The following is a 72089-nucleotide window of genomic DNA, read 5'->3' on the forward strand; positions in this document are numbered from 1 at the left end:
TGTACATATGAGATGAGTAATGCATAGACTAAGATACAGTAGAATAGGATATAATACAGTATATACATATGAGATGAGTAATACATAGACAGATACAGTAGAACAGGATAGAATACAGTATATACATATGAGATGAGTAATACATAGACTAAGATACAGTAGAATAGTATAGAATACAGTATGTACATATGAGATGAGTAATGCATAGACTAAGATACAGTAGAATAGGATATAATACAGTGTATACATATGAGATGAGTAATACATAGACTAAGATACAGTAGAATAGGATAGAATACAGTATATACCAGAGGTGGGACCAAGTCATTGTTTTACAAGTCACAAGTAAGTCTCAAGTCTCAGCACTCAAGTCAAGACAAGCTATGGGGCGCAAATCGGGCGATGTAGGCTTATACACAATCGCCCAACCTTAATTAACACACACAGCCTCTCTGTGCGTGGTTACAGTTGGCTAACGTATGCCAATGGTTTTAGGAACAGCAGTAACATCAGGCAGGATTTAGGCTACCAACAGCCTAGCCTGTTGTAGCTCAATCTTGGGTGCAATGTTCACGTTCCCGCACTGACTGACTGTGTAGAGGCTCATTGATTTAATGTTACGTTAGCCTACATGCTATTCTAGCAAAAAATAATTAGATAGCTGTCAGCTATATTAGCCACGACTTACCGTTCTTTTTGCAGCTTCAAATGTCGAACAACGTTGGAATTTGTTGCGCCTCCGTCTGTAATTTTCTTCCCGGATGTTTTGCAAGTTGCAATCCGTTTTTTGTTGATACAACGTAGTCTTTATATCCGAAAATAATAATTACATCACGCGTTCCAATGGTAAAACGTCTGATTTAATTACATCACGCGTTCCAATGGTAAAACGTCTGATTTAATTACATCACGCGTTCCAATGGTAAAACGTTTGATTTAATTACATCAAGTGTTCCAATGGTAAAACGTCTGATTTAATTACATCACGCGTTCCAATGGTAAAACGTCTGATTTAATTACATCACGCGTTCCAATGGTAAAACGTTTGATTTAATTACATCAAGTGTTCCAATGGTACAACGTCTGATTTAATTACATCAAGCGTTCCAATGGTAAAACGTTTGATTTAATTACATCAAGTGTTCCAATGGTAAAACGTCTGATTTAATTACATCAAGCGTTCCAATGGTAAAATGTTACAGTTCATTGTGACACGGTCACTTTGCCTGCTGTTTATTGCCACGTTGGGATGCAACCTTTTTTAATATCCTTTTTTTTATAGAAATATAATTTTACCCCCGTTTTTTCTCCTCAATTTCAATCTTGTCTCATCTTTGCAACTCCCCAACAGGCTGGGGAGGCGAAGGTCAAGTCATACGTCCTCAGACACACATTATAGCAAATACATTTTGGGTCTAAGTTAAAGGAGCTACAATTAGAATTGAATTTTAAAAAATTAAGAAAATCTCAGTAATATCTGCATTAATAGTGGAATGATCATGTTTCACAATATTCCTTCACAAAAAAATACATATTTGGGGTCAATACAAGAGGTTCAGCCAGGACACATATACCAAAGGCTGATCCTAAAGTAACCTACCCAAGACCCTACAAGAAGTTCAGCCAGGACTCATATACCAAAGACTGATCCTAAAGTAACCTACCCAAGGCCCTACAAGAAGTTCAGTCAGGACTCATATACCAAAGACTGATCCTAAAGTAACCTACCCAAGGCCCTACAAGAAGTTCAGTCAGGACTCATATACCAAAGACTGATCCTAAAGTAACCTACCCAAGGCCCTACAAGAGGTTCAGTCAGGACTCATATACCAAAGGCTGATCCTAAAGTAACCTACCCAAGGCCCTACAAGAAGTTCAGCCAGGACTCATATACCAAAGGCTGATCCTAAAGTAATCTACCCAAGGCCCTACAAGAGGTTCAGTCAGGACTCATATACCAAAGGCTGATCCTAAAGTAACCTACCCAAGGCCCTACAAGAAGTTCAGCCAGGACTCATATACCAAAGGCTGATCCTAAAGTACCCTACCCAAGGCCCTACAAGAGGTTCAGTCAGGACTCATATACCAAAGGCTGATCCTAAAGTAACCTACCCAAGGCCCTACAAGAGGTTCAGTCAGGACTCATATACCAAAGGCTGATCCTAAAGTAACCTACCCAAGGCCCTAGAAGAGGTTCAGTCAGGACTCATATACCAAAGGCTGATCCTAAAGTAACCTACCCAAGGCCCTACAAGAGGTTCAGCCAGGACTCATATACCAAAGGCTGATCCTAAAGTAACCTACCCAAGGCCCTACAAGAGGTTCAGCCAGGACTCATATACCAAAGGCTGATCCTAAAGTAACCTACCCAAGGCCCTACAAGAGGTTCAGCCAGGACTCATTTGTGGATGAGGTTTAGAATGTGTGATGGCTGGAAGAGTGTAGTGAGGATGATCCTGAAAGGGCACAGAGTGTGTTTATGAAATTATTTATGAGTTTTGTTGATAAGCAAGGCACCATTAAGAAAACAGACTGAGGTCAAACGATGCCCCAGGGATTGATGAGCTGAGAAATATAACGGTTCAACGTAATGAAACCAAAAAGGTAGCGAACAGATCTGTCTGATGAGCAAAGTTATTGTAAATGAATACATCTAGTGACCAAGCTAGACCAGTTATTGTAGATTAATACATCTAGTGACCAAGCTAGACAAGTTATTGTAAATGAATACATCTAGTGACCAAGCTAGACCAGTTATTGTAGATTAATACATCTAGTGACCAAGCTAGACCAGTTATTGTAGATTAATACATCTAGTGACCAAGCTAGACCAGTTATTGTAGATTAATACATCTAGTGACCAAGCTAGACCAGTTATTGTAAATGAATACATGTAGTGACCAAGCTAGACCAGTTATTGTAAATGAATACATCTGGTGACCAAGGTAAAAAGAAAGGATATTATCATCACTAAATCAAGGCTGATGGACAACATCTATGGACAACTTTGATTCAACACAAGTGGCAGACATGTTTTAATTCCTACCCATTATGACATTCATTACCAAAACCACCTGACATTGCAAATTACTTTAATTACTATTTGACGGGTCAGGTGGACACATTGAGAAATGAGTCCAACTGACGGCTCCCTGAATCATACTGCAGAGTGAAGGAAAAGCAGCCAACAAGTGCTCAGCATATGTGGGAACTCCTTCAAGACTGTTGGAAAAGAATTCCAGGTGAAGCTGGTTAAGAGAATGCCAAGAGTGTACAAAGCTGTCAATAAGGCAAATCGTGGCTATTTGAAGAATCTCAAATATAAAATATATTTTGAAATGTTGAACACTTTTTTGGTTACTACATGATTCCATATGTGTTATTTCATAGTTTTGATGTCTTCACTATTATTCTACTATGTAGAAACTAGTAAAAATAAGGAAAAACCCTTGATTGAGTAGGTGTTCTAAAACTATTGACCAGTAGTGTATGTAATAACGCAAAACATAACTGTTTGTCCTTATAGGGAACCAGATTGTGACTACAACTCAGTTACTAAGTCTTTAACCACACTGTGTTGTTACACTGGTGAGTAAAAACGCATGCTTCCTGCACTGTAACTTTTTGTCTGAAAATTAAAATATACATTTTACTCATTCCAGTCAGCAGATGGCGGTGTGCGACTTTAAGGTAATGCTGTTAGTGTGACGTATAATGTAGTGGACGAACGCTTCTTTCAACAGTAGCAGCAGTTATTCAGCCACCTCGGTAGCTTGCTAGACAAAATAGCCGAACCATTAAAGCTCTTTAGACCCTTTCGTGTATATTAGCAACTGTGTTTTAAACCCACTTCTGTCGTCTAGTTAGTCCTCCGATTTAATTTCATATTTACGGTGTTGTTGTTATTGGTCAGCTAGCGGGCTGGTTAAGTTAGCATTAGCCAAGCTAGCTAACATCCCCGACCATGAGTTCACTAAGCTACTCTCCTGCTAAAGTCTGCTGGACGGAGGAAGAGGAGGATATCACAGTAAAACAAGAAGTAGAGGGTGAGGCCGTTACAGTGAAAGAAGAGAAAGACACGTTCAGAGTGAAAGAGGAGGAGGATGTTACAGTAAAAGAAGAGGAGGATGCAGTTTATGGAGTGAAAGAGGAGGAGGGGGAGATGACTGTCACATCGAAAAAGGAGGTGGAAGAAGAGGAGGAAACTGGATATCTGGACCCGGTTTCCCAAACGCATCTTAAGGCATCCAATGGTTCTAACGGTGAACTTAGCCATAAGATGGTTTTGAGAAACCGTTCCCTGATTAACACTAGTAAGTACTGTCTTAAATACAGAGGCACAAACTCTGCAGTTGTTGAACTGATGTGTGGTGTTAAAGCGGAAATATGCAATAGCTACATCCATATTGTGACTTTTCTCCAGCCTCATCATCATTTTATTACCAAAACAGTGGTGGAATGACAGATTTGTTGTATGAACTGCAGATTGCTGGGTTGTGTGGGTTTTTTCAACAGTAACAAAATGGCTGCCCAGGGGCTTGTTTTGGTAAACAGCTGAGGGATGGGGGAAGGAGGAGTGTAACCACTCAAATTTATTCATCCAGGATGTCATAATGATAGTTTAACCAGGTTTCTAGGATATATAATATATTCTAGAATTCATCCATGATGTCATAATGATAGTTTAACCAGGTTTCTAGGCTATATAGTATATTCTAGAATTCATCCATGATGTCATAATGATAGTTTAACCAGGTTTCTAGGATATATAGTATATTCTAGAATTCATCCATAATGTCATAATGATAGTTTAACCAGGTTTCTGGGCTATATAGTATATTCTAGAATTCATCCAGGATGTCATAATGATAGTTTAACCAGGTTTCTAGGCTAAAAAGTATTTTCTAGAATTCATCCATTATGTCATAATGATAGTTTAACCAGGTTTCTAGGCTATATAGTGTATTCTAGAATTCATCCATGATGTCATAATGATAGTTTAACCAGGTTTCTAGGATATATAGTATATTCTAGAATTCATCCATAATGTCATAATGATAGTTTAACCAGGTTTCTGGGCTATATAGTATATTCTAGAATTCATCCAGGATGTCATAATGATAGTTTAACCAGGTTTCTAGGCTAAAAAGTATATTCTAGAATTCATCCATTATGTCATAATGATAGTTTAACCAGGTTTCTAGGCTATATAGTGTATTCTAGAATTCATCCATGATGTCATAATGATAGTTTAACCAGGTTTCAAGGATATATAGTATATTCTAGAATTCATCCATGATGTCATAATGGTAGTTTAACCAGGTTTCAAGGATATATAGTATATTCTATAACTGCCAGTGTAGATTTCCTGTGGAGGCAAATTATTAGAGCTGTTGATAAGTCATTGTATAATATTCAGCCAATTGTTTTTCATGCCATTACATTAAAGGCAAGACATACCTAGATTCAATTACATTCATGAATTGGTTTGAAACCTTTGTTTTAAACCCTTCTCAAAATTGGTGCCTTGCCGGATTTGTAAAAAATGGTTTGTCATGAAACTCTATTTTTTAAATGTATTTAAATGTAACCTTTATTTAACTAGACAAGTCAGTTAACCTCTATGGGCTAACATTAGATTATGTCAGCAGAGTACCCAGCCAGAAATAATCAGACACCCATTTTTCAAGCTAGCATATAATGTCACATAAACCCAAACCACAGCTAAATGCAGCACTAACCTTTGATGATCTTCATCAGATGACAACCCTAGGACATTATGTTATACAATACATGCATGTTTTGTTCAATAAAGTTCATATTTATATCAAAAACCAGCTTTTTACATTAGCATGTGACTAGCATTCCGACCGAACACTGCCGGTGAATTTACTAAATTACTCACGATAAACGTTAACAAAAAAACATAACAATTATTTTAAGAATTATAGATACAGAACTCCTCTATGCACTCGATATGTCCGATTTTAAAATAGCTTTTCGGTGAAAGCACATTTTGCAATATTCTAAGTAGATAGCCCGGCATCACAGGGCTAGCTATTTAGACACCCAGCAAGTTTAGCACTCACCAAAGTCAGATTTACTGTAAGAAAAATGTTATTAACTTTGCTGTCTTCGTCAGAATGCACTCCCAGGACTTCTACTTCAATAACAAATGTTGGTTTGGTTCCAAATAATCCATAGTTATATCCAAATAGTGGCGTTTTGTTCGTGCGTTCAAGACACTATCCGATGGGTAAAGAAGGGTGACGCGCCCGACGCGTTTCGTGACAAAGAAATTCAAAATATTCCATTACCGTACTTCGAAGCATGTCAACCGCTGTTTAAAATCAATTTTTATGCTATTTTTCTCGTAAAAAAAGCAATTAAATTCCGACCGGGAGTCGTTGTTTTCGTTCAAAGAGAGAGAAAGTAAACATGGTGTCGGCTCGTGCACGTGCCTCCAGTCTCATTGTTCTCTGATCGACCACCATCCAAATGCGCTAATGTTTTTCAGCCATGGCCTGCAAAGCCACCATTCATCGTTCTGGCGCCTTCTGAGAGCCTATGGGAGTGTTAGAAAATGTCACGTCATGCCAGAGATCCCCTGTTTTGGTTAGAGATGATCAAGAAGGCCATGAAATGGTCAGAGAGAGCGCTTCCTGTTTGGAATCTTCTCAGGTTTTGGCCTGCCAAATGAGTTCTGTTATACTCACAGACACCATTCAAACAGTTTTAGAAACTTTAGGGTATTTTCTATCCAAATCAAACAATTATAGGCATATTCTAGTTACTGGGCAGGAGTAGTAACCAGATTAAATCGGGTACGTTTTTTATCCGGCCGTGCAAATACTGCCCCCTATCCCCAACAGGTTAATCCATTTGCACACACTGTATATATATTTTTCTGTTGTGTTATTGACTGTACGTTTGTTTATCCCACTTGTAACTCTGTGTTGTTATATGTGTCGAACTGCTTTGCTTTATCTTGGCCAGGTCGCAGTTGTAAATGAGAACTTGTTCTCAACTGGCCTACCTGGTTAAATAAAGGTGAAATCTTAACTTTATTGACAACACCCAAATGGATACTGTCATTAACACGGTTCTTCAACAATTACACATAATTCATAATACTGTCGCAAACATTATATTAAACAGGACATTCAAACGAGCCTTAAAATTATAATCCAAAGTAGTGTGAAATGAACTCATCATCAACCTCGTAATGGAGGTTACTCCCCTGAGTTTTCCCCCGTTCACATTCAGAATAGATTGTGAAAATCTAAAATCTTTGCTCACCATTTTTGCTCCAGGCAGATATACTACATCCATAACTGTCGGTTTCCTCATTAGCAGATACACTACATCCATAACTAGTGGTTTCCTCATTAGCAGGGAGGAGTTTCTGCAATCAAATTGCCCTCGTGCCGCAATTTTAGCAAACACAGAAAGGGGCCTATATTGGAGACCAAAAGTCGTCTGGCACACTGCTTAGGATTTCAACAACATGAATATCTTATTTATAGCCTACAATCATCGATGTTACTACTAATGTGAAAAGAAGTCATTTTAAGACAATTGTCAAATAATTTAAACATTCATTACAGACGTCAATTGTTGTATAACATCATGGCTACGCTGTTGGCATCACCTTTTACAGTGGATTACCGCTGTTGTGGGCCTTTAATCATCTGTCTGACTTTGTTGTTCACACAGGAGAGATACTTAACTATTGTGGATCCTCTGGGGAGCCTCAACAATCTCGTGAAGCTGAAGAGGCAGAGAAGAGTCCCTCCACATCAGAACACCTCAAGAAACACCTGCAGAGATGCACAGGGAAGAGAACTCACTGCTGCTCTGACTGTGGGAAGAGATTCACCTCCCCAGCAGGCATTAAAATTCATCAGAGAATCAAGACAGGAGAGAAATCTTATAGCTGTGATCAATGTGGGAAGAGTTTTACTACATCCGGCTCTCTGACTCTACACCAGAGAACACACACAGGAGAGAAACCTTATAGCTGTGGTCAATGTGGGAGGTGTTTCACTCAGTCAGGCAGCCTGATATCACACCAAAGAACACACACAGGAGATAAATATTATACCTGTGATCAATGTGGGAAGAGTTTTACTACATCTGGCTCTCTGGCTCTACACCAGAGAACACACACAGGAGATAAATCTTATAGCTGTGATCAATGTGGGAAGAGTTTTACTACATCTGGCTCTCTGGCTCTACACCAGAGAATACACACAGGAGAGAAACCTTATAGCTGTGGTCAATGTGGGAAGAGTTTTACAACATCTGGCCATCTGACTCTACACCAGAGAACACACACAGGAGAGAAACCTTATAGCTGTGGTCAATGTGGGAGGTGTTTTACTCAGTCAGGTGGCCTGATATCACACCAAAGAACACACACAGGAGAGAAACCTTATAGCTGTGGTCAATGTGGGAAGAGTTTTACTACATCTGTCTCTCTGACTCTACACCAGAGAATACACACAGGAGAGAAACCTTATAGCTGTGTTCAATGTGGGATGAGTTTTGGTCGATCTGACCATCTGGTATCACACCAGAGAACACACACAGGAGAGAAACCTTTTTGCTGTGATCAATGTGGGAAAAGTTTTAATGCATCTAGAGATCTGACTGTACACCAGAGAACACACACAGGAGAGAAACCTTATAGCTGTGTTCAATGTGGGATGAGTTTTGGTCGATCTGACCATCTGGTATCACACCAGAGAACACACACAGGAGAGAAATCTTATAGCTGTGGTCAATGTGGGAAGAGTTTTGCTGCATCTGGCTCTCTGACTCTACACCAGAGAATACACACAGGAGAGAAATCTTATAGCTGTGGTCAATGTGGGAAGAGTTTTGGTCGATCTGACCATCTGGTATCACACCAGAGAACACACACAGGAGAGAAATCTTATAGCTGTGATCAATGTGGGAAGAGTTTTACTACTTCCAGCCAGCTGACATCACACCAAAGAACACACACGGGAGAAAAACCTTATAGCTGTGGTCAATGTAACAAGAGATACTCCGATAAAAGACATCTGATCAAACATCAGAAAATACATGAAGGGGTTGTTTGATGATATCAATGAATTAATGTCACAATGTAGAATGTTTTAACATTGTAGAAGGAGTATTTTAATGATGTCACAATGTAGAACCCTAATCGTTTGTCCCCTGTTCTATTGATTTCAACATGATATGGATATTAGCCTCAGGGGGAAAATCCATGCTCTGAATTGAAAGAGTTACTATTTATAAGATTTAACCAAAAAGAGTTGTGTTACACTTGCCACGTTGGTGACGCACTTTAATCAAAATGTATCTGACTGTTTTCTACAAATTGTCCTCTAACCAGTGATGTACACATTATTCCCAGATTCCATGTGGTTTTTGAGCTGTTAGTTTTAACAGGACGTGCAATCTCATCTCCCTCCTCTCGGCACAATTGATTTCAACATGATATCGATGAGTTATGACAAATAAGTGTTGTGTTCCTTTGTTTAGTGACCCCTAAATTTAAATGCATCACTCCAAAATGTAGCTGACTGTCTTCTGCAGGTTGTCCTCTAACCAGTGAGGTAAAATAAATCTCCATTTCCAAGTGTTTTTTGTTTTGTTGTGTTAGTTTGAAGACCAGATTCAACCTGATTTCCCCCCAAATCGATATAAGATTTGTGTTTTGCGTTTAGCCAGTGCGTTGCTATGGATCTATATTTATCTTGACTGCATGTTTTTCCGTATTGGAGATGAGTTTTGTTTGGGCTCGTTCCAAGGAGACGAGAGTTCTAGAAGCTAGTGGGATTCAGAAAGATGAGAGTTCTAGAAGCTAGTGGGATTTAGGAAGACGAGTGTTCTAGAAGCTAGTGGGATTTAGAAAGATGAGAGTTCTAGAAGCTAGTGGAATTTAGAAAGAGGAGAGTTCTAGAAGCTAGTGGGATTTAGAGTTTTAGGAAGACGAGTGTTCTAGAAGCTTGTGGGATTTAGGATTCTATAGAAAGAAAAAGGAGAAACAAATAATCCTATTGTATATTATTATTTAGAAATACGTGTTTTTTCTTGTTTTTAATTGTTGACAGCTAGTAGACACCATGTTTATATTGGTGAAGGTGAATCATTGTAGTTGATTATAATGTGAAATGGAAGTTGTTTTCTGTTGGTGGTGAGCAAACTTTTCCAACAAAAATATAGGATATATTTGTTGTCTTAAGGTGTTACAGGCTTTGGTTTTTCCATTTATGTTTTGAGGTTGGACTTTAGCACGTCTAGCTCGTTAGCACGTCTAGCTCCGTTAGCACGTCTAGCTCCGTTAGCACGTCTAGCTCCGTTAGCACGTCTAGCTCCGTTAGCACGTCTAGCTCCGTTAGCACGTCTAGCTCCGTTAGCACGTCTAGCTCCGTTAGCACGTCTAGCTCCGTTAGCACGTCTAGCTCCGTTAGCACGTCTAGCTCCGTTAGCAAGTAGGACGCACTGATTGGTGTCACCTCGTTAGTCAGTATGTGTTACACCTGTGCTGGCTTGTCCATCTCGTTAGTGGGAAGGTGTTTCACCTGAGCTGGTCCAGGTTCTATCTAAGAGTGTCTGGCCCAGTGCTCCAGTTGTCTTGATACATGTGGAGAGTCAACACCTTTAGTTGTTCTACATTTTTGGTTTGCTTCCTGTCTTTAAGTTTGTTGTGGGTTTTTCTTTTGTTTTTCTCTTCTTGGGCAGATTTAGTGGGTCTCATGGTGGGTGTCTTTTAGGTCCCAGTTGTTGTTACTAGTCAACTTTCAGTGGACACCCCCATAGTGTCTTTCAGAGCCCCTCCTAAAACCCCACCTGTTTAGTTGTGGTTGTTGTCAGTGACTCTTTGTTAGTTCCTCTTCTGTTTAAGGGATATTTCTGATTTTCTTGCTGGGGAACGTAACAACAAACAATGTAGTAAAACAAGCTGATATTTTGGGTTGGATGTTGCATCCAATTGATAATATTTTAATCAATGGAATTTCCTTAGAATGCTCTCTAGTCTTTCAGTTGTTAATCTTGTTTTGTGGTAAATATTTGTTTTTTCCTGTGAAGCCATTGTGTTGCATCCATGTCTGAAATGTGCTGTATAAATAAAGCTTGATTTGATTTGAACATATTGTAAAACAAATGAACCCAATGACTGACCAATCAACAGACTCTTGCAAAACCAATGAACAAATATGTACAAAAGCAACACATATCTTGGTCCATCTTAGTATGAAAAACAGTATAAATTCAGTATATCTTCCACTGTCAAAATAGTGCATGATATGTACAGTGAGGGAAAAAAGTATTTGATCCCCTGCTGACTTTGTACGTTTGCCCACTGACAAAGAAAGGATCAGTCTATAATTTTAATGGTAGGTTTATTTGAACAGTGAGAGACAGAATAACAACAAAAATATCCAGAAAAACGCATGTCAAAAACCTACTATTAAAATTATAGACTGATAATTTCTTTGTCAGTGGGCAAATGTAAAAAATCAGCAGGGGATCAAATACTTTTTTCCCCCACTGTACGTTTAGTTTCACTTTTCAACCAACCCAGTTCATTTGTTGAAATCAATATGTCAAAGGATTCAACTACTGAAAACTGAAACAAACAATTGGATCAACCAGATCAATCCCACTTTTCCAGCCTGCTGAAGGTGTGGTGGAGTGGTAAACACCACCCCCGGCTCTACCAGGGGCTTGAGGTGGTCTCCCACAGCTCTGCTTATGTCATGTTCTGTGGCCTTGCTGTTCCATTTCTTGACTGTCCCTGCAACACAGAAATAAACACATTTAGTCATATATAAAACATTCAAAGTAATGGATATGGAGCATCTATGCAACACAGAAACACATTTAGTCATATAAAACACTCAGGGCCGGTTTCACATAAAAGGCTTAAGCTTAGTCCCAGACTAAAAGATAATGGTCGATTTAGCCTGTTCTGGACTAAACAAAGCTGATTGAAAGAGGGTGGATAAGAGCTACTCCAGGACTAAATTGAAGCTTAAATTAATCTTTCAAAGAGGCAGGTTTAACTTCTGCTTCATACTGTTTGTGAGGAAGCATGGACTATTTATAATTTCTAAATGAAGACCAACATGCACTACAGAGGCCAGCCAGACCAGTACTTTTGGATAGGAGTTAAATCCTTGAGGTTTTTGGCATCTGGAATCTTTCATTGTGAAACTGGTGATTTGTGTGGTGCCAGTGAAGCAACTGTGTTTAATTGTTCACAAAGTCTGCAGGAGGAGTCTTTACATCTAGTTTCCTGATGCTGCTGGTCAAGCCAACTATAAAGTCTGCAGGAGGAGTCTTTACATCTAGTTTCCTGATGCTGCTGGCCAAGCCAACTATAAAGTCTGCAGGAGGAGTCTTTACATCTAGTTTCCTGATGCTGCTGGTCAAGCCAACTATAAAGTCTGCAGGAGGAGTCTTTACATCTAGTTTCCTGATGCTGCTGGCCAAGCAAACTATAAAGTCTGCAGGAGGAGTCTTTACATCTAGTTTCCTGATGCTGCTGGTCAAGCCAACTATAAAGTCTGCAGGAGGAGTCTTTACATCTAGTTTCCTGATGCTGCTGGCCAAGCCAACTATAAAGTCTGCAGGAGGAGTCTTTACATCTAGGTTCCTGATGCTGCTGGCCAAGCCAACTATAAAGTCTGCAGGAGGAGTCTTTACATCTAGTTTCCTGATGCTGCTGCCCAAGTCAACTATAAAGTCTGCAGGAGGAGTCTTTACATCTAGTTTCCTGATGCTGCTGGTCAAGCCAACTATAAAGTCTGCAGGAGGAGTCTTTACATCTAGTTTCCTGATGCTGCTGACCAAGCCAACTATAAAGTCTGCAGGAGGAGTCTTTACATCTAGTTTCCTGATGCTGCTGGTCAAGCCAACTATAAAGTCTGCAGGAGGAGTCTTTACATCTAGTTTCCTGGTGCTGCTGGTCAAGCCAACTATAAAGTCTGCAGGAGGAGTCTTTACATCTACTTTCCTGATGCTGCTGGTCAAGCCAACTATAAAGTCTGCAGGAGGAGTCTTTACATCTAGTTTCCTGATGCTGCTGGCCAAGCCAACTATAAAGTCTGCAGGAGGAGTCTTTACATCTAGTTTCCTGGTGCTGCTGGTCAAGCCAACTATAAAGTCTGCAGGAGGAGTCTTTACATCTACTTTCCTGATGCTGCTGGTCAAGCCAACTATAAAGTCTGCAGGAGGAGTCTTTACATCTAGTTTCCTGGTGCTGCTGGTCAAGCCAACTATAAAGTCTGCAGGGCCATTTGTGAACTGAGGAATCTTTACATCTAGTTTCCTGATGCTGCTGGTCAAGCCAACTATAAAGTCTGCAGGAGGAGTCTTTACATCTAGTTTCCTGATGCTGCTGGCCAAGCCAACTATAAAGTCTGCAGGAGGAGTCTTTACATCTAGTTTCCTGATGCTGCTGGTCAAGCCAACTATAAAGTCTGCAGGAGGAGTCTTTACATCTAGTTTCCCGATGCTGCTGGCCAAGCCAACTATAAAGTCTGCAGGAGGAGTCTTTACATCTAGTTTCCTGATGCTGCTGGCCAAGCCAACTATAAAGTCTGCAGGAGGAGTCTTTACATCTAGTTTCCTGATGCTGCTGGTCAAGCCAACTATAAAGTCTGCAGGGGGAGTCTTTACATCTAGTTTCCTGATGCTGCTGGCCAAGCCAACTATAAAGTCTGCAGGAGGAGTCTTTACATCTAGTTTCCTGATGCTGCTGGCCAAGCCAACTATAAAGTCTGCAGGATGAGTCTTTACATCTAGTTTCCTGATGCTGCTGGTCAAGCCAACTATAAAGTCTGCAGGGCCATTTGTGAACTGAGGAGTCTTTACATCTAGTTTCCTGATGCTGCTGGCCAAGCCAACTATAAAGTCTGCAGGAGGAGTCTTTACATCTAGTTTCCTGATGCTGCTGCCCAAGTCAACTATAACGTCTGCAGGAGTCTTTTCATCTAGTTTCCTGATGCTGCTGGTCAAGCCAACTATAAAGTCTGCATGAGGAGTCTTTACATCTAGTTTCCTGATGCTGCTGGCCAAGCCAACTATAAAGGGCAATATGAATATCTGAATATGGGCAGTTCCCAGGAGTATAATGTAATAATGCAGATATCTCACCTCTAGTTGTTGTTTCTTCTTGTAATCCTGATAATAATGCAGATATCTCACCTCTAGTTGTTGTTTCTTCTTGTAATCCTGATAATAATGCAGATATCTCACCTCTAGTTGTTGTTTCTTCTTGTAATCCTGATAATAATGCAGGTATCTCACCTCTAGTTGTTGTTTCTTCTTGTAATCCTGATAATAATGCAGATATCTCACCTCTAGTTGTTTCTTCCTGTAATCCTGATAATAATGCAGATATCTCACCTCTAGTTGTTGTTTCTTCCTGTAATCCTGATAATAATGCAGATATCTCACCTCTAGTTGTTGTTTCTTCCTGTAATCCTGATAATAATGCAGATATCTCACCTCTAGTTGTTGTTTCTTCTTGTAATCCTGATAATAATGCAGATATCTCACCTCTAGTTGTTGTTTCTTCCTGTAATCCTGATAATAATGCAGATATCTCACCTCTAGTTGTTGTTTCTTCTTGTAATCCTGATAATAATGCAGATATCTCAACTCTATTTGTTGTTTCTTCTTGTAATCCTGATAATAATGCAGATATCTCACCTCTAGTTGTTGTTTCTTCTTGTAATCCTGATAATAATGCAGATATCTCACCTCTAGTTGTTGTTTCTTCTTGTAATTCTGATAATAATGCAGATATCTCACCTCTAGTTGTTGTTTCTTCTTGTAATCCTGATAATAATGCAGATATCTCACCTGAAGTTGTTTCTTCTTGTAATCCTGATAATAATGCAGATATCTCACCTCTAGTTGTTGTTTCTTCTTGTAATCCTGATAATAATGCAGATATTTAACCTCTAGTTGTTGTTTCTTCTTGTAATCCTGATAATAATACAGATATCTCACCTCTAGTTGTTGTTTCTTCTTGTAATCCTGATAATAATGTAGATATCTCACCTGTAGTTGTTGTTTCTTCTTGTAATCCTGATAATAATGCAGATATCTCACCTCTAGTTCTTGTTTCTTCTTGTAATCCTGATAATAATGCAGATATCTCACCTCTAGTTGTTGTTTCTTCTTGTAATCCTGATAATAATGCAGATATCTCACCTCTAGTTGTTGTTTCTTCCTGTAATCCTGATAATAATGCAGATATCTCACCTCTAGTTGTTGTTTCTTCTTGTAATCCTGATAATAATGCAGCTATCTCACCTCTAGTTGTTGTTTCTTCTTGTAATCCTTATAATAATGCAGATATCTCACCTCTAGTTGTTGTTTCTTCTTGTAATCCTGATAATAATGCAGATATTTCACCTCTAGTTGTTGTTTCTTCTTGTTATCCTGATAATAATGCAGATATCTCACCTCTAGTTGTTGTTTCTTCCTGTAATCCTGATAATAATGCAGATATCTCACCTCTAGTTGTTGTTTCTTCCTGTAATCCTGATAATAATGCAGATATCTCACCTCTAGTTGTTGTTTCTACTTGTAATCCTGATAATAATGCAGATATCTCACCTCTAGATGTTGTTTCTTCTTGTAAATGCTGATAATAATACAGATATCTCACCTCTAGTTGTTGTTTCATCTTGTAATCCTGATAATAATGCAGATATCTCACCTCTAGTTGTTGTTTCTTCTTGTAATCCTGATAATAATGCAGATATCTCACCTCTAGTTGTTGTTTCTTCTTGTAATCCTGATAATAATGCAGATATCTCACCTCTAGTTGTTGTTTCTTCCTGTAATCCTGATAATAATGCAGATATTTCACCTCTAGTTGTTGTTTCTTCTTGTAATCCTGATAATAATGCAGATATCTCACCTCTAGTTGTTGTTTCTTCTTGTAATCCTGATAATAATGCAGATATCTCACCTCTAGTTGTTGTTTCTTCTTGTAATCCTGATAATAATGCAGATATCTCACCTCTAGTTGTTGTTTCTTCTTGTAATCCTGATAATAATGCAGATATCTCACCTCTAGTTGTTGTTTCTTCTTGTAATCCTGATAATAATGCAGATATCTCACCTCTAGTTGTTGTTTCTTCTTGTAATCCTGATAATAATGCAGATATCTCACCTGAAGTTGTTGTTTCTTCTTGTAATCCTGATAATAATGCAGATATCTCACCTCTAGTTGTTGTTTCTTCTTGTAATCCTGATAATAATGCAGGTATCTCACCTCTAGTTGTTGTTTCTTCTTGTAATCCTGATAATAATGCAGATATCTCACCTCTAGTTGTTGTTTCTTGTTGTAATCCTGATAATAATGCAGATATCTCACCTCTAGTTGTTGTTTCTTCTTGTAATCCTGATAATAATGCAGATATCTCACCTCTAGTTGTTGTTTCTTCTTGTAATCCTGATAATAATGCAGATATCTCACCTCTAGTTGTTGTTTCTTCTTGTAATCCTGATAATAATGCAGATATCTCACCTCTAGTTGTTGTTTCTTCTTGTAATCCTGATAATAATGCAGATATCTCACCTCTAGTTGTTGTTTCTTCTTGTAATCTTGATAATAATGCAGATATCTCACCTCTAGTTGTTGTTTCTTCTTGTAATCCTGATAATAATGCAGATATCTCACCTCTAGTTGTTGTTTCTTCTTGTAGTCCTGATAATAATGCAGATATCTCACCTCTAGTTGTTTCTTCCTGTAATCCTGATAATAATGCAGATATCTCACCTCTAGTTGTTGTTTCTTCCTGTAATCCTGATAATAATGCAGATATCTCACCTCTAGTTGTTGTTTCTTCCTGTAATCCTGATAATAATGCAGATATCTCACCTCTAGTTGTTGTTTCTTCTTGTAATCCTGATAATAATGCAGATATCTCACCTCTAGTTGTTGTTTCTTCCTGTAATCCTGATAATAATGCAGATATCTCACCTCTAGTTGTCGTTTCTTCTTGTAATCCTGATAATAATGCAGATATCTCACCTGTAGTTGTTGTTTCTTCCTGTAATCCTGATAATAATGCAGATATCTCACCTCTAGTTGTTGTTTCTTCTTGTAATCCTGATAATATTGCAGATATCTCACCTGAAGTTGTTGTTTCTTCTTGTGGTTACATTTCCATTGAATTCACTGCAAATTGCAGCCCAACCCTCTTGTTCTACTGCTCAGTAGCAGCAGTGTGGTTTTTACCTTCAATAACTGGATGGTTTGACAACATTTGTTTTGGAGCATTTTTTTCATGCACACAAAAGTTTTTTGGAACAAATTATTTTTGCCTCTGCCATTGTTTCGTCTCAAGATTCACACCAGTATTGGTGTTTTCTATTCCGGGTTTTAATGAGCACCACTAGACCAACAGCATGTGTTCATACTGAACCTAATCAGGATTAACCCAGGTGTTCATACTGAACCTAATCAGGATTAACCCAGGTGTTCATACTGAACCTAATCAGGATTAACCCAGGTTTTCATACTGAACCTAATCAGGATTAACCCAGGTGTTCATACTGAACCTAATCAGGATTAACCCAGGTGTTCATACTGAACCTAATCAAGCTTAACCCAGGTGTTCATACTGAACCTAATCAGGCTTAACCCAGGTGTTCTCATTTAGGCTTACTTACCTGACTCCAGTCTCCGACTAACTAAGCCTAATTTAAGCCACGTTCAGGAAATCTACTTAAATGTCCTAGTTTATCTAGTCCTGGCTGAATCTAAACCCTGCAGGGTCTGAATGAAACCTAATGTCCAGTGGGATTGATCTGTTTGATCCAATTGTTTGTTTCAGTTTTTAGTTGTTGAATCCTTTGACGTATTGTTGATTTCAAAACTTTTCAGTTTCAACAAATGCACTGGGTTGGTTGAAAAGTGATACTGTTTTGACATAGTGGAAGATACACTGAATTGATACTGTTTTTCATACTAAGATGGACTAAAATACGTGTTCATTGGTTATGCAAGAGGGCGGCAGGTAGCCTAGTGGTTAGAGCTGACAATGTAAGCATATGTTGTTCTGCCCCTGAACAAGGCAGTTAACCCACTGTTCCCTGGTAGGCAATCATTTTAAATAAGAATTTGTTCTTAACTGAATTGTCTAATTAAATAAAGGTTAAATAAAATAAAAAAATAATTAAGTCTGTTGATTGGTCAGTCATTGGGTTCCTTTGTTTTGCAATATGTTCAAATCAAATCAAGCTTTATTTATACAGCACATTTCAGACATGGATGCAACGCAATGGCTTCACAGGAAAAAACAATGAAAATAAACAGAAATATTTATATTATATATATCACAACAAACATAAGATTAACAACTGAAAGACTAATAAGCACCCTGAAGAAAATCCAAGCCAGCACAGGTGTAACACATTCTGACTAACGAGCTAGACGTGCTAACGAGCTAGACGTGCTAACGAGCTAGACGTGCTAACGAGCTAGACGTGCTAACGAGCTAGACGTGCTACGAGCTAGACGTGCTAACGAGCTAGACGTGCTAGCGTCCAACCTCAAAACATAAATGGAAAAACCAAAGCCTGTGTAACACCTTCCCCCTTAAGACAACAAATATATCCTATATTTTTGTTGGACAAGTTTGCTCACCATCAACAGAAAACAACTTCTATTTCACATTATAATCAACTACAATGACTAGGTCTTCTATAATATACACATGGTGTCTACTGGCTGTCAACAATTAAAAACAAAAAACCCACATATTTCTAAATAATAATATAGAATCCTAAAACTCACTAGCTTCTAGAACTCTCGTCTTCCTAAAACTCACTAGCTTCTAGAACTCTCGTCTTCCTAAAACTCACTAGCTTCTAGAACTCTCGTCTTCCTAAAACTCACTAGCTTCTAGAACTCTCGTCTTCCTAAAACTCACTAGCTTCTAGAACTCTCGTTGCCTTGGAACGAGCCCAAACAAAACTCACCTCCAATATGGAAAAACGTGCAGTCAAAATAAATTGTGAACCATGGCAACACAATGGCTAAACGCAAAACTTTTTGACTGCCAACCCTTGAGACAATCAGCAACCAAGTTGTCCTTAACTCCTGCAATATCTGTAGTAACTTTCCACCTCACTGTGGAGCTTCTCTCTCTTTTCAGGGTTCACTAGATAGACATGTTGTTGGATCGGGGCCCAGTCCCCAATGTCATGCTCTAGTACATTTGGGTTGGCACATCTGAGAATGAATCCTGATATTCTAAAAGCAGGGCAACAATGTTAATATAATTGTACCCCAAAAATTTCAGTTGGTTGCATTAATAATAATCATGACTAAATGTTACATGAAATGTAAATATGAAATATTTGGTTGCATAGTCTACTTTCAACAGCTTTTCAATGACATGTTGCTAGGTGGGATATCCCCAATGTCAAAACACAGTTTTAACGTGTCCAAATCAATAACCAATATGCAGAAACAGTTTGGGATAAATTGAAAACTAAACATAAAATGTGCTACAAAATGTGCTATATACACAAACATCTGTACAAGCATCAGAAACGCTGTTGTTTTGACAAGTAGCAATAAATCACTGATATCGATTATGGGGGAAATCAGGTTGTACGTGCTGTTGAAACTAACACAACTAAAAAAACACATGGAAATGGGAGATATATTTTACCTCACTGATAAGAAGACAACCTGCAGAAGACAGTCAGCTACATTTTGGAGTGATGCATTTAAATTTAGGGGTTGCTAAACAAAGGAACACAACACTTATTTGTCATAACTCATCGATATCATGTTGAAATCAATTGTGTGACAGAAGGGAGATGAGGTTGCACGTCCTGTTAAAACTAACAGCTCAAAAACCACATGGAATCTGGGGATAATGTGTACATCCCTGGTTAGAGGACAACTTGTAGAAAACAGCCAGATACATTTTGAAGTGTTGCATTTTGATTCAAGTGGGTCACCAACATGGTAAGTGTAACAACTCTTTTTTTGATAGTCACTTTTTGTTAAATTTCATAAATAGTAACTCTTCTAATTCAGAGCCTGGATTTTCCCCCTGAGGCTAATATCCATATCATGCTGAAATCAATAGAACAGGGGGCAAATATTTAGGCTTCTACATTGTGACATTATTAAAATACTCCCACTACAATGTTAAAACATTCTACATTGTGACATTAATTCATTGAAATCATGAAACAACTCCTTCATGTATTTTCTGATATTTGATCAGAGATCTTTTATCAGATTATCTCTGGTCACAGCTAAGAGATTTCTCTCCTCTGTGTGTTTTCTGGTGTCGAGTCAGATCACTAGATGAGGCAAAACTCTTCCCACATTGATCACAGCTATAAGGTTTATCTCCTGTGTGTGTTCTCTGGTGTAGAGTCAGATCACTAGATGTAATAAACCTCTTCCCACATTGAGCACAGCTATAAGATTTCTCTCCTGTGTGTATTCTCTGGTGCACTGTCAGATAGCTAGATTGGCCAAAACTCTTCCCACATTGACCACATATACGTTTCTCTCCTGTGTGTGTTCTCTGGTGTATAGTCAGAGAGCCAGATGTAGTAAAACTCTTCCCACATTGATCACAGAGAAAAGGTTTCTCTCCTGTGTGTGTTCTCTGGTGTGATATCAGGCTGTTTGATTGAGTAAAACTCTTCCCACATTGACCACAGATATAAGGCTTCTCTCCTGTGTGGATTCTCTGGTGAATTTGAATGCATGATGAGTTGAATCTCTTCCCACAGTCAGAGCAGCAGTGAGTTCTCTTCACTGTGGGTCTCTGCTGGTGTTTCTTGAGGTGTTCTGATCTGGAGAGACTCTTCTCTGCCTTGTCAGCAACATGAGGTTGTTGAGGCTCCCCAGATGATCCACGATAGTCCCATATCTCTCCTGCGTGAACAACAAAGTCAGACAGATGATTAAAGGCCCACAACAGCGGTAATCCACTGTAAAAGGTGATGCCAACAGCGTAGCCATGATGTTGTACAACAATTGACGTCTGTAATGAAAGTTAAAATTATTTGACAATTGTCTTAAAATGAGCAAGAATAGTCATATTTTGTCTTGTTTTCACATTAGTAGTAAAATTGATGATGGTAGGCTAGAAATAAGTTATTAAAGTTACTGAAACTCTAAGCACTGTGCCAGACGACTTTTGGTATCCAATATAGGCCCCTTTCTGTGTTTGCTAAAATTGCGGCACGAGGGCGATGCACATGCAATTTCATTGCAGAAACTCCACCCTGCTAATGAGGAAACCGACAGTTATGGATGTAGTATATCTGCCTGGAGCAAAAATGGTGAGCAAAGATTTTAGTTTTTCACAATGTATTCTGAATGTGAATGGGGGAAAACTCAGGGGAGTAACCTCCATTTCCAGGTTGCTTATGAGTACATTTCACACTACTTTGGATTATAATTGTAAGGCTCGTTTGAATGTCCTGCTTAATATAATGTTTGTGTCATCATCGCAAATCAACCGCTTTGTACTTCAACCAGTAAAATTCTCTTTGGCTTTTCCATCAGCCTGACAATGAGGGTTTGTACACTGTTTGCAAATTGGCCCATAACTTCACCTAACAATAACATAGACCTACTGTAGTACCCATAACTTCACCTAACAACAACATAGACCTACTGTAGGACCCATAACTTCACCTAACAATAACATAGACCTACTGTAGGACCCATAACTTCACCTAACAATAACATAGACCTACTGTAGGACCCATAACTTCACCTAACAATATAGACCTAGGATTATAAATCATTTAATATTTCAGGTGAAACAAGGAAACTAAAATGTCTGTCGTGACAATTCATAACCTGATCACCAGATAATTTTGTGAATAATTCCACTAGGCTTCTCTGTAATGTGTTGTCATTCTAAATGTCCTGAATAAAGGAAAATAGCTCGGTGTGTTGTACAATAGCCTATCCACCAAGGAACAGTTCTCTACACATTATGAGCAAAGTATCTCTGTGTCCAAACAGACTAACGAGACCCTACTATAAATCAACCTATTATATAATGTTTGTGTCATCATCACAAATCAATTGCTTTGTATTGAAAAACACTTCAACCAGTAAAATGCTCTTTGGCTTTTTCATCAGCCTGACAATGAGGGTTTGAACACTGTTTGCCAAATTGGCCCATAACTTCACCTAACAATAACATAGACCTACTGTAGGACCCATAACTTCACCTAACAACAAATATACCCATGTCATGATGTTTGTCATTTGACTGTCATTCAGAAAATGATTTCTTGGATCAGCAAACGATAGTTGAACATGTGACTGTAACTAAACAGCTACAGTATTAAGAATTATGTGTAATTATTGAAGAACTGCGTTAATGACAGTATCCATTTGGGTGTTGTCAATAAAGTTAAGGTAAACTAGGTACAACATACTATTAAATCCACGCCTCGCTGGAAGCCCCGCCTTCCACAGGTGATGAGCATGAGGCTCGGATTTATTCCTTCGATTTAATATCGCTCTTCACTGAGCCCAGGAAGGGGTGGGACCAAACAGGTGCTGTACCTCATTTCCCTCCTTCAGGGAACAGTAGTTATAGTCAAAGTTACACTCCCTTTCAGTCGGTCAACTTCGGTACAACATACTATGGGGAAATACAATCATTCCCCAACTGACCCAAATGGATACTAAATGAAACGGCCCCTGGCAGACCACCCAGACCTGACCCCACAAGATGCGTCAGTTTTGTCAATTTATTCACTGTCTTTTGTTTGAAACACTCCTGTCAATGTTGAGTAAGGACGCACACCTGATTACCCATATAGAAGTAGGACTAGTCTACCTGGTTACACATATAGAAGTAGGACTAGTCTACCTGGTTACATGGAAATGTCATAAAATACCTGATTACTTCTTATCCTTTGTACAAATAGCCGACAGCTGTGTCTGTCCCAAACTCACTGGCTGGGAAACTCCGAGGGCCGAGAATATTTTATACAATGTTGCAAGCTTGTTACCTCGAGTTTTGGGCAGACCCAGTTGATAGTTGATACAATGTTTCCAGTTTGTTGTAGACAGGCCATGTGTAACCAATGTGATTTTGTAGGATATTTGTTTTTATCAGGATATTTTCTACCTGCAGGCTGCAATGTTTTTATTTGTTGGTTTTATGTAGGCTATTTTTACATAGTTGGCAATGGCAGTAAAAATTACTTTTAGATTTGTATAATTTTCATTTAGATAGAATGTAGATTAATCACAGACAATGATTTTCAGATACTATTAGGAATTAAATGAAACTGTTCCAGTAAAATATGCATATTAAAATCATAACTAGCACCAGATCAGTAGAAATGGTCAGATTCATTGCCACTCTAAATGGAAAAGGTTGCCGACCGCTGGTGTAGCCCATTACTGGAAACTTCAGGAGCATAACGGCAGAATGTTTCTCCTTCTGGTTAGGTTATCTTGATCTCTGGCTCCCTCCAGTCATTTCTGTGTCTTAATTATTTGATCAAACAGCTTAAAGCATCAGACCAGTTCAGTACAGACAGTTGATTTTATTAAAACACATGGGGTGTGTCTATATATGGAAAAATACACATAACCAATCGATTGGTAGAAAGAACAGTCGACTCTTGGTTGACCAAGATTTATTAGAGGTGGGGACAGCACTAGAATATCATTTTGGGGCCCCTGAGTGGCGCAGCGGTCTAAGACACTATCTCAATGCTTGAGGCGTCACTAGACACCCCGGTTCGAGTCCAGGCTGTGTCACAACCGGCCGTGATTGCGAGTTAAATAAAGGTTACATTTTTAAAAATGAAATAAAACATAGTTCATTCAGAAAGTTCACACCCCTTCCCTTTTTACACATTTTGTTATGTTAGAGCATTATTTTAAAATAGACTTAAAAAAATAGAATCCTCATTAATCCACACACAATAATGAAAAAGTGAAAACAGGTCAAAAACAGAAATACCTTATTTACTTAAGTATTCAGACCCTTTGCTATGAGACTTGTTAGGAGTCCACCTGTGGTAAATTCAATTGATTGGATATGATTTGGAAGGCACACACCTGTCTATATAAGGCCCCAGAGTTGACAGTGCACGTCAGAGCAAAAACCAAGCAATGAGGACGAAGGAATTGTCCGTAGAGCTCCGAGACAGGATTGTGTTGAGGCACAGATCTGGGGAAGGGTACCAAAAAACACTCTGCAGCATTGAAGGTCCCTAAGAACACAGTGGCCTCCATCATTCTTAAATGGAATACTCTTCCTAGAGCTGGTCACCCGGACAAACTGAGCGATTGGAGGAGGAGGGCCTTGGTCAGGGAGGTGACCAAAAACCTGATGGTCACTCTGACAGAGCTCCAGAGTTCCTCTGTGGAGATGGGAGAACCTTCCAGAAGGACAACCATCTCTGCAGCACTCCACCAATCAGACCTTTATGGTAGAGTGGCCAGATGGAAACCACTCCTCAGTAAAAGGCACATGACGGCCTGCTTGGAGTTTGAAAAAAGGCACCTTAAGACTCTAAGACCATGAGAAACAAGATTCTCTAGCTTGATGAAACCAAGATTGAACGCTTTGGCCTGAATGCCAAGCGTCACGTCTGGAGGAAACCTGGCACCATCCCTACGGTGAAGCATGGTGGTGGCAGCATCATCATGCTGTGGGGATGTTTTTCAGCAGCAGGGACTGGGAGACTTGTCAGGATCGAGGGAAATATTAACAGAGCAAAGTGCAGAGAGATCCTTGATGAAAGACCTGCTCCAGAGTGCTCAGGACCTCAGACTGGGGTAAAGGTTCACCGTCCAACAGGACAACGACCTTAAGCACACAGCCAAGACAACACAGGAGTGGCTTCGGTAGAGGTCTCTGAATGTCCTTGAGTGGCCCAGCCAGAGCCCGGACTTGAGCCCGATCTAACATCTCGGGAGAGACCTGAAAATAGATGTGCAGTGATGTTCCCCATCCAACCTGACAGAGCTAGAGAGGATCTGCAGAGAAGGTTGGGAGAAACTCCCCAAATGCAGGTGTGCCAAATAAATGAGCTAAATGAAAGGGGGGGAAGAATTTAATCAATTTTAGAATAAGGCTTTAACGTAACAAAATGTGGAAAAAGTCAAGGGGTCTGAATACTTTCCGAATGCACTGTATACAGCAACACCTCCCCCATAAGCATTCCTGTCTTTTCTGTAGATGTTATATCCCTGTATTGCTACTGCTGTATGAAAGGAATTATCTCAGTGAGTCTCAGATGAACAGTACAGTGCATTCCAAATTCAATAGGCAGGCAAGTAAACAAAAACGTTTTCAAATAAAAACTATTCCAGAAAATGTCAAAGCGAATATAACGCCCGTCCAAGAGACTGTCGACCAATCGCGTTCACATTGTCACCAAATCTCACCAAATCCCTTTTTAAAGTCAGGGTATGAGTCGAGAAACATGCCTATTATCCTTGAAAGTACGTACTGTTACGATTGCAAAGCTATACGATATTACAGAGAACAAGTTCATTATCTCACATCTCTGAAAATATTTGTAATGTTGTGCTTCTAGTTCACGGAGGTTAATTCATGCCAATGTTCTTTTCTTTAAACTGTTAATACGAATCGAAAGGAGTTTCCAATATCCTCATTTCTTAAAGTATTTCTGGCGATAGCTAGTGATACACAAGCTAGGTCTATTTGAAACATTGCCATCCCATGGCAGCATTTACCAGCCACCAGGTTCAGAAGATTTAAAATCACATAAAAAATATTTTAAACCCAATTCTAATTTTGCCCAAAGTTAAGATATAAATTATTCAAACTGAACATAATTCATGCTGGTTATTATTTTAGGCTGTTTTAGTTTTGGAGTCAAAGATAGTTTTGGAATAGTTTTCAAACAGGTTTGTTATTTTATTTCAGTTTACTAAATAGTTTCCCCCTAATTACTTTTCTATAATAAGCATGGAGGTTTCCCCCTATCAACCAGTCATAGGTACTAGTGACAAAGCACCTCGTAACCTAGCTGGGAATGGACAGACTGAAACCACTCCCCTATCAACCAGTCATAGGTACTGGTGACAAAGCACCTCGTACCCTAGCTGGGAATGGACAGACTGAAACCACTCCCCTATCAACCAGTCATAGGTACTGGTGACAAAGCACCTCGTACCCTAGCTGGGAATGGACAGACTGAAACCACTCCCCTATCAACCAGTCATAGGTACTGGACAGACTGAAACCACTCCCCTATCAACCAGTCATAGGTACTGGTGACAAAGCACCTCGTAACCTAGCTGGGAATGGACAGACTGAAACCACTCCCCTATCAACCAGTCATAGGTACTGGTGACAAAGCACCTCGTAACCTAGCTGGGAATGGACAGACTGAAACCACTCCCCTATCAACCAGTCATAGGTACTGGTGACAAAGCACCTCGTAACCTAGCTGGGAATGGGACAGACTGAAACCACTCCCCTATCAACCAGTCATAGGTACTGGTGACAAAGCACCTCTTAACCTAGCTGGGAATGGACAGACTGAAACCACTCCCCTATCAACCAGTCATAGGTACTGGTGACAAAGCACCTCGTAACCTAGCTGGGAATGGGACAGACTGAAACCACTCCCCTATCAACCAGTCATAGGTACTGGTGACAAAGCACCTCGTAACCTAGCTGGGAATGGACAGACTGAAACCACTCCCCTATCAACCAGTCATAGGTACTGGTGACAAAGCACCTCGTAACCTAGCTGGGAATGGACAGACTGAAACCACTCCCCTATCAACCAGTCATAGGTACTGGTGACAAAGCACCTCGTAACCTAGCTGGGAATGGGACAGACTGAAACCACTCCCCTATCAACCAGTCATAGGTACTGGTGACAAAGCACCTCGTAACCTAGCTGGGAATGGACAGACGGAAACCACTCCCCTATCAACCAGTCATAGGTACTGGTGACAAAGCACCTCGTAACCTAGCTGGGAATGGACAGACGGAAACCACTCCCCTATCAACCAGTCATAGGTACTGGTGACAAAGCACCTCGTAACCTAGCTGGGAATGGACAGACTGAAACCACTCCCCTATCAACCAGTCATAGGTACTGGTGACAAAGCACCTCGTAACCTAGCTGGGAATGGGACAGACTGAAACCACTCCCCTATCAACCAGTCATAGGTACTGGTGACAAAGCACCTCGTAACCTAGCTGGGAATGGACAGACTGAAACCACTCCCCTATCAACCAGTCATAGGTACTGGTGACAAAGCACCTCGTAACCTAGCTGGGAATGGGACAGACTGAAACCACTCCCCTATCAACCAGTCATAGGTACTGGTGACAAAGCACCTCGTAACCTAGCTGGGAATGGACAGACTGAAACCACTCCCCTATCAACCAGTCATAGGTACTGGTGACAAAGCACCTCGTAACCTAGCTGGGAATGGACAGACTGAAACCACTCCCCTATCAACCAGTCATAGGTACTGGTGACAAAGCACCTCGTAACCTAGCTGGGAATGGGACAGACTGAAACCACTCCCCTATCAACCAGTCATAGGTACTGGTGACAAAGCGCCTCGTAACCTAGCTGGGAATGGACAGACTGAAACCACTCCCCTATCAACCAGTCATAGGTACTGGTGACAAAGCACCTCGTAACCTAGCTGGGAATGGACAGACTGAAACCACTCCCCTATCAACCAGTCATAGGTACTGGTGACAAAGCACCTCATAACCTAGCTGGGAATGGGACAGACTGAAACCACTCCCCTATCAACCAGTCATAGGTACTGGTGACAAAGCACCTCGTAACCTAGCTGGGAATGGACAGACTGAAACCACTCCCCTATCAACCAGTCATAGGTACTGGTGACAAAGCACCTCGTAACCTAGCTGGGAATGGGACAGACTGAAACCACTCCCCTATCAACCAGTCATAGGTACTGGTGACAAAGCACCTCGTAACCAAGCAGGGAATGGACAGACTGAAACCACTCCCCTATCAACCAGTCATAGGTACTGGTGACAAAGCACCTCGTAACCTAGCTGGGAATGGGACAGACTGAAACCACTCCCCTATCAACCAGTCATAGGTACTGGACAGACTGAAACCACTCCCCTATCAACCAGTCATAGGTACTGGTGACAAAGCACCTCGTAACCTAGCTGGGAATGGGACAGACGGAACCCTTCTGTGGTAACAGACAGGGGAGATTTGTAATCAAATCTAATTCCCAGGAATGGGGTTCATATGAACCACAGAGACTGTGTGTGGGATAATAACATGGCCGTGTCCAACCCTGCTTGTTCCCTCGACTCCGCTACCAACCACCAATCTCCAACAGGGCCCTTAACCTGTATCACTAGACACCTCATAGTGAGCTACAGGTAGGAATCAGCAATGAATCCCAATAATGAGACACCTCTGGGGAGGGGTGTCAGCAACATTTAAAAAATATATATAGTGTTTTATGATAAACCGTTTTTAAATCGTTTTCAAATCTGTCAAGACACCAACTTAGACTTTACCGATTTTGATGTGATATTTAAGTATTGTGTGAAATGATTTGACGTTATATGAAAGTACCGCAATTTATGTTTCTAGAAACGTATCGCAATTGAGAATCGATTCCCATTTAGATGGAATATTTGACTATTTTAGCTGCCAGAGCCAGTCTACATCTGAAAATAACATACAGTCCTTGGACCTTGAGGAGTAACAGGGGCAGCAATCAGCAGTAGAAACAATAACAAAGCGTACTCCCTGCCCGTTTCGGTAAAAAGCTGAGGGATGGGGCTGGAGAAATGTAACCATCCATGATATCAACATTATAGTTTTAACCATGTTTTGAGGATATACAGTGTTTGTTAATATTTACTGACAAACATTGGAGTAAAAAAAGCTTATATTTTGGGTTCTGATGGGGTACGACAGTTGAACTAAGCTCATGAGGCATTTATAAGTGATTTATTCAAGAAACAGATGGGTACATATCATTAATGTATAAGTCCCAAAATGGATGTAACAACTGCTGATTGTCCCTTTAAGAGAACATCTTGGGCTAATCTAATAGGAGATATTGAGGACTACAGTATTTCAGGCATTGTCATTGGATGCATTTGATCAATTGTTAACGTTTTGTTGATGGTCCACTCTTGATGTTCTACACGTTACAGTGTAGCTTCAGCCATTCCTACAGAACAACATTAAAGTGTAGAACCCCTTTACTGCATATTGGTTCAACGACTGCAGAGACGGTACTTACTGGTGTTAAACAGATCTCCAACCTGCTCTTCTTCCTCCAATGTGACAGTCATCTCCCCCTCCTCCTCTTTCACTCCAAAAACTGCATCCTCCTCTTCCTCCTCTTCTTCTTTTACTGTAACATCCTCCTCCTCTTTCACTCTGAACGCCTCTTCCTCTTCTTTCACTGTAACGTCTTTCTCTTCTTCTTTCACGGTAACAGCTTCACCCTCTACTTGTTTTTGTATTGTAACATCCTTCTCTTCCTCCTCCTCTTTCATGAGAGCTTCTTTCTCCGTCCAGCAGACCTCCTCTTCTTTAACAGGAGGAGAGTAGCTTAGTGAACTCATGGTCGGAGATGTTAGCTAGTTAGCATTAGCGACTAGCCTAGTTCTAAGCTAACTTAGCAAACCAGCTAGCTGACAAACAACGTAAATATATAATTAAATGGGCCAACAAGTACATACAACAGAAGTGTGTTTAATACACAGCGACTAATATACACCAAAACAGTGTAAAGAGCGTGAATGTTGTAGCTATGTTTGCTAGAAAGCTACCGAGGTGTCTGACTAGCTGTTGTTGTTGAAGGAGCGTCCCGTCCACTAGATTATACGTCACACTGGCAGCATCGCCTGAACCTAAAAGACGTACATCGCCATCTGCTGACTGGAGGGGGCAACGCAGCTGAGGAACCAAACGTTTATTTTTCATTTATTTCATAAAAGTTTAATATTATATTAAGTCGTTCAAAGAGAAGCATGTGTTGATTGATTCGTGTTTAATGAGTGAGAATTTAAAACAAACTTTACACCCACTACATATTTGCATTGAACCATACTTCTGACATGGATCATTTTGACCCCAGAGGCATGTCTTTTATCATAGCCAAAAATTTATTTTATTCAATTCTTCCAATTTTTCATGACTTTGTCAATCAACTGGTTGTTAATACATCTAAATCATGGTTTAGTGTTTCTGTATCAATATGGACTTTTAACAAATTCAAATCCTTTGGAGTCATTTTGACTCCAGCCAAAAGCATCTTTGATAAATAGGACGTTTAATTCAAATCAAAATCACATTTTATTGGTCACATACATGTGTTTAGCAGATGTTATTGTGGGTGTAGTGAAATGCTTGTGTTTCTAGCTCCGACAGTGCAGTAATATCTAATAAGTAATATCTAACAATTTCACGACATATACCCAAAACACACAAATCTAAGTATTTGAATCTAGGTTTCTCTGTTGACATGATCCATCCCACCAGAGGGTGGAGGGGCTCCTGTATCAGTGGTTTTGACCAGATAAACACCTGCAGACACACAGTATAGTGCCTCCCATGTACTCTCCTAAGATTGGACTCTTCTATACCACGTATCACATGACTGTGTACAAAACTGCAAGGGGTATACAGTGCATTCATTAAGTATTCAGACCCCTTCACTTTTTAAACATTTAGTTACATTACAGCCTTATTCTAAAGTTGAATAATTTTATAATTGAATAATCAATACCCCATAATGACATCACAATAACCCATAATGACAAAACAAAATCATTTTTTAAAAACATTTTTACAAATGTATTTACTTAAGTATTCAGACCCTTTGCTATGAGACTCGAAATTGAGCTCAGATGCATCCTGATTCAATTGATCTTCCTTGAAATGTTTCTACAACTTGATTGGAGTCCACTTGTGGTAAATTCAATTGATTGGACATGATTAGGAAAGGCTCACACCTGTCTATATAAGGTCCCACAGTTTACAGTGCATGTCAGAACAAAAACCAAGCCATGAGGTCAAAGGAATTGTCCATATTGCTCTGAGACAGGATTGTGTCGAGGCACAGATCTGTGGAAGGGTACCAAAAAATGTCTTCAGCATTGAAGGTCCCCAAGAACACAGTGGCCTCCATCATTCTTAAATGGAAGAAGTTTGGAACCACCAAGACTCTTCCTAGAGCCGGCCGCCCGGCCAAACTGAGAAATCGTGGGAGAAGGGTCTTGGTCAGGGAGGTGAACAAGAACCTTATGGTCACTCTGACATAGCTCCAGAGTTCCTCTGTGGAGATGGGAGAACCTTCCAGAAGGACAATCATCTCTGCAGCACTCCAGCAATCAGGCCTTAATGTAGTAATGATTAAATTGTCAAAATTTATTTCAATGGACAATTAAGTGAACTGTTCACTACTGTAAGTTGCTCTGGATAAGAGCGTCTGCTAAATGACTAAAATGTAAAATGTCTTACTCGTACCTCAGCCAGCATTGTGAATGGTTAGGAAATAATATGTCATGTTTTACTCGTACCCCAGCCAGCATTGTGAATGGTTAGGAAATAATATGTCATGTTTTACTCGTACCCCAGCCAGCATTGTGAATGGTTAGGAAATAATAGGTCATGTTTTACTCGTACCTCAGCCAGCATTGTGAATGGTTGGGAAATAATATGTCATGTTTTTGCTCGTACCTCAGCCAGCATTGTGAATGGTTAGGGAATAATATGTTGTGTTTTACTCGTACCTCAGCCAGCATTGTGAATGGTTAGGAAATAATATGTTCCTGTGGCTCAGTTTGTAGAGCATGGTGTGTGCAACGCCAGCATGGTGTGTGCAACGCCAGGGTTGTGGGTTTGATTCCCACGGGGGGCCAGTACAAAGAAAATGCATGAAATGTATGTATTCACTACTGTAAGTCGCTCTGGATAAGAGCGTCTGCTAAATGACTAAAATGTAAAATGTCTTACTCGTACCTCAGCCAGCATTGTGAATGGTTAGGAAATAATATGTCATGTTTTACTCGTACCTCAGCCAGCATTGTGAATGGTGTCTGAGGCGGTGACATACTAGACCATGGCAGTAAATCTAATACTTAGGTGTTTTTAGTCATGCATGAAAGGTCTGGGGTGGTTCTGTGGTTATAAGTTACTGACCTTGGAATACATTTCTGGCCATGCTGGCAGGGTCTGAATCAAACCCAATGTCCACCTGGTACACTGGCAGGGTCTGAATCAAATCCAATGTCCACCTGGTACACTGGCAGGGTCTGAATCAAATCCAATGTCCACCTGGTACACTGACAGGGTCTGAATCAACCCAATGTTAAGGGGAGGGAAGATTGGTCAAGAGGGTGATGATTATTGTTGTTCTACTCCCTGATTGTTATGCAACAACACTGTTTACAAAAGCTTTGTTAAATCAGCACAACAGTTTTCAGCTGTGCTAACATAATTGCAAAAGGGTTTTCTAATAATCAATTAGCCTTTTAAAATGATAAACTTGGATTAGCTAACACAACGTGGCATTGGAACACAGGAGTGATGGTTGCTTATAATGGGCCTCTGTATGCCTATGTAGATATTCCATTAAACAATCAGCTGTTTCCAGCTACAATAGTCATTTACAACATTAACAATGTCTACACTGTGTTTCAGATCAATTTGATGTTATTTTAATGGACCAAAAAAGTGTTTTTCTTTCAAAAACAAGAACATTTCTAAGTGACTCCAACCTTTTGAACGGTAGTGTTAATCATTTTAGAATAAGGCTGTAATGTAACAAAATGTGGAAAAAGTGAAGGGGTCTGAATACTTTCCGAATGCACTGTATTGTTACACCATGTAGCAGCAGTATAGACCTAGTCTGTTCATTATATACATCTACATGATGTATTGTTACACCATGTAGGAGCAGTATAGACCTAGTCTGTTCATTATATATATCTACATGATGTATTGTTACACCATGTAGGAGCAGTATAGACCTACAGTAGCTGGCTACTTATTTATATGTTGTTTGACTGAATGAAACTGCCTTAAATGTGCTGTAGAAAAAAAATATATTCTCACTAATCAATCACCACATTCCTGTCTTTGTATGTCTCAATATAATAGTATTATTTAATTAAATCCATGTAAAATAATCTTAGTCTGAAAATAAAATGTGATCCTCAACTGCGTTTCCCTCCAGTCAGCAGACGGCGATGTGCGTCTTTCAGGCGATGCTGCAGCGTGACGTATAATCTAGTGGACGGTTCTTCATAAACAGCTCGTCAACCACCTCGGTAGCTTGCTAGCCAACATAGCCGAAAGATTCAAGCTATTTATACGCTTTCGGTCTATATTAGCTACTGTGTTTTAGACACACTTCTGTCGTATCTACTTGTTAACCTATTTCATTTAATATTACGTTATTTTTTATTAGTCAGCTATAGTAGCTGGCTGGTTAAGTTAGCATTAGCCTAGTCGCTAATGATAGCTAGCTAGCTAACATCCCCGAACATGAGCTCCATAAACTACTCCCCTCCTGTTAAAGAAGAGGAGGTCTGCTGGACGGAGAAAGAAGCTCTGGGGCTGAACATTGTCGTGAAAGAGGAGACGGAAGAGGAGGATGTTACAGTAAAACAAGAAGTAGAGGGTGAGGCTGTTACAGTGAAAGATGAAGAGAAAGACGTTTCAGTTAAACAAGAGGAAGAAGAGGATGATGCTGTTTTTGGAGTGAAGAAGGAAGGAGAGATTACTGTCACATTGAAAGATGAAGAGGAGGAGACAGGAGATCTGAGTAACACCAGTAAGTACCGCCTTCAATTAGTTTTTAACTTTGGATATTCGGAGTTGGCTCGTCAATATCTCTTCAACGGAGGGTCCTGGGATGATGACTGATATGTCTAGAATCAGACGACGTAGAGAACAAGCTACCCCTTGTTTTCTCCGTTCCGTTTCCAAAAAGTGACTTAACATATATATTTGAGGAGGGTCTATCTGCTGACCGCAGACTGGGGGGCCACGGCATGTAGTGATTTTAATGTAGTGATGTTTTACTACACACCGTGACCCCCAATAGAGCCATGTGAGAGTTGGTTTGGCTACACCCAAGATTATGAATATACTGACAAGATGTCTCTCCGCCCTAACAAGGGGAGTCGTTGTCCACAAAGCTGCACTGTGGGCTGTCTCGCTCCCACCTATCCTGTCTTTGGATTGGTGGATACATCTTATTATTGTAATCTATTGTTTATATTCTATGAGGGTTGTTGTCGTCAACCGCCTGTATTCAATGGAGAGAGATGCTAAGCTACTAGCATGAATATGCATAGCGATCTGGAGACAAATCCTATAGTGTTTTATCAAAGTTGTCGGTATGTCACGTGTCCACATAACAACTTAATCATTACGAAACTTATGTTAGATCAAGTTAACCTCAAGTAGCAAATAAGCCATTCATTTTGTTGTTGACCAAATTCAACACTTTCCACATTGGGTTGATAATTGTTTCCACTTGGATACAACCAACTGTAACCTACTGGCATGACCTAGAGAGTTACAACCTACAGTAACCTACTGGCATGACCTAGAGAGTTACAACCTACTGTAACCTACTGGCATGACCTAGAGAGATACAACCTACTGTAACCTACTGGCATGACCTAGAGAGATACAACCTACTGTAACCTACTGGCATGACCTAGAGAGTTACAACCTACTGTAACCTACTGGCATGACCTAGAGAGATACAACCTACTGTAACCTACTGGCATGACCTAGAGAGATAGAACCTACTGTAACCTACTGGCATGACCTAGAGAATTACAACCTACTGTAGTCTACTGGCATGACCTAGAGAGTTACAACCTACTGGCATGACCTAGAGAGATACAACCTACTGTAACCTACTGGCATGACCTAGAGAGTTACAAACTACTGTAACCTACTGGCATGACCTAGAGAGATACAACCTACTGTAACCTACTGGCATGACCTAGAGAGATACAACCTACTGTAACCTACTGGCATGACCTAGAGAGATACAACCTACTGTAACCTACTGGCATAACCTAGAGAGTTACAACCTACTGTAACCTACTGGCATGACCTAGAGAGTTACAACCTACTGTAACATACTGGCATGACCTAGAGAGATACAACCTACTGTAACCTACTGGCATGACCTAGAGAGATACAACCTACTGTAACCTACTGGCATGACCTAGAGAGATACAACCTACTGTAGCCTACTGGCATGACCTAGAGAGATACAACCTACTGTAACCTACTGGCATGACCTAGAGAGATACAACCTACTGTAACCTACTGGCATGACCTAGAGAGTTACAACCTACTGTAACCTACTGGCATGACCTAGAGAGATACAACCTACTGTATTCTTTCTACCAATTGATTGGTTGACATTTTATGACGTGTATTTGTTCATATAGACACACCCCATGTGTTTAATAAAATCAACTGTATGTGCAGAACTTGAACTGAACTGATGCTTCAAGCGTTTGATTAAATAATTAACACACACAAATTACTTGACGAAGCCAGAGGTCAATATAACCAGAAGAAGATAACCAATTCCCCACCTGCTGCTGGCCTTCGTTAATTCTGACGTTATGCTCCTGAAGTTTCCGGTAAAATAGGCAAACTTTTTCAATTTCCGTTTGAAGTGCCAATTTATCTTTCCATTTCTACCGATCTGCGTGCCAGTTACGAACGAGGGACAACACCTGTTTGGCTCCGCCACTTCCTGGGTCGGTGAAGTGAGGTATTAAATTTAAGGATTAAATCATTTAAGGAATATATCCGAGTCTCACGCTCATCACCTGTGGAATGCGGGGCTTCCAGCGAGGTGTGGATTTAATAGTATGTTGTACCTAGTTTCCCTCCTTCAGGGAACAGTAGTTATAGTCAAAAAGTTAAGCTTGTCATATGATGAACTTTAACTTAAATACTGGATCTTGCTGTGGGACAGTTTTTTTGTATTCAGATCTCTGAAATGCTCTCTAACTACGTAACATTTAGTGTCTCCTCATGTTACGCTGGGAAAACAGTTTTCATGGGCACAGAAATCCTAAATCATTTCAGAGTTTGCTAAATCCAATGGTTCTAACCGAGAGTCACCTTAACTTTATTGACACCCAAATGGATACTGTCATTAATGCAGTTCTTCAATAATTACACATAATACTTAATACTGTAGCTGTTTAGTTACAGTCACATGTTCAACTATCATCAGCTGATCCAGGAATTCATTTTCTGCATGCCAGTCAAATGTAGTTCTTCATTCATTACACCGGTAAAGACAGTTATGCCGTGCTCCATGTTGGATCCAACATCCCTAACAAATTGATGTTCATAATGTTATTGTCTACTTGATTTACAGTAGGGTCTTGTTAGTCCGTTTGGAAACGGAGATACTTAGCTCATAATGTGTAGAGAACTGTTCCTTGTTGGATAGGCTATTGTACAACACACAGAGCTATTTTCCTTTATTCAGGACATTTAGAATGACAACACATTACAGAGTAGCCTAGTGGGATTATTCACAAAATTATCTGGTGATCAGGTTATGAATTGTCATGACAAAGACATTTTAGTCTCCTTGTTTCACCTAAAATATTAAATTATTTATAGTCCTAGGTCTATGTTATTGTTAGGTGAAGTTATGGGTCCTACAGTAGGTCTATGTTATTGTTAGGTGAAGTTATGGGTCCTACAGTAGGTCTATGTTATTGTTAGGTGAAGTTATGGGTCCTACAGTAGGTCTATGTTATTGTTAGGTGAGATTATAGACCACATACACTTAGTGGACAAAATCTCATTGTCAGGCTGATGGAAAACTAGCCAATGATCATTTTACTGGTTGAAGTCGTTTTTAAATATAAAGTAGTACATTTTTGACAATAACACAAACATTATATTAAATCAGACAAACCCTCCCCTATCCCGGACGACGGTGGGCCAATTGTGCGTCGCCCCATGGGCCTCCCGGTCGCGGCCGGCTGCAACAGAGCTTGGACTCGAACCCAGAATCTCTAATGGCACAGCTTAGGCCACTTGCTCACCATTTTTGCTCCAGGCAGATATACTACATCCATAACTAGCGGTTTCTGCATTAGCAGGGAGGTGTTTCTGCAATCAAATTGTGTGCGCATCGCCCTTGTCGCAATTTTAGCAAACACAGAAAGGTGCCTATATTTGAGAACAAAAGTGGCCTGGCACACTGCTTAGGAGTTCAACACCTTTTACTTATTTCTAGTTACTACTAATGTGAAAACAAGACTAAATATGACTATTGTTGCTCACTTGACTGTCTTAAGACAATTGTCAAGTAATTTTAACATTCATTACAGACGTCAATTGTTGTACAGTATCATGGCTACGCTGTTGGCATCACCTTTTTCAGTGGATTTCTGCTGTTGTGGGCCTTTAACTATCTGTCTGACTTGTTCACACAGGAGAGAGACGTGACTATCATGGATCCTCTGGGGAGCCTCAACATCATGATGCTAACGAGGCAGAGACGAGTTTGTCCAGATTCTATCACCTCAAGAAACACCAGCAGAGACCCACAGGGAAGAAATCTATCTGCTGCTCTGACTGTGGAAAACATTGCAAATCTTCATCAGAACTTAAAATACACCAGCGAACACACACAGGAGAGAAATCTCACCACTGTTTTGATTGTGGGAAGAGTTACTTAAGATTAAAAGCACTAAAAGTACACCTGAGAATTCACACTGGAGAGAAACCTTACAGCTGTGATCAATGTGGGAGGAGTTTTACTACATATTTCTCTCTGACTCTACACCAGAGAATACACACAGGAGAGAAACCGTACAGCTGTACTCAATGTGGGAAGAGTTTTACTCAGTCAAGCAACCTGTTATCACACCAGAGGATACACACAGGAGAGAAATCTTTTAGTTGTAATCAATGTGTGAAAAGTTTTATTTCATCTAGTTACCTGACTGTACACCAGAGAACACACACAGGAGAGAAACCTTATAGCTGTGATCAATGTGGGAAGACTTTTATTTCATCTTGCCATCTGACTAGACACCAGCGAGTACACACAGGAGAGAAACCTTATAGCTGTAATCAATGTGGGAAGAGTTTTACTACATCTGGCTATCTTACTCTACACCAAAGAACACACACAGGAGAGAAACTTTATAGCTGTGATCAATGTGGGAAGAGTTTTGCTACATCTGGCTCTCTGACTCTACACCAGAGAAGACACACAGGAGAGAAACCTTTTAGCTGTGATCAATGTGGGAAGAGTTTTACTACATCTGGCTCTCTGACTCTACACCAGAGAAGACACACAGGAGAGAAACCTTATAGCTGTGGTCAATGTGAGAAGAGTTTTACTACATCTGGCTCTCTGACTCTACACCAGAGAAGACACACAGGAGAGAAACCTTTTAGCTGTGATCAATGTGGGAAGAGTTTTACTACATCTGGCTCTCTGACTCTACACCAGAGAAGACACACAGGAGAGAAACCTTATAGCTGTGGTCAATGTGGGAAGAGTTTTACTACATCTGGCTGTCTCTCCAGATCAAAACACCTCAAGAAACACCTGCAGAGATCCACAGGGAAGAGAACTCACTGCTCCTCTGACTGTGGGAAGAGATTCACCTCTTCATCAGGCAGTAAAATTAATCAGAGAATCCACACAGGAGAGAAACCTTATAGCTGTACTCAATGTGGGAAGAGTTTTACTTCATCTAGCCATCTGACTCTACACCAGAGAATACACACAGGAGAGAAACCTTATAGCTGTGATCAATGTGGGAAGAATTTTGCTGCATCTGGCTCTCTGACTCGACACCAGAGAAGACACACAGGAGAGAAACCTTATAGCTGTGGTCAATGTGGGAAGAGTTTTACTACATCTGGCTGTCTGACTCTACACCAGAGAACACACACAGGAGAGAAACCTTATAGCTGTGATCAATGTGGGAAGAGATACTCTAGTAAAAGACCTCTGATTAAACATCAGAAAATACATGAAGGAGTTGTTTCATGATATCAATGAATTAATGTCACAATGTAGAATGTTTAAACATTGTAGTAGGAGTATTTTAATGATGTCACAATGTAGAACCCTAAACGTTTGTCCCCTGTTCTATTGATTTCAACATGATATGGATATTAGCCTCAGGGGAAAAATCCAGGCTCTGAAATGGATGAGTACTATTTATGAGATTTAATAAAAAGTGACTAACAAAAAAAGAGTTGTGTTACACTTACCACGTTGGTGACGCACTTGAATCAAAATGTATCTGGCTGTTTTCTACAAATTGTCCTCTAACCAGTGATGTACACATTATTCCCAGATTCTGTGTGGTTTTTGAGCTGTTAGTTTTAACAGGACATTCAACCTCATCTCCCTCCTCTCGGTACAATTGATTTCAACATGATATCGATGAGTTATGACAAATAAGTATTGTGTTCCTTTGTTTACCGACCCCTAAATTGAAATGCATCACTCCAAAATGTAGCTGACTTTCTTTCTGCAGGTTGTCCTCTAACCAGTGAGGTAAAAGATATCTCCATTTCCATGTGTTTTTTTTTTGTTGTGTTAGTTTCAGGAGCAGATTCAACCTGATTTCCCCCCAAATGGATATAAGATTTGTGTTTAGCTAGTGCGTTGCTATGGATCTTTATTTATTTTGACTGCACGTTTTTCTGTATTGGAGATGAGTTTTGTTTGGGCTCGTTCCAACGGGACGAGAGTTCTAGAAGCTAGTGGGATTTAGAAAGAGGAGAGTTCTAGAAGCTAGTGAGTTTTAGGTAGACGAGTGTTCTAGAAGCTAGTGAGTTTTAGGATTCTATAGAAAGAAAAATGAGAAAATTGTATATTATTATTTAGAAATACGTGTTTTTTCCTTGTTTTTAATTGTTGACAGCCAGTAGACACCATGTTTATATTGTAGAAGGTGAAGCATTGTAGTTGATTATAATGTGAAATGGAAGTTGTTTTCTGTTGGTGGTGAGCAAACTTTTCCAACAAAAATATAGGATATATTTGTTGTCTTAAGGTGTTACAGGCTTTGGTTTTTCCATTTATGTTTTGAGGTTGGACTTTAGCACGTATAGCTCGTTAGCACGTATAGCTTGTTAGCACGTATAGCTCGTTAGCACGTATAGCTCATTAGCACGTATAGCTCGTTAGCACATTTAGCACGTATAGCTCGTTAGCACGTATAGCTCGTTAGCACGTATAGCTCGTTAGCGCGTATAGCTCGTTAGCGCGTATAGCTCGTTAGCACGTCTAGCCCGTCAGCACGTCTAGCCCGTTAGCACGTCTAGCTCGTTAGCCCGTCTAGCCCGTTAGCCCGTCTAGCCCGTTAGCACGTAGGACGCACTGATTGGTGTCACCTCGTTAGTCAGTATGTGTTACACCTGTGCTGGCTTGTCCATCTCGTTAGTGGGAAGGTGTTTCACCTGAGCTGGTCCAGGTTCTATTTAAGAGTGTCTGGCCCAGTTCTCCAGTTGTCTTGATACATGTGGAGAGTCAACACCTTTAGTTGCTCCACCTTTTTGGTTTGCTTCCTGTCTTTAAGTTTGGTGTGGGTTTTTCTTTTCTTTGCCTCTTCTTGGGCAGATTTAGTGGGTCTCATGGTGGGTGTCTTTTACATCCCAGTTGTTGTTACTAGTCAACTTTCAGTGGACACTGTGAGAGCAAAATTGCAAGATTATGTTATAATACTTTTATTGCATCAAATGGTTGTTTTATGCAACAGAATAGAGGGTTCTTATAACTATTGTGTCTGTGTGTTCTACTGAGGAAGGGCCTCTGGGAGAAAACACTGACAGGAGATTTACAATGTCTTTTGGGTGATTTAAACCTAAAGAGACTGCATTCCAGAGCATGAGTTAATGTTTCTGTTCTATATGGTACCAGGGAGAGATGACCCCAGGGCCAGACCCTGGTCTCTACACAAAGAGTACTGTTTTTACAGAAGATACTGTCTGCTGAGAATTATAAGTATCTTTCATACAAATCTTAACCTTGTGACCCGTTCTATACATCTGTTTGTCATGTAGGTTGAAAGGGGTGCAAAAGACCTTGGTACTTTTGTCTCAGGGCTCTCAATGAATCATCTAGGGGTGATTCGTCGACCAGCCATCATTATCGTAGGGCACTCAATTGATTCACTTTATAATTGTATGTTGTATTGACCTGCTCCCTTATTATTAAGTGAATAAAGATTTAGTTTAAGTATAACTCTGACTTGTGTGATAAGTTTGTCTCATTTGATATTAAAGAAATTAACAAACACATTTGGCGATGGGAACGTGAATCTTGACTTGGTGACTGACAACCTGGGTAAATGACAACCTGGGTAAATGACCTGGCTCCTGACGACCTGGGTAAATGACAACCTGGGTAAATGACCTGGCTCCTGACGACCTGGGTAAATGACCTGGCTCCTGACGACCTGGGTAAATGACCTGACTCCTGACGACCTGGGTAAATGGTGCACGAGGGATCCCTCTAACTTGGGATCTGAGGGAGACCACACTTCGGGAACAGAGCAGATGAACCCACCTTTGATCTGAGAGGATACCACAACTCAAACCTAGTTTTTTTTTAAAGAATGAGGTGAGCAAAACATGCAAGTGCAGGCTCAGAGTGTGTATTCCTGTGTGTGATATATTTAGGCTGAATATCGATATAAGATATATATCCTGATATTTTTTCTGCAAAGTGAGAGCAAATGTTCAGTCAAAGTCAAAGCCAGATATGACATGTCTCAAGTAGTTTTATTGAAAGCGGCTATTTCAGTGAACAGTTGAAAAATCAAATGAATAAATAATAAACAGGGCTCTTCACCTGGTTCAGATGAAATGCTCAGCTGTTCAAATAACAATAACATGTAAACATAAACACTGTATAACAACAGGATAACCTTTTCTGAAATCAAAGCTCCATAAGGTGCACATTTAAATAAATACAAATATCTTAAACAAAAATAACCAATAAAATAAAATAGGCCTATCTTTTTCTGAAATAAATATTATATATATTTATGAGAAAAGTCAAAAAAATTTTTAGTTTGACAACTTTAAATGGCTTATTAAAATCAAATTACAGATTTCTTCTCCTTTCTAACAAATCCACAGATGCAAATAACGAACATTACAAAATAATAAAATATGACAAACCCTAGTAAGGGCAGCAATTATATATAAATAAAGAACAAAATAAAGTGCTCAGTTTGAGAAAATGTTTTTTAAACATCAGCCTGAGATTACCATTTGCTTTTTGTTAACTCAATTTCTTATCTGAACAGCCTCAACCAGTTGCACAAGAAAGACAGCGACTAATATACACCAAAACAATGTAAAGAGCGTGAATGTTGTAGCTATGTTTGCTAGAAAGCTACCGAGGTGTCTGACTAGCTGTTGTTGTTGAAGGAGCGTCCCGTCCACTAGATTATACGTCACACTGGCAGCATCGCCTGAACCTAAAAGACGCACATCGCCATCTGCTGACTGGAGGGCAACGCAGTTGAGGAACCAAACGTTTATTTTTCATTTATTTCATAAAAGTTTAATATTATATTAAGTCGTTCAAAGAGAAGCATGTGTTAATTGATTCGTTTTTAATGAGTGAGAATTTAAAACAAACTTTACACCCACTACATATTTGCATTGAACCATACTTCTGACATGGATCATTTTGACCCGAGGCATATCTTTTATCATAGCCAAAATGTGGTTCATTCAATTCTTCAAATTTTTCATGACTTTGTCAATCAACTTGTTCATAAGAAATCTAAATCATGGTTTAGTGTTTCTGTATCAATATGGACTTTTAACAAATTCAAATCCTTTGGAGTCATTTTGACCCCAGACAAAAGCGCCTTTGATAAATAGGACGTTTATTTCAAATCAAAATCACATTTTATTGGTCACATACACATGTTTAGCAGATATGTTTCCCCATGATTTATCAAGCTAATTTATCAAGCCAGCTAACTAACAACGTATATATGAAATGAAATGGGGAAACTAGCTAGTTATTAGACATACGTATTTTTAAAACACAGATGCAACTATACAACGATTTTTGTCTATAAAGGTAGTGAGGTGACTGACTAGCTGTTGTTGTTGTTGTTGAAGAAACGTCCCGTCCACTAGATTATACGTCACACAAGCAGCGTCGCCTGAAAGACGCACACATCGCCGTCAGCTGACTGGAGTGGTAAACGCAGTTGAGATCAATGTTTATTTTATTTCCAGACAAAAAAGCTCATATTTTTCATTTCTTTCATCACATAATAATAAAATAATGGGCGGCAAGTAGCCTAACGATTAGAGCGGTTTCAATACCAGAGCTGAACAGGAAAACATCTGAAAGATTTGCTGATGTGTCCTTGAGCAAGGCACTAACACTAATTTGCTCCAGGGACGCTGTACTACTGTGGCTGACCCTGTAAAACAACACATTACACTGCACCTATCATACTACTGTGACTGACCCTGTAAAACAACACATTACACTGCACCTATCATACTACTATGACTGACCCTGTAAAACAACACATTACACTGCGCCTATATGGTGTTTTTGTATATTATTAGGAGATGTCCAAAGGAAAGCATGTGTTGATAGATTAGTGCAGATTTGTAATGTGTATCAATTTAAAGCATATCACCAGACTGCATACAAAAGAGGCACTGCACGCAAGTTATACTAATCTCACTGCAAATGGTGAGGGGGACCCCAGAATAATAATTTCTGTTGTAAAGAATTTAGTTCAACCACCACATTCACATTGACAACCCCAACTTCTGTCTCTGAAATGATCCATAATATGAGGTCATCTACCTGTCCCTTGGACCCTGTTCCCACAGGACTCATAATAGTTATCATGTTGAAGTCATATTGACAGAGTTGTTGTGAAGATGGGGAGGGGGTATGTCTGTTATAAAAAGATGTCCTGCGTTTATGACACAACAAAATCAACTGTACTAGTTGTTCAGGCTGTGGTCTGGTCCCGTCTTGATTACTGTCTGGTAACAGGGTGAGGTGCAGCAAAGAAAGACCTAGCAAAGCTAGCCTGTAGGCTGTTGTAGCCTGTAGGCTGTTGTAGCCTGTAGGCTGCTGTAGCCTGTAGGCTGTTGTAGCCTGTAGGCTGCTGTAGCCTGCGGGCACCTTTCATGAATAGTGTCACGTTCTGACCAGTAAGGGGTTATCTGTTATTGTCGTTTGGTCAGGACGTGGCAGGGGGTTTTTGTTTTATGTGGTTCGGGATGTGTGTTTATGTAGAGGGGTGTTTGATTTATGTATTCCGGGGTTTTGGTCTATGTTCTATGTTAGTGTATTTTCTATGTTCTAGTCTAGTCTTTTAGGTTCTATGTTTAGTTTATTGATTTGGCCTTCAATTGGAGGCAACTGTTCCTCGTTGCCTCTGATTGAAGGTCCTATATAGAGGGGTGTGTTTTGTTTGGGTTTTATGGGAAGTTGTTCTTTGCATAGCTGTGTGTTGCCTGCAAGACTGTTTGTCGTCCGGTCATTGTTTTCGTGTTTTATTTTGTAAAATAAACATGAGCATTCACGTACCTGCTGCGCCTTGGTCCATTCACTACGACGACCGTTACAAATAGTGATTCTAGAGGATGTGACGCAGCAGTAATCTGGTCATGACCCGTAGAGATGGCTGCCATGTATACTTTCAATGTAGATAAGGACTTCCCTGCAGCCATCAGCTCCTGGAGGACTTCCCTGCAGCCTCCAGCTCCTGGAGGACTTCCCTGCAGCCTCCAGCTCCTGGAGGACTTCCCTGCAGCCATCAGCTCCTGGAGGACTTCCCTGCAGCCACCAGCTCCTGGAGGACTTCCCTGTAGCCACCAGCTCCTGGAAGACTTCCCTGCAGCCACCAGCTCCTGGAGGACTTCCCTGCAGCCATCAGCTCCTGGAGGACTTCCCTGCAGCAACAAAAAATGTAACTCCTGGATGGTTTGTCCTCTGGGTTTCACCTGCCAAATAAGTTCTGTTATTCTCACAGACATAATTTTAACAGTTTGAGAAACTTTAGAGTGTTTTCTATCTAAATCTACCAATTATATGCATATCTTATCTTCTGGGCCTGAGAAACAGGCAGTTTACTTTGGGCACGCTTTTCATCCGGATGTGAAAATACTGCCCCCTATCCCAATGAAGTTACACTGAAGTGATAGATGTGCAGAAGATGAATGTGCAAGTAGAGATACTGGGGTACAAAGGAGCAAAAAAAGAAAATAACAATATGAGGATGAGGTGTGCTATTTACAGATGGGCTGTGTACAGGTGCAATGATCGGTAAGCTGTCACAAACCTGTCACAAATCGTTGTGACAGGAGGTCCGTTTCGATGAGGGAGTTCCCATGGTTGGGAGGTTGTTCGCTGTACAAGGTCTGAAAACAAGTGATGCTGTGGCCAACGTGGAGCAACAAGTAGAACTGATGCTCTCTCTCTCTCTCTCTAGCGTGATCTTCCTAAAGTCCTGAGTGGATCAACGGAATTGGTGGAAACGCCTACAGCAGCCTCCCGTTGGGCCATCTGAGTGATAGGGCATCGACCCCCCCCCATGTGGGCCTGCTGGACCCTTTATGGAGAACCACATACGACAATTGGTTGAGTCTCGTAATGCAAACAGATCGACGATGGCCGTTCCGAATCACGCCCAGATCATCTCCACTACCGTGGGCTGTATCCTCCAGTCTGAAGGAAGAGGGCCTCCTTTGGAGAGAAGATCTGCTGCCTGATTCTTCACCCCCGGCAGGTATATTGCTCTGAGGGATGTAAGGTGTCTGTTTGCCCAAAGCAGTAGGTCCCATTCTACCTGATGCAATTGCCATTGAGAGAACCGTGTCATCAGTCCGCCCTGGCAGTTGTTGTGTTCAACCATGTTTGTGTCGTCTGTCCGTGTCATGTTGTCCTGTCAGCACTGGGAGGAATATGAGATGTTGTCCTCTCAGCACTGAGAGGAATATGAGATTTTGTCCTGTCAGCACTGGGAGGAATATGAGATGTTGTCCTCTCAGCACTGAGAGGAATATGAGATGTTGTCCTCTCAGCACTGGGAGGAATATGAGATGTTGTCCTCTCAGCACTGAGAGGAATATGAGATGTCCTCTCAGCACTGAGAGGAATATGAGATGTTGTCCTCTCACCACTGGGAAGAAGTGCCGGAGTGCAAGATGAACCGGCCTTGAAGCTCCAGTAAGTTTTTTATTTATTTTTATTTATTGAATATTCGAAACATACAATATACTTGCAGTGAAGCCGCTCAATAACGACATCATACCAGTCATCCAACAGATTCCCATTCAGAGCGACACACAGAAGCATCCAGGGTCAATGCCCTGCTCAAGGGCATGTTGAGCGATCTACCACCAGGCCAAAAAACGTGAACCCGAACCCTCCAAGATCCCCCCACAGTTCCCCAATAGCTGTCCCTCAACCATTCGAGACCCCTCACACAGTTCCCCAATAGCTGTCCCTCAACCATTCGAGACCCCTCCCACAGTCCCCCCTAATAAAAAAAGACAATTAATTCCATTCCCCACCTCCAAGAACCTCCCAATGCACCAACAACCAAGAGAATGAACTAAAGAGAAAAAGGAAAAGACAGAAGAAAACAGCAAACAATGCAAAAAAATTATAAAACAAAATAATACATTTAAAACAAAGGACATCAAGGACAACTAAAATCATAACAGCAATGCCAACTGTATATGTTTGTGTGCATGTCTTGCACTATTACATGTATGTGTGTGTTCTTGTATGTGTTTGTTTGAATGAGAGTGTGTGAATATGCATGTGTTCCTGCACGACATCAGCCTCAGGCACACCGGCATTAGTTGTAAAAACACTGCCACTTAGTGTCATTCAAATGTACTTTTTATTATGTTTGATTTTGACTTAAAAAAATAAAAAACTTTTATCTTTTGACCATCTCCTATCATCTACCATGAGGTAGTCACCTGGAATGCATTTCAATTTACAGGTGTGCCTTGTTAAATGTTCATTTGTGGAATTTCTATCTTTCTTAATGCATTTGAGCCAATCAGTTGTGTTGTGACAATGTAGGGGTGGTATACAGAAGATAGCCCTATTTGTCTATATTATGGCAAGAACAGCTCAAATAAGCAAAAAGAAATGACAGTCCATCATTACTTTAACACATGAAGGTCAGTCAATGCGGAAACTTTCAAAAACTTTGAATGAATCTTCAAGTGCAGTCACAAAAACCATCCATCACTATGATGAAGCTGGCTCTCATGAGGATTGCCACAGGAAAGGAAGACCCAGAGTTACTTCTGCTGCAGAAGATAAGTTCATTAGAGTTAACTGTGAAGACAACAACTATGCCTATGAGATGGTTTGGGATGAATCGGACCGCAGAGTGAAGGAAATGCAGCCAACAATTGCTCAGCATATGTGGGAACTCCTTCAAGACTGTTGGAAAAGCATTCCAGGTGAAGCTGGTTGAGAAAATGCAAAGAGTGTGCAAAGCTGTCATAAAGGCAAAGGGTGGCTACTTTGAAGAATTTCAAATATAAAATATATTTTGATTTGTTTAACACTTTTTTGGTTACTACATGATTCCATATGAGTTACTTCATAGTTGTGTTGTCTTCACTATTATTGTAAATTTTTTACATTTACATTTTAGTTATTTAGCAGAAGCTCTTATCCAGAGCAACTTACAGTAGTGAATGCATACATTTCATGCATTATTTGTTTTTGTACTGGACCCCCGTGGGAATCTAACCCACAACCCTGGCGTTGCACACACCATGCTCTACCAACTGAGCCACAGGGAAGGCCAACTTAGACAACAGTTAAAATAAAGAAAAAACATTGAATTTGTAGGTGTGTCCAAACAATTGACCGGTACTGAATATGCATTGTGGAGGAGAACTGATCCTAGATCTGTACAAAGGCATAACATCTACAGCAGGAACAACTGTCTGTTAAAAAGGCCCAGCTGGATTGAATTGAGCTATTTAAAATGACATATTTGAATGTGAAATGATTTGTTCTGTTTGTCAATACAAGACAGGGTCTGTGGAGGCTTGGCCTATTAGTGGTAGATTTGGGGGATAATTTGAGTTGGAATAGTGATAGATTTTTGGAGGGACCCTTGTCACTACAGCCAATCAGCGAGCAGCTTCCCTTCCCCCACATCTCAGGCAGTTCTGTTACTCATAACACTTCCCCTGCTTTCCTCAACAATGGAAAAGCCCACTGAACTAAAGCCTTGCCATTTCAGATCTTTTTTAAAAGATTGGGGAATTTTTTACAATTAGGAAATAATATTTCATGTTTTACTCGTACCTCAGCCAGCATTGTGAATGGTTAGGAAATAATATGTCATGTTTTGCTCGTACCTCAGCCAGCATTGTGAATGGTTAGGAAATAATATGTCATGTTTTACTCGTACCTCAGCCAGCATTGTGAATGGTGTCTGAGGCGGTGACATACTAGACCATGGCAGTAAATCTAATACTTAGGTGTTTTTAGTCATGCATGAAAGGTCTGGGGTGGTTCTGTGGTTATAAGTTACTGACTTTGGAATACATTTCTGGCCATGCTGGCAGGGTCTGAAACAAACCCAATGTCCACCTGGTACACTGGCAGGGTCTGAATCAAATCCAATGTCCACCTGGTACACTGGCAGGGTCTGAATCAAACCCAATGTCCACCTGGTACACTGGCAGGGTCTGAATCAAATCCAATGTCCACCTGGTACACTGGCAGGGTCTGAATCAACCCCAATGTCCACCTAGTACACTGACAGGGTCTGAATCAAACCCAATGTCGAACCTGGTACACTGGCAGGGTCTGAATTAAACCCAATGTCCACCTGGTACACTGACAGGGTCTGAATCAAACCCAATGTCCACCTGGTACACTGACAGGGTCTGAATCAAACCCAATGTCCACCTGGTACACTGGCAGGGTCTGAATCAAACCCAATGTCCACCTGGCATACTGGCAGGGTCTGAATCAAACCCAATGTCCACCTGGTACACTGGCAGGGTCTGAATCAAACCCAATGTCCACCTGGTACACTGGCAGGGTCTGAATCAAACCCAATGTCCACCTGGTACACTGGCAGGGTCTGAATCAAACCCAATGTCCACCTGGTACACTGACAGGGTCTGAATCAAACCCAATGTCCACCTGGTACACTGACAGGGTCTGAATCAAACCCAATGTCCACCTGGTACACTGGCAGGGTCTGAATCAAACCCAATGTCCACCTGGTACACTGGCAGGGTCTGAATTAAACCCAATGTCCACCTGGTACACTGACAGGGTCTGAATCAACCCAATGTCCACCTGGTACACTGGCAGGGTCTGAATTAAACCCAATGTCCACCTGGTACACTGGCAGGGTCTGAATCAAACCCAATGTCCACCTGGTACACTGGCAGGGTCTGAATCAAACCCAATGTCCACCTGGTACACTGGCAGGGTCTGAATCAAACCCAATGTCCACCTGGTACACTGACAGGGTCTGAATCAACCCAATGTCCATCTGGTACACTGACAGGGTCTGAATCAACCCAATGTTAAGGGGAGGGAAGATTGGTCAAGATGGTGATGATTATTGTTGTTCTACTGCCTGATTGTTATGCAACAACACTGTTTACAAAAGCTTTGTTAAATCAGCACAACAGTTTTCAGCTGTGCGAACATAATTGCAAAAGGGTTTTCTAATGATCAATTAGCCTTTTAAAATGATAAACTTGAATTAGCTAACACAACGTGGCATTGGAACACAGGAGTGATGGTTGCTGATAATGGGCCTCTGTACGCCTATGTAGATATTCCATAAACAATCAGCTGTTTCCAGCTACAATAGTCATTTACAACATTAACAATATCTACACTGTATTTCAGATCAATTTGATGTTATTTTAATGGACAAAAAAAGTGTTTTTCTTTCAAAAACAAGAACATTTCTAAGTGACTCCAACCTTTCGAACGGTAGTGTTAATCATTTTAGAATAAGGCTGTAATGTAACAAAATGTGGAAAAAGTGAAGGGGTCTGAATACTTTCCGAATGCACTGTATTGTTACACCATGTAGCAGCAGTATAGACCTAGTCTGTTCATTATATACATCTACATGATGTATTGTTACACCATGTAGCAGCAGTATAGACCTAGTCTGTTCATTATATACATCTACATGATGTATTGTTACACCATGAAGGAGCAGTATAGACCTAGTCTGTTCATTATATACTTCTACATGATGTATTGTTACACCATGTAGGAGCAGTATAGACCTAGTCTGTTCATTATATACATCTACATGATGTATTGTTACATCATGTAGGAGCAGTATAGACCTAGTCTGTTCATTATATACATCTACATGATGTATTGTTACACCATGTAGGAGCAGTATAGACCTAGTCTGTTCATTATATACATCTACATGATGTATTGTTACACCATGTAGGAGCAGTATAGACCTAGTCTGTTCATTATATACATCTACATGATGTATTGTTACACCATGTAGGAGCAGTATAGACCTAGTCTGTTCATTATTTACATCTACATGATGTATTGTTACACCATGTAGGAGCATAATAGACCGACAGTAGCTGGCTACTTATTTAGATTTAGTTTGACTGATTGAAACTGCCTTAAATGTGCTGTAGTAAAGATGTTTTATTCGCACTAATCAATCAACACATTCAGGTCTTTGTATGTCTCAATATAATAGTATTATTTAATTAAAACCATGTAAAATAATCTTTGTCTGAAAATAAAATCTGATCCTCAACTGCGTTTCCCTCCAGTCAGCAGACGGCGATGTGCGTCTTTCAGGCGATGCTGCAGCGTGACGTATAATCTAGTGGACGGTTCTTCATAAACAGCTCGTCAACCACCTCGGTAGCTTGCTAGCCAACATAGCCGAAAGATTCAAGCTATTTATACGCTTTCGGTCTATATTAGCTACTGTGTTTTAGACACACTTCTGTCGTATCTACTTGTTAATCTATTTAATTTAATATTACGTTATTTTTTATTAGTCAGTTATAGTAGCTTGCTGGTTAAGTTAGCATTAGCCTGGTCGCTAATGATAGCTAGCTAGCTAACATCCCCGAACATGAGCTCCCTAAACTACTCCCCTCCTGTTAAAGAAGAGGAGGTCTGCTTGACGGAGAAAGAAGCTCTGGGGCTGAACATTGTCGTGAAAGAGGAGAAGGAAGAGGAGGATGTTACAGTAAAACAAGAAGTAGAGGGTGAGGCTGTTACAGTGAAAGAAGAAGAGAAAGACGTTTCAGTTAAACAAGAGGAAGAAGAGGATGATGCTGTTTTTGGAGTGAAGAAGGAAGGAGAGATTACTGTCACATTGAAAGATGAAGAGGAGGAGACAGGAGATCTGAGTAACACCAGTAAGTACCACCTTCAATTAGTTTTTAACTTTGGATATTCGGAGTTGGCTCGTCAATACCTCTTCAACGGAGGGCCCTGGGATGATGACTGATATGTCTAGAATCAGACGACGTAGAGACAAGCTACCCCTTGTTTTCTCCGTTCCGTTTCCAAAAAGTGACTTAACATAGACCCTCCTCAAATATATATCTGCTGACCGCAGACTGGGGGTCACGGCATGTAGTGATTTTAATGTAGTGATGTTTTACTACACACCGTGACCCCCAATAGAGCCATGTGAGAGTTGGGTTGGCTACACCAAAGATTATGGATATACTGACAAGATGTCTCTCTGTCCTAACAAGGGGAGTCGTTGTCCACAAAGCTGCACTGTGGGTTGTCTATCTCCCACCTATCCTGTCTTTGGATTGGTGGATACATCTTACATTTACATTACATTTTAGTCATTTAGCAGACGCTCTTATCCAGAGCGACTTACAGTAGTGAATGCATACATTTCATTTTTTGTACTGGTCCCCCGTGGGAATCGAACCCACAACCCTGGCGTTGCAAACACCATGCTCTACCAACTGAGCCACACGGGTCCAATTATCCCAGCGGAACAGACAGACAGGTATCTTACTTCATTGAAAGGGGACTCTGGTCGGGGAAAGCAGGCCGTAGTTTGGGCATGCAGACTGTAGAGCCAGGCATGTCCCCATCCCCCTGGGGGCCAGGCCAATCCAACACCCGCTGAGGCCACAGGCAATGGGACTCCTGCAGGGCCCGTACAGACACGGGGCTCTCACGGTTACTCCCTGGGAGGGTGAACTTGGCAAACTAAATCTTCAAAACCTAAGAGAGCATTTATCTTATTATTGTAATCTATTGTTTATATTCTATGAGGGTTGTTGTCGTCAACCGCCTGTATTCAATGGAGAGAGATGCTAAGCTATACTATACTGCTATACTACAATTGTTTCCACTTGGATACAACCTACTGTACCTACTGGCATGACCTAGAGAGTTACAACCTACTGTACCTACTGGCATGACCTAGAGAGTTACAACCTACTGTAGCCTACTGGCATGACCTAGAGAGTTACAACCTACTGTAACCTACTGGCGTGACCTAGAGAGATACAACCTACTGTAGCCTACTGGCATGACCTAGAGAGTTACAACCTACTGACATGACCTAGAGAGATACAACCTACTGTAACCTACTGGCATGACCTAGAGAGGTACAACCTACTGTAGCCTACTGGCATGACCTAGAGAGATAAAACCTACTGTAACCTACTGGCATGACCTAGAGAGTTACAACCTACTGTAATCTACTGGCATGACCTAGAGAGATACAACCTACTGTAACCTACTGGCATGACCTAGAGAGATACAACCTACTGTAACCTACTGGCATGACCTAGAGAGTTACAACCTACTGGCATGACCTAGAGAGATACAATCTACTGTAACCTACTGGCATGACCTAGAGAGGTACAACCTACTGTAGCCTACTGGCATGACCTAGAGAGATAAAACCTACTGTAACCTACTGGCATGACCTAGAGAGTTACAACCTACTGTAACCTACTGGCATGACCTAGAGAGATACAACCTACTGTAACCTACTGGCATGACCTAGAGAGATACAACCTACTGTATTCTACTGGCATGACCTAGAGAGTTACAACCTACTGGCATGACCTAGAGAGATACAACCTACTGTAGCCTACTGGCATGACCTAGAGAGATACAACCTACTGTAACCTACTGGCATGACCTAGAGAGTTACAACCTACTGGCATGACCTAGAGAGTTACAACCTACTGTAACCTACTGGCATGACCTAGAGAGATACAACCTACTTTAATCTACTGGCATGACCTAGAGAGATGCAACCTTCTGTAACCTACTGGCATGACCTAGAGAGATGCAACCTACTGGCATGACCTAGAGAGTTACAACCTACTGTAGCCTACTGGCATGACCTAGAGAGTTACAACCTACTGTAGCCTACTGGCATGACCTAGAGAGTTACAACCTACTGTAACCTACTGGCATGACCTAGAGAGATACAACCTACTGTAGCCTACTGGTATGACCTAGAGAGATACAACCTACTGTAGCCTACTGGCATGACCTAGAGAGTTACAACCTACTGTAACCTACTGGCATGACCTAGAGAGTTACAACCTACTGTAAACTACTGGCATGACCTAGAGAGTTACAACCTACTGTAGCCTACTGGCATGACCTAGAGAGATACAACCTACTTTAGCCTACTGGCATGACCTAGATACAACCTACTGTAACCTACTGGCATGACCTAGAGATTTACAACTACTGTAACCTACTGGCATGACCTAGAGAGTTACAACCTACTGTAACCTACTGGCATGACCTAGAGAGTTACAACCTACTGTAATCTACTGGCATGACCTAGAGAGATACAACCTACTGTAACCTACTGGCATGACCTAGAGAGTTACAACTACTGTAACCTACTGGCAAGACCTAGAGAGATACAACCTACTGTAACCTACTGTCATGACCTAGAGAGATACAACCTACTGACATGACCTAGAGAGATACAACCTACTGTAACCTACTGGCATGACCTAGAGAGATACAACCTACTGTAACCTACTGGCATGACCTAGAGAGATACAACCTGCTGTAACCTACTGGCATGACCTAGAGAGTTACAACTACTGTAACCTACTGGCATGACCTAGAGAGATACAACCTACTGTAATCTACTGGCATGACCTAGAGAGTTACAACCTACTGTAACCTACTGGCATGACCTAGAGAGATACAACCTACTGTATTCTTTCTACCAATTGATTGGTTGAAATTTTATGACGTGTATTTGTTCATATAGACACACCCCGTGTGTTTAATAAAATCAACTGTATGTGCAGAACTTGAACTGAACTGATACTTCAAGCGTTTGATTAAATAATTAACACACACAAATGACTTGAGGAAGCCAGAGGAAAATAACCAATTCCCCACCTGCTGCTGGGCTTCGTTAATTCTGACATTATGCTCCTGAAGTTTCCGGTAAAATCAGCAAACTTTTTCCATTTCCGTTTGAAGTGCCAATTTATCTTACCATTTCTACCAATCTGCGTGCCAGTTATGAACGAGTTACAACACCTGTTTGGCCCCGCCACTTCCTGGGTCGGTGAAGTGAGGTATTAAATTTAAGGATTAAATCATTTAAGGAATATATCCGAGTCTCACGCTCATCACCTGTGGAAGGCGGGGCTTCCAGCGAGGTGTGGATTTAATAGTATGTTGTACCTAGTTTCCCTCCTTCAGGGAACAGTAGTTATAGTCATAACGTGTGGATTTAATAGTATGTTGTACCTAGTTTCCCTCCTTCAGGGAACAGTAGTTATAGTCATAACGTTAAGCTTGTCATATGATGAACTTTAACTTAAATACTGGATCTTGCTGTCGGACAGTTTTTTTGTATTCAGATCTCTGAAATGCTCTCTAACTACGTAACATTTAGTGTCTCCTTATGTTACGCTGGGAAAACAGTTTTCATGGGCACAGAAATCCTAAATCATTTCAGTTTACTAAATCCAATGGTTCTAACCGAGAGTCACCTTAACTTTATTGACACCCAAATGGATACTGTCATTAATGCAGTTCTTAAATAATTACACATAATTCTTAATACTGTAGCTGTTTAGTTACAGTCACATGTTCAACTATCATCAGCTGATCCAGGAAATCATTTTCTGCTTGCCAGTCAAATGTAGTTCTTCATTCATTACTCTGGTAAAGACAGTTATGCTGTTCTCCATGTTGGATCCAACATCCCTAACAAATTGATGTTCATAATGTTATTGTCTACTTGATTTACAGTAGGGTCTCGTTAGTCCGTTTGGAAACGGAGATACTTAGTTCATAATGTGTAGAGAACTGTTCCTTGGTGGATAGGCTATTGTACAACACACAGAGCTATTTTCCTTTATTCAGGACATTTAGAATGACAACACATTACAGAGTAGCCTAGTGGGATTATTCACAAAATTATCTGGTGATCAGGTTATGAATTGTCATGACAAAGACATTTTAGTCTCCTTGTTTCACCTAAAATATGAAATGATTTATAGTCCTAGGTCTATGTTGTTGTTAGGTGAAGTTATGGGTCCTACAGTATGTCTATGTTGTTGTTAGGTGAAGTTATGGGTCCTACAGTAGGTCTATGTTGTTGTTAGGTGAAGTTATGGGTCCTACAGTAGGTCTATGTTGTTGTTAGGTGAAGTTATGGGTCCTACAGTAGGTCTATGTTGTTGTTAGGTGAAGTTATGGGTCCTACAGTAGGTCTATGTTGTTGTTAGGTGAAGTTATGGGTCCTACAGTAGGTCTATGTTATTGTTAGGGGAAGCTATGGGTCCTACAGTAGGTCTATGTTGTTGTTAGGTGAAGTTATGGGTCCTACAGTAGGTCTATGTTGTTGTTAGGTGAAGTTATGGGTCCTACAGTAGGTCTATGTTGTTGTTAGGTGAAGTTATGGGTCCTACAGTAGGTCTATGTTATTGTTAGGTGAGATTATAGACCACATACACTTAGTGGACAAAATCTCATTGTCAAGCTGATGGAAAACTAGCCAATGATCATTTTACTGGTTGAAGTCGTTTTTAAATATAAAGTAGTACATTTTCGACAATAACACAAACATTATATTAAATCAGGACATTCAAACGAGCCTTACAGTTATAATCAAAAGTAATGTGAAATGCAGTCGTAAGTAACCTGTAAATGGAGGCTATATTTGCTGTCAGCCTATGAGAACTCCCCTGAATTTTCCCCCACGGTGGTGAATTAGTGAATAGACACAGAGCTTAATGTGAGTTTCCTTGAGTAGCACTCCTGATCTAGTGCTGTAATTTTCAGAATACATTGTGAAAACTAATCTTTGCTCACCATTTTTTAAATATATATTTTTTTTTTCACCCCTTTTTTCTCCCCAATTGGTACTTACAGTCTTGTCTCATCGCTGCAACTCCCATACGGACTCTGGAGAGGCGAAGGTCGAGAGCCATGCGTCCTCCGAAACACAACCCAACCTAGCCGCGCTGCTTCTTGACACAATGCCCATCCAACCCGGAAACCAACAGCACCAATGTGTCGGAGGAAACACCGTAAACCTGGTGACTTGGTCAGTGTGCACTGCGCCCGCCCCGCCAAATGAGTCGCTAGTGCGCGATGAGACAAGGATATCCCTGCCGGCCAAACCCTCCCAGGGTTTGCTCCAGGCAGATATACTACATCCATAACTAGTGGTTTCTGCATTAGCAGGGAGGTGTTTCTGCAATCAAATTGTGTGTGCATCGCCCTTGTCGCAATTTTAGCAAACACAGAAAGGTGCCTATATTTGAGAACAAAAGTCGCCTGGCACACTGCTTAGGAGTTCAACACCTTTTACTTATTTCTAGTTACTACTAATGTTGCTCACTTGACTGTCTTAAGACAATTGTCAAGTAATTTTAACATTCATTACAGACGTCAATTGTTGTACAGTATCATGGCTACGCTGTTGGCATCACCTTTTTCAGTGGATTTCTGCTGTTGTGAGCCTTTAACTATCTGTCTGACTTGTTCACACAGGAGAGAGACGTGACTATCATGGATCCTCTGGGGAGCCTCAACATCATGATGCTAACGAGTCAGAGAAGAGTCTGTCCAGATTCTATCACCTCAAGAAACACCAGCAGAGACCCACAGGGAAGAAATCTATCTGCTGCTCTGACTGTGGAAAACATTGCAAATCTTCATCAGAACTTAAAATACACCAGCGAACACACACAGGAGAGAAATCTCACCACTGTTTTGATTGTGGGAAGAGTTACTTAAGATTAAAAGCACTAAAAGTACACCTGAGAATTCACACTGGAGAGAAACCTTACAGCTGTGGTCAATGTGGGAGGAGTTTTACTACATATTTCTCTCTGACTCTACACAAGAGAATACACACAGGAGAGAAACCGTACAGCTGTACTCAATGTGGGAAGAGTTTTACTCAGTCAAGCAACCTGTTATCACACCAGAGGATACACACAGGAGAGAAATCTTTTAGTTGTAATCAATGTATGAAAAGTTTTATTTCATCTAGTTACCTGACTGTACACCAGAGAACACACACAGGAGAGAAACCTTATAGCTGTGATCAATGTGGGAAGACTTATATTTCATCTTGCCATCTGACTAGACACCAGCGAGTACACACAGGAGAGAAACTTTATAGCTGTAATCAATGTGGGAAGAGTTTTACTCGGCCAGACAGCCTGGTATCACACCAGAGAACACACACAAGAGAGAAACCTTATAGCTGTGATCAATGTGGGAAGACTTATATTTCATCTTGCCATCTGACTAGACACCAGCGAGTACACACAGGAGAGAAATCTTATAGCTGTGATCAATGTGGGAAGAGTTTTGCTGCATCTGGCTCTCTGACTCTACACCAGAGAACACACACAGGAGAGAAACCTTATAGTTGTGGTGAATGTGGGAAGAGTTTTACTACATCTGGCTCTCTGACTCTACACCAGAGAAGACACACAGGAGAGAAACCTTATAGCTGTGGTCAATGTGGGAAGAGTTTTACTACATCTGGCTATCTTACTCTACACCAAAGAACACACACAGGAGAGAAACCTTATAGTTGTGGTCAATGTGGGAAGAGTTTTACTACATCTGGCTCTCTGACTCGACACCAGAGAACACACACAGGAGAGAAAACTTAAAGCTGTGATCAGTGTGACAAGAGTTTCTCCGGTAAAAGAAATCTGATCAAACATCAGAAAATACATGAGTGAGTTGTTTCATGATATCAATGATATAATGTCACAATGTAGAATGTTTTACCATTGTAGAAGGAGTATTTTAATGATGTCACAATGTAGAACCCTAAACGTTTGTCCCCTGTTCTATTGATTTCAACATGATATGGATATTAGCCTTAGGGGGAAAATCCAGGCTCTGAAATGGAAGAGTTACTATTTATGAGATTTAATAAAAAGTGATTAACAAAAAAAGAGTTGTGTTACACTTACCATGTTGGTTACGCACTTGAATCAAAATGTATCTGGCTGTTTTCTACAAATTGTCCTCTAACCAGGGATGTACACATTATTCCCAGATTCCGTGTGGTTTTTGAGCTTTTAGTTTTAACAGGACGTGCAACCTCATCTCCCTCCTCTCGGCACAATTGAATACAACATGATATCGATGAGTGATGACAAATAAGTGTTGTGTTCCTTTGTTTAGTGACCCCTACATTTAAATGCATCACTCCAAAATGTAGCTGACTGTCTTCTGCAGGTTGTCCTCTAAACAGTGAGGTAAAATATATCTCCATTTCCGCGTGTTTTTTGTTTTGTTGTGTTAGTTTCAAGAGCAGGTTCAACCTTATTTCCCCCCCAAATGGATATAAGATTTGTGTTTTGCGTTTAGCTAGTGCGTTGCTATGGATCTTTATTTATTTTGACTGCACGTTTTTCCGTATTGGGCTCGTTCCAAGGAGACGAGTTTAGAAAGAGGAGAGTTCTAGAATCTAGTGAGTTTTAGGAAGACGAGAGTTCTCGAAGCTAGTGAGTTTTAGGAAGACGAGAGTTCTCGAAGCTAGTGAGTTTTAGGAAGACGAGTGTTCTAGAAGCTAGTGAGTTTTAGGAAGACGAGAGTTCTAGGAGCTAGTGAGTTTTAGGAAGACGAGAGTTCTAGAAGCTAGTGAGTTTTAGGAAGACGAGTGTTCTAGAAGCTAGTGGGATTTAGGATTCTATAGAAAGAAAAAGGAGAAACAAATAATCCTATTGTATATTATTATTTAGAAATACATGTTTTTTTCTTGTTTTTGATTGTTGACATCCAGTAGACACCATGTTTATATTGTAGAAGGTGAATCATTGTAGTTGATTATAATGTGAAATGGAAGTTGTTTTCTGTTGGTGGTGAGCAAACTTTTCCAACAAAAATATAGGATATATTTGTTGTCTTAAGGTGTTACAGGCTTTGGTTTTTCCATTTATGTTTTGAGGTTGGACTTTAGCACGTCTAGCTCGTTAGCACGTCTAGCTCGTTAGCACGTCTAGCTCGTTAGCACGTCTAGCTCGTTAGCACGTCTAGCTCGTTAGCACGTCTAGCTCGTTAGCACGTCTAGCTCGTTAGCACGTCTAGCTCGTTAGCACGTCTAGCTCGTTAGCACGTCTAGCTCGTTAGCACGTCTAGCTCGTTAGCACGTCTAGCTCGTTAGCACGTCTAGCTCGTTAGCACGTAGGACGCACTGATTGGTGTCACCTCGTTAGTCAGTATGTGTTACACCTGTGCTGGCTTGTCCATCTCGTTAGTGGGAAGGTGTTTCACCTGAGCTGGTCCAGGTTCTATTTAAGAGTGTCTTGCCCAGTGCTCCAGTTGTCTTGATACATGTGGAGAGTCAACACCTTTAGTTGCTCCACCTTTTTGGTTTGCTTCCTGTCTTTAAGTTTGTTGTGGGTTTTTATTTTGTTTGCCTCTTCTTGGGCAGATTTAGTGGGTCTCATGGTGGGTGTCTTTTAGGTCCCAGTTGTTGTTACTAGTCAACTTCCAGTGGACACCCCCATAGTGTCTTTCAGAGCCCCTCCTAAAAAACAAGTTATATGTTGGGTTGGATATTGCATCATATTGTTGATATTTTAATCAATGGCATTTCCTTACAATGCTCATTAGTCTTTCAGTTGTTATTATTGTTTTTTATCCTCATGTTTGTGTACTAAATATTTCTGATTATTTTCATAGTTTTTTCCTGTGAAGCCATTGTGTTGCATCCATGTCTGACATGTGCTGTATAAATAAAGCTTGATTTGATTTGAACATATTGTAAAACAAATTAACCCAATGACTGACCAATCAACAAACTATTGGTCCACCTTAGTATGAAAAACTATCAATCCCACTTTTCCAGCCTGCTGAAGGCATGGTGGAGTGGTAAACACCACCCCCGGCTCTACCAGGGGCTTGAGGTGGTCTCCCACAGCTCTGCTTATGTCATGTTCTGTGGCCTTGCTGTTCCATTTCTGACTACCCCTGCAACACAGAAACACATTTAGTCATATTATATACAACACTCAAAGTAATGGATATGGAGCATCTACAGCCTCAGTTACATCTGGCACCTAAATGTGACTTCTGTCATCTGATCACTCCAAGCTGCATTAGGTTCAGATCTACCAGGATGGGCCTTTGACATAGTCTGGACGCAGTCAGGCCACTGATTATGCATCAGGAATGTAAAGAGATGGGGTGAATGAGGGGAAAAGTAAATTTGACACAAATTACCTTCATAAATCAAATCAAATGTTGTTGGTCACATACAGGTGTTCAGATGTTATTGCGGGTGTAGTGAAATGCTTGTCCTTCTAGTTCCCACAGTGCAGCAATATCTAACAATTAATATCTTAACAATTTCACAACAAATACCTAATACACACATATCTAAGTAAAGGAATGGAATAAGGAATATATAAATATATGGATAAACAATGTCAGAGCAGCATAGACTGAGATACAGTGGGGGAAAAAGTATTTGATCCCCTGCTGATTTTGTACGTTTGCCCACTTACACTTTCACTGACAAATAAATGATCAATCTATCATTTTAATGGTAGGTTTATTTGAACAGTGAGAGACAGAATAACAACAACAAAAAAACCTGAAAAACGCATGTCAAAAATGTTATAAATTGATTTGCATTTTAATGAGGGAAATAAGTATTTGACCCCTTTAACTTGTTGTCTGAAGATAAAATGTACATTTTACTGAACTGCGTCCAGTCAGCAGATGGACTAGATGCCTCTAGTACATATGTAACAGTGTAGGTTCCGTCCCTCTCTTCGCTCGAACCAGGGACCCTTGCACACATCAACAACTGACACCCCACGAAGCATCATTACAACGCAAGGGGAACAACTACTTCAAGTCTCAGAGCGAGTGACGTCACTGATTGAAATGCTATTAGCGCACCACCGCTAACTAACTAGCCATTTCACATCGTTACACATAGTTCAATAGTAATATCCTCTAAAACGCTCTGGTGACAAACTTTACTGCCCTGTTTCCAGTTGTCCACATGGCTGGGAGAACCTATTCAAGTAAGTAAATAGATTTTGAAAATGTTAAAAAACGATATATTATTAGCTAACTAGCTACAGTGCAGGCTAACTCAGATGAGCTGCTAAATGAGCTATCTAGCCAACTTCAAATACTGTATAGATAGATACCTAGCTAAGTGAATAAAATATCACCATCTACCTAACTTCATATTAGCTATCTATCTTGATGTATTTATCACTGTAAAAAACAAACTCCAAATGCATTTGTAGGTAGCTAGCTAACAGCCATGGAGGAGGGTGAAAGGATAGCAGCCCCAACTGTCAGTGAGAGAGGAGGCTATTCTGGATAGAGCAGGTACTTTTGTGTAGTTCCTGTCCCTAGAAGTGAGGATGGAGATAATAGTAACATAATATTCAGTGTGGTGTAATTTGACTATAATGAAGTCTGTTTCTTGTGAGGTTTTCTGTCCTCAGATAAAGAGCTCTATGAAAGCCAGTCTACATATGAAGAGGTCCCAATGAAGAGCAGTGGTTCTCAGTCCTGGGGACTCAGAGGGGCACATTGTTGTTTTTGCCGTCACACTGCACAGCTGATTCAAATGATCAACTCATCATCAAGCTTCAAGTGGTATTTATGTATTCATTTGTGATGCCATGCTTGATATGATCCTGTTATTGTCACATGCTACACATGTACATATGTGTGCCCATGCATCTATCAATCCAATGTTATCATGATTTGTTATCAGGGATATTATACTTTAGTAATCCACAATGACCTGGTGATGTAACAGTCTAATAATTACATTGCCTTCCATATTCCTACAGATACCTTGTAACTGGAGATTCCTTCAGAACGATTGCCTACAGTTACCGTGTAGGGCACTGCAAGGTTGGGTGACCAGGGTCATCTGGGACTGCCTCCTGGAGGAATTCAGGTGTGTGAAGGCTACCTGTGTCCTGTGTAACTTCATGAGGATGGACAGGAGGACCAGGAGGGGATCTGCAGCTCGCCGCCGGGTGCCAGAGGAGAAGTCTGCTGCTCTGCAGGAGCAAGGATGGGGTCCAACAACGCAGCAAGAGAGGCAATCCGTGTGCAGGAGATCTTCACCTCCTACTTCTTCAAAGAGGGTGCTGTTCCCTGGCAACACCATAGATGTCACTATGCACAACCAAAGGCTCTTTTAAGAGCCATTCACATTGCAATAAGAGTATTCTTCCATTTACTGAGCTATGTCAACTGCAGTTATTCAATTCACAGTTTCTCTCCCTTTGATTTCTACTTCTCATGTGAGGGTGATGTTTAGGTAAGGTTGTGATGTCTGTGCAAAAACAAAACAGGCTATTTTAAATCACCCATATTGAAAAAATGTAGAACAATTAGACACCCTTATAACCCACACCTACACACTCATGTATCAATCGGATTGATGGATTGTGTTGTGCAGTAAACAGGCTCAGGTGTATAACTGTGGCTCCTTCCACCTTCAAAGAATAGGCAAGAGGGCCAACCATGGAGAATAGTAAGACACTTCATTATTTCTATAACTACGCTATATTGTTTGTCCTTGTGGGTCCGTTCATGTTTTTCAGCATAAAGTACTCTGCAGCCACTTAGTGTGGTGTGGACACCAGGTGAGGCCACACACAGATTCCTGTTGAACACTGTCGCTTTAACTACCTTATTTTCTCAATAACAGTCTCTCTCCTTCACTTCATCCCTCTCTCCCCTTCTCCCTAAATCCTCTAGGTTATATCAGCTGTGTCGGTGAACCCCTCCTGCATCTGAACTGGCTACGTAGAGGGCACAGCATGATCAGAGGTGAGAGGTCACTTGGTCAGGTCAACAGGAAGTATTATTAAAGAGATGCTTTACATTGAAATACAGATAGAGATGCAGTAGTCCCAGAGTTAATGATCCCAGGTCAGTTTATATTATACAGGAAGTATTATTAAAGAGATGCTTTACATCGCTCCACAGGTAATATTACACTTCTTTACATTACAACGGTTTGGTTTGTTTGATCTGAGCAATTTTTCTTAGCTATCAAAGATAATTGTGTAGTTTTGAGTAATTAGAGTAATTATCGAGGCTAGCTATTTTTTCGTCCTCCTAACGTAGTCAACACTGCTAGCTGCTAGCTAGTCATCACTGCTAGCTAGCCAACCTCTACCGACTAGCAGCACTGTAGAAACTATTACATTACAACGGAACGACTTGATTAGTGTAGTGTTAGTGTTAGTTAGCTAGCTACATTGTTGGCTTTGCTGTCTATGTATCTAAGATAATTGTGTAGTTTAGAGTAATTATCGAGGCTAGCTAGCCAGCCGCGACGCGACGCCTTGTCCTGACTCCAGACTTAGTCAACACACCTAGTCATCAAACACACTGCTAGCTAGTGGGTTTGCTAGCTAGCCAACCGTTACCGACTAGCAGCGCTGTAGATACTAATACATTACAACGGAACGATTTGACTAGTGCAGTGTTAGCTAGCTAGCTACACAGTTGTCTTTGTCATAGCTTGATAATTGTGTAGTTTAGTAACTATCGAGGTTAGCTAGCCAGCTATTTCCGTCCCCCGCGACGCCATTGTTCCATACCTAGCCAACTATTACCGACGAGCAGCATTGTAGAAACTAAATACATTACAAAGGAACGTCTTGATTAGTGTTATGTTAGCTAGCTACAAAGTTGCTTTTGTATAATAGCCAACCTCTACCGACTAGCAGCACTGTAGAAACTATCACATTACAACGGAACGACTTGATCAGTGTAGTGTTAGTGTTAGTTAGCTAGCATTTTCGTCATTTTAGTCAATAAGATTTTCGCAACGTAAGCTTAACTTTCTGAACATTCGAGACGTGTAGTCCACTTGTCATTCCAATCTCCTTTGCATTAGCGTAGCCTCTTCTGTAGCTTGTCAACTATGTGTCTGTCTATCCCTGTTCTCTCCCCTCTGCACAGGCCATACAAACGCTTCACACCGCGTGGCCGCTGCCACTCTAGCCTGGTGGTTCCTGCACGCACGACCCACGTGGAGTTCCAGGTCTCCGGCAGCCTCTGGAACTGCCGGTCTGCGGCCAACAAGGCAGAGTTCATCTCAGCCTATGCTACCCTCCAGTCCCTAGACTTCCTGGCGCTGACAGAAACATGGATTACCACAGATAACACTGCTACCCCTACTGCTCTCTCCTCGTCTGCCCACGTGTTCTCGCATACCCCTAGAGCATCGAGCCAGCGGGGTGGTGGCACTGGAATCCTCATCTCTCCCAAGTGGACATTCTCTCTTTCTCCCCTGACCCATCTGTCTATCTCCTCATTTGAATTCCATGCTGTCACAGTTACCAGCCCTTTCAAGCTTAACATCCTTATCATTTATCGCCCTCCAGGTTCCCTTGGAGAGTTCATCAATGAGCTTGACGCCTTGATAAGTTCCTTTCCTGAGGATGGCTCACCTCTCACAGTTCTGGGTGACTTTAACCTCCCCACGTCTACCTTTGACTCATTCCTCTCTGCCTCCTTCTTTCCACTCCTCTCCTCTTTTGACCTCACCCTCTCACCTTCCCCCCTACTCACAAGGCAGGCAATATGCTTGACCTCATCTTTACTAGATGCTGTTCTTCCACTAATCTCATTGCAACTCCCCTCCAAGTCTCCGACCACTACCTTGTATCCTTTTCCCTCTCGCTCTCATCCAACACTTCTCACTCTGCCCCTACTCGGATGGTATTGCGCCGTCCCAACCTTCGCTCTCTCTCTCTCCCGCTACTCTCTCCTCTTCCATCCTATCATCTCTTCCCTCTGCTCAAATCTTCTCCAACCTATCTCCTGATTCTGCCTCCTCAACCCTCCTCTCCTCCCTTTCTGCATCCTTTGATTTTCTCTGTCCCCTATCCTCCAGGCCGGCTCGGTCCTCCCCTCCTGCTCCGTGGCTCGACGACTCACTGCGAGCTCACAGAACAGGGCTCCGGGCAGCCGAGCGGAAATGGAGGAAAACTCGCCTCCCGGCGGACCTGGCATCCCTTCACTCCCTCCTCTCTACATTTTCCTCTTCTGTCTCTGCTGCTAAAGCCGCTTTCTCCCACTCTAAATTCCAAGCATCTGCCTCTAACCCTAGGAAGCTCTTCGCTACCTTCTCCTCCCTCCTGAATCCTCCTCCCCCTCCCCCCCCCTCCCTCTCTGCGGATGACTTCGTCAACCCTTTTGAAAAGAAGGTTGATGACATCCGATCCTCGTTTGCTAAGTCAAACGACACCGCTGGTCCTGCTCACACTGCCCTACCCTGTGCTTTGACCTCTTTCTCCCCTCTCTCTCCAGATGGAATCTCGCGTCTTGTGACGGCCGGCCGCCCAACAACCTGCCCACTTGACCCTATCCCCTCCTCTCTTCTCCAGACCATTTCCGGTGACCTTCTCACCTCGCTCATCAACTCATCCTTGACCGCTGGCTATGTCCCTTCCGTCTTCAAGAGAGCGAGAGTTGCACCCCTTCTGAAAAAAACCTACACTCGATCCTTCTGATGTCAACAACTACAGACCAGTATCCCTCCTTTCTTTTCTCTCCAAAACTCTTGAACGTGCCGTCCTTGGCCAGCTCTCCTGCTATCTCTCTCAGAATGACCTTCTTGATCCTAATCAGTCAGGTTTCAAGACTGGGCATTCAACTGAGACTGCTCTTCTCTGTGTCACGGAGGCTCTCCGCACTGCTAAAGCTAACTCTCTCTTCTCTGCTCTCATCCTTCTAGACCTATCTGCTGCCTTTGATACTGTGAACCATCAGATCCTCCTCTCCACCCTCTCCGAGCTGGGCATCTCCGGCGCGGCCCACGCTTGGATTGCGTCCTACCTGACAGGTCGCTCCTACCAGGTGGCGTGGCGAGAATCTGTCTCCGCACCACGTGCTCTCACCACTGGTGTCCCCCAGGGCTCTGTTCTAGGCACTCTCCTATTCTCACTATACACCAAGTCACTTGGCTCTGTCATATCCTCACATGGTCTCTCCTATCATTGCTACGCAGACGACACACAATTCATCTTCTCCTTTCCCCCTTCTGATAACCAGGTGGCGAATCGCATCTCTGCATGTCTGGCAGACATATCAGTGTGGATGATGGATCACCACCTCAAGCTGAACCTACGTTATTTCATCTATCTGCATGGCAAATATCAGCAAGGCAAGCTTGCACAATTGTACATTCAATTTGCAGTAAATTCTTAAGCTGGCTAGATTCTATACGTCCACTGTTTCACAAAACAACAGCCTGGTTTGCTGGTTGTTTCAGGAGTCCTGAAAACAACCAGAATTACAATTTCATACTCATGTCACAACACCCATAAAGCTAGTCAGCTAGCTGGTTAATGTTAGCTAGTCAGCTAGCTGGCTAATGTTAGCTAGCTGGTTAATGTTAGCTAGTCAGCCAGCTGGCTAATGTTAGCTAGTCAGCCAGCTGGCTAATGTTAGCTAGTCAGCCAGCTGGTTAATGTTAGCTAGTCAGCCAGCTGGTTAATGTAAGCTAGTCAGCTAGCTGGTTAATGTTAGCTAGTCAGCTAGCTGGCTAATGTCAGCTAGCTGGCTAATGTTAGCTAGTCAGCCAGCTGGTTAATGTTAGCTAGTCAGCTAGCTGGTTAATGTTAGCTAGTCAGCTAGCTGGCTAATGTTAGCTAGTCAGCTAGCTTGCTAAGTCGCGATTTTCGTAAATGAACTTTACGATAAAAAAATGCATAATCGTTTGTCTCTACATTAACTAACATTCCTGTCAACTGTACATGTTTTTTGCATGATTTGTTATGACGTTATAATCCCTTACATTTGCTTCCATCCTAGTATTGTTGTCCGCCATCTTTGATCCAGTTCAGTTCTGTGTAGGGGTACTCCTCTCTCCTAGTATTTCTGTCCTCCATCTTTGATCCAGTTCAGTTCTGTGTAGGGGTACCCCTCTCACCTAGTATTTCTGTCCTCCATCTTTGATCCAGTTCAGTTCTGTGTAGGGGTACCCCTCTCTCCTAGTATTTCTGTCCGCCATCTTTGATCCAGTTCAGTTCTGTGTAGGGGTACCCCTCTCTCCTAGTATTTCTGTCCTCCATCTTTGCTGAAGAAAGTCTAACAGTCACTAGTGCAGCAGCAGCCTCCCCCGGTCCTAGTGCCGGCCTGGTAAGAAGTTTAAGATGCGATGGAACGGTTGACGAAAAAATGAAATCACAGAAAAAATATATTGACTGATATTGATTTATTTAGGGGGGGCTAATGAATATTTTAGGACTAGCGACGTCTCTGATTCCTACCCTTTAACTTTTTGTCTGAAACTAAAATAAACATTTTTTGGACAAACTAACAGTCTGAAGGACACATCTCATGTTATTCTGGTTAAACAGTGAGAGACTAGTTGATTAAGGATATGTCATGTTTTACTCATACCTCAGCCAGCATTGTGAATGGTTAGGAAATAATATGTCATGTTTTACTCGTACCTCAGCCAGCATTGTGAATGGTTAGGAAATAATATGTCATGTTTTACTCGTACCTCAGTCAGCATTGTGAATGGTTAGGAAATAATATGTCATGTTTTACTAGTACCTCAGTCAGCATTGTGAATGGTTAGGAAATAATATGTCATGTTTTACTTGTACCTCAGCCAACATTGTGAATGGTTAGGGAATAACATGTCATGTTTTACTCGTACCTCAGCCAGCATTGTGAATGGTGTCTGAGGCGGTGACATACTAGACCATGACAGTAAATCTAATACTTAGGTGTTTTTAGTCAGGCATGAAAGGTCTGTGTTGGTTCTGTGGTTATAAGTTACATCTCTGGCCATGCTGGCAGGGTCTGAATCAAACCCAATGTCCAGTGGGATTGATCTGTTTGATCCAATTGTTTGTTTCAGTTTTCAGTAGTTGAATCCTTTGACGTATTGTTGATTTCAAAATGTTTAATTTTCAACAAATGCACTGGGTTGGTTGAAAAGTGATACTAAACTTACATACCACAGTGGAAGATATTTTGAATTTATACTGTTTTTCATACTAAGATGGACAAAGATATGTGTTGCTTTTGCACATATTTGTTCAATGGTTTGACAAGAGTCTTGATTGGTCAGTCATTGGGTTCATTTGTTTCACAATATGTTCAAATCAAGCTTTATTTATACAGCACATTTCAGACATGGATGCAACACAATGGCTTCATAGGAAAAAACAAATATACAATGAAAATATACAAATATTTACTTCAACAAACATAAGAGGATAAAAAAACAGAAGATTAACAACTGAAAGACTAATGAACATTCTAAGGAAAATGACATTGATTAAAATATTAACAATTGGATGCAACATCCAACCCAAAATATAAGCTTGTTTTACTACACTGTTTGTTGTTACGTTCCCCAGCAAGAAAACATAAATGGAAAAACCAAAGCCTGTAACACCTTCCCTCTTAATAAGGCTTCCCGCTAGCGGGACACCAGTCAACAACATCCGCGCAATTCAAATAAATAATCGTAATATTAAACATTTATGAACATACAAGTATCTTATATCGTTTAAAAGCTTAAATTATTGTTTATCTAGGAAGTAAAGAAGTATGTTCAATAGAAAAGTAAAATTAGCGTGTCCTCTTCATCGCACGCCAACAGACTGATATTGTACCGGGACTCTTTGTACAAAAACTTCAAATCTTGCTAGCTTTTGAAGAAACAAGCCTGAAACAATGAACAAAAACTGTTGACATCTAGTGGAAGCCATAGGAATTGCAATCTGGGAGCTGGAATTACATAGATACATAGAACCCATAGCTTTCCATTATAAGAGCCTAGGAGCTCCAAAAAAATTCTGGTTGGTTTTTCTTTGGATTTTCTCCTGCCATATCAATGGTGTTATAGTCTCATACATTATTTTAACCTTTCTACAAACTTCAAAGTGTTACCTATCCAATGCTACCAATTATATGTATATCCTGGCTGGGCCTGAGTAACTTTGGGCACGTCAGTCAGGCGGAGAAAAATTTAGAAAAATAGACCCTATCCTTAACTTAAGACAACAAATATATCCTATATTTTTCCCCCCACTAGCTTCTAGAACTCTCGTCCCATTTGGAACGAGCCCAAACAAAACAAAACTAATCTCCAAAACAGAAAAACGTTAGGCCAAAATCAATTGTGATACTGTTAAAACTAACAGCTCAAAAACCACATGGAATCTGGGAATAATGTGTACATCCTTGGTTAGAGGACCATTTGTAGAAAACAGCTAGCTACATTTTGATTACAGTGGGTCACCAATGCTGTAAGTGTAACACAGCTCTTGTTTTGTTAGATCTCATAAATAGTACTCTTTCATTTCAGAGCCTGGATTTTCCCCCTGAGGCTAATATCCATATCATGCTGAAATCAATAGAACAGGGGACAAACGTTTTGGGTTCTACATTGTGACATCATTAAAATACTCCTACTACAATGTTAAAACATTCTACATTGTGACATCATTAAAATACTCCTACTACAATGTTAAAACAGTCTACATTGTGAGATTTTATTTCATTGATGTCATGAAACAACTCCTTCATGTATGTTTTTTCTGATGTTTGATCAGAGATCTTTTACTAGAGTATCTCTTGTCACATTGATCACAGCTATAAGTTTTCTCCCCTGTGTGTGTTCTCTGGTGTATAGTCAGACTGCTAGAAGTAACAAAACTCTTCCCACATTGATCACAGCTACAAGATTTCTCTCCTGTGTGTGTTCTCTGGTGTGATATCAGGCTGAATGACTGACTAAAAGTCTTCCCACATTGTTTACAGTTATACGGTTTCTCTCCTGTGTGTGTTCTCTGGTGTTTAGTCAGACTGCTAGAGGTAACATATCTCTTCCCACATTGATCACAGCTATAAGGTTTCTCTCCTGTGTGTGTTCTCTGGTGTGATTCTAAACATCCTGAAGAAACAAAACTCTTTCCACAGTCAGAGCAGCTTAAAAGTTTCTCTCCTGTGTGTGTTCTCTGGTGTTTAGTCAGACTGCTACATGTAAGATATCTCTTCCCACATTGATCACAGCCAAAATGTTTCTCTCCTGTGTGGATTCTCTGATGAATTGTAATGCCTGCTGAGGAGGTGAATCTCTTCCCACAGTCAGAGCAGCAGTGAGATTTTTTCCCTGTGGGTCTCTGCTGGTGTTTCTTGAGGAGTTCTGATCTGGAGAGACTCTTCTCTGCCTCGTCAGCATCATGATGTTGTTGAGGCTCCCCAGAGGATCCACGACAGTCCCGTCTCTCTCCTGTGTGAACAGAGTCAGACAGATGATTAAAGGCCCACAACAGCGGTAATCCACTGTAAAAGGTGATGCCAACAGCGTAGCCATGATGTTGTAAAACAATTGACGTCTGTAATGAATGTTAAAATTATTTGACAATTGTCTTAAGACAGTCAAGTGAGAAAGTTCTATTTTGTCTTGTTTTCACATTAGTAGTAACATCGATGATTGTAGGCTAGACATAAGTTAATACAGTTATTGAAATCCTAAGCACTGTGCCAGTCGACTTTTGGTCTCCATTATAGGCCCCTTTCTGTGTTTGGACTATAAGGGCGATGCACACACAATTTGGTTGCAGAAACTCCTCCCTGCTAATGAGGAAACCGATAGTTATGGATGTAGTATATCTGGTAATGAGGAAACCACTAGTTATGGATGTAGTATATCTGGTAATGAGGAAACCACTAGTTATGGATGTAGTATATCTGGTAATGAGGAAACTGCTAGTTATGGATGTAGTATATCTGGTAATGAGGAAACCGATAGTTATGGATGTAGTATATCTGGTAATGAGGAAACCACTAGTTATGGATGAAGTATATCTGCATGGAGCAAAAATGGTGAGCAAAGATTTTAGTTTTTCACAAGGTATTCTGAATATTACAGCGCATTATCGGGAGTGCTACTCAAGGAAACTCACATTAAGCTCTGTGTCTATTCACTAATTCACCACCGTGGGGGAAAACTCAGGGGAGTTCTCATAGGTTGACAGTAAAATTAGCCTCCATTTCCAGGTTGCTTATGAGTGCATTTCACACAACGTATGGATCATAATTGTAAGGGTCGTTTGAATGTCCTGTGTGTTATTGTGTTATTGTTGCAAATCAACTGCTTTATACTTAAAAAAACACTTCAACCAGTAAAATGCTCTTCGGCTAGCTTTGCCATCAGCCTGAAACTTAGGGTTGGTATACTAAGTGTTTGCCAAATTGGCCCATAACTTCACCTAACAATAACATAGACCTACTGTAGGACCCATAACTTCACCTAACAATAACATAGACCTACCCTAGGACCCATAACTTCACCTAACAACAATATAGACCTACTGTAGGACCCATAACTTCACCTAACAACAACATAGACCTACTGTAGGACCCATAACTTCACCTAACAATAACATAGACCTACTGTAGGACCCATAACTTCACCAAACAACAACATAGACCTACTGTAGGACCCATAACTTCACCTAACAAT

General features: G+C 40.8%; 1 protein-coding gene across 1 annotated transcript; it reads left to right on the top strand.

Moving 5' to 3' along the window:
• Positions 1-8150: 8150 nt before the first annotated feature.
• Positions 8151-39001, top strand: LOC115186763 (zinc finger protein 420-like; the record flags this gene model as incomplete). Its single annotated transcript, XM_029746271.1, has 3 exons — positions 8151-8386; positions 37762-38529; positions 38716-39001. Coding segments are annotated over 3 exons (1290 nt in total), but the record flags the coding sequence as incomplete, so codon positions are not given.
• Between the last annotated feature and the right edge of the window lie 33088 nt (positions 39002-72089).

Source organism: Salmo trutta, unplaced genomic scaffold (genome assembly GCF_901001165.1).
Source record: "Salmo trutta unplaced genomic scaffold, fSalTru1.1, whole genome shotgun sequence".
NCBI lineage: Eukaryota > Metazoa > Chordata > Actinopteri > Salmoniformes > Salmonidae > Salmo > Salmo trutta.